Below are 62500 nucleotides of genomic sequence, written 5' to 3'. Positions count from 1 at the left end.
TATGTATGTATGTGGACGCATGTAATCAGGCAAGACCAAAAAGGGGCATTATGTCCTTTTGAGGAATTTTTGGCGGAAATATCACGCAAGGACTCTCAAAAATATGGCTCAGGCTCCCAGGATTGTACATTAGCCACTTGCTATATTAATTAGACCTTCAAAAACTATTTGAAGCCGTTTTCTTTCACATAGGCAAAAAAACAGCCGAACTCCGTTTTGCGGCCCAGAACCAAGAAAAAAATACGAACGAACCGCGCCAGTTAAACCAGAAAGAAAAATCCAGAATCCTCGTGTCCAGGGGAAGGGACGTTGAAGGTTCGAACTGATCGGAGAAAAAAAGGCTGCGATTGATGCCGTGCGTTGAGTTCATTGTCAGCACACTGACTCCGCGTCTCTTGTAGATACGCGTCGTTGAGGTAATTGACGTTTTCAAATTTTTATTTATGAGCAGCCACTTCCAGATGATATGAACTTTTCATAACGACAGTTTTTTTGTAACCATTAAAACTCATTTGATCTCAAAAAAAACCGAACAAGCTGGAATTTAGACGAAGGGAACTGATGCAAACATTGCCAGAAACACAAACAGCAATTATCCACGACCACCCACGACTCACTTTTAAACACCTACCGAAAAGGAACAGTTTTGAGCATAAATTCAATATGGTTGTAATGAACATGTATCCGTGAGAACCAACAAATATGACTATCGAAACCTGAACTTATGACAACATAAGAGTTAAAAGAAATGCTTTTCATTCAAGCTAAACCTTAATTGCCGGCCTTGGAACAGCTGCAACGGCACTTTTCAGGATAGGAATCTTCGACCATCAATCGTCTGTTTTCCGGCCTTTGACGACAGGATAATGTCAGGGGGACGGTATTCATTATATGGGGAAAACATTATAAATTGAAAAAATAACAATAAAGGGAAATAGCAATAAAATAAAAGCTATCCGATGAAGAAACTATAAGAGAATCTTTGCTGAGATCATTGTTTACATTTTTTCCTCATGGGCATATATTCAAGAACCAGCTCCGAACAAATGGAGACTCTAAACTAAAAGAACATGTCACTCTTGGTAGTCAGTGTAAATATTGGTGTGACATATTGCATATTTCAGAGAAATTTGCATTCATAATACTGAAATTCATAAAGAATATATTGCTTGGTAGCAAGAGTTGCTATTAATACTACATTCTATACATATTTCCGTACTTACAACGTTCGTTTATCAATACACTGTTAAACCTGAAACGGATACGCACAAATTTCTAAGAAAATGCTAATATTGCTAAGCTTTTTCGATTTATGAAGATCATCTATCTTTCAGAAACAAGTTTTGTCCTTTACTCTAATGTATGCTAATGTGTGCCAATGAGGCGAAATATTTAAACAGAGAGCCGCTAAACCAAAGTGGTCATCGTACTAGAGGATATAAGGTGACATAATGTATGAGGTTGTTTATCAGTGCACGGCGATATATACAATCTCTTTTTTGTCCAACAGAATAGAGGATACGGTTGGTGATGCACCTCAAGTATCTTTTACATGTTGATAAGAACCAGTTGTTGATCTGACTTTTCAGATTTCTGAAAACTCATGTTAACGTTTCGTACGAAGGATTCAGTCTAATAAAACACTTTAGTTTTTATGCGAATATGAATGATAGTTCTTTTATGAAAGCAATAAATATGCCACGCAAGAAATGAACTTAATTCTACTTTACCTCTAATTACCTGTGTAGGACGGTACATCCCTTCGTTATTACATGATTGTCTCCAGCCGAGGCTAATTAGGCTGTACTATACATGGGTGCAGAAGATGGCATGCACATACAGGATGTTAATGTTTATTTCGCTCAAGGTTCGCTGTGCTCGGGTACCTTGATGAACCCGCGATACCCCCATGGCCACCTCACAGAGTCTCGAGTCTTAAGGCTGATTGTCTACTGACCGAATCTGCATCGTTTTGCTAACGCATATTCAAACTTTGATTTGAACCGGCTGATTCCAGATAGATATTACCTATTCATTACTCACCAAAAAGCTAAGGAAGCTGATAATTAAACGAAGATCCAAAAGTAGACAATTTTAGCACAAATTGCGACAAAAAGAAACAGCAATTATCCAAAACTTACCTTTCGGTGACAAATGAAATCATACGGTTGTGATCAACATGTACCAGTTACAACCCATAAACATGACCAATCAGACCAGATCTTGCTAAATTAAGATAAGGCATTAAATTCAGGCCAAATCTAAATGCCAGCCTTGAAACAGCTGCAACGGAAGTTTTAAGGAAATTTCGACCATTGATGAGCTGTTTTATTCTTTGACGACAGGATAATATCAGCGTGTATTCATTATACGAGGAAAATGTGATAATATGAAAAAATAGTAATAACGGGAAATAACAATGGACTAAAAACTATACAATGAAAAAACTATAACAGAATCTTTGCTGACCTCATTGTTTACATTTTCAGGCTAATAAGCCGAAACATGTAAACACAGATCCGCCATATCAGAGTGGTTATCGTACTAGGGGATATCACGTGACATAAAATAAGAGCCGGGTTGTTTTATCAGTGCATGGCGATAAAATATTTTTTCTTTACAAACAGAACAGAGGGTACGGTTGTTGGTGCACCTCAAGTTTCTTTTACATGCTAGTAAGAATCTGTTGCTGATCTGAGTTTTCAGATCACTGAAAACTGATATTAACGTTTCATAAGAGTGATTCAGTGTAATTGAAGTCCTTAGTTTTTATGTCAAAGTGGATGAAAGCAATAAATATACTGCGCAAGAAATATACTGGATTCAACTTTACCGCTAAATTGCACTAATTATCCTGCAAGTAATGGACAAGTGTCTTACGCAGAAAGTTGAATCTACTCAAGCAACCGTCATTACTGGTTCACATCATTCAAAACAGCCCTTTGCTCATTTTTTTTTCCGAGTTAGATTTAGGAAGCGCTTTTCTCCGCCTGATAGCCGAACAAGAATCACCACTGCTCATTATCTTTCGCTCAGGTAAGCTATTTAAGCTAAGAAAGCTGAAAAAGTCGACGAAGAACACAAGCTGTGAAAGTTGGGTTTGAATTCGTTGGTGGTAGTAGACTAAGGCCTGGTTACACACGAGCTAATTTTCCTCACTCTCACTTCTCACCGAGAATGAGACAGGTATTCTTTATTCTCTTGTGTAGTTCAAAATTTGGTTTGCTCTTTAACAAGAAAGACAGTCACGGTTTTGTGGTGTGATCCATTCTTTTCCACAAATCGAAGAGCCTTGCCTCTCAAATCGTTTCAGTAAAAGTTACTTAATGGTAGCACAGCAACTTTACACATGTTTTGAACGTACAATTCTCTTGGCACTGACGATTGGTTTAAATTTTCCGGTACAATTTTTTTGTGTTTTTGTAAAATGCAGTAATACGGTTGTTGAATAGCCCGCGGAGCTGGCAAAATTTTGGCCGATTCTATATGTTTTCGAAAATCCGTTTTCGTTTTTGTCGCCTCGGAGTCGCTTGTAATGTCTCTTTTGGTGCCATAAAAAGTCGAGTTTCTGGCAAGTCTAGGCGAAGCTAGGCTAGTTGTCGCGGCTTCGCAGCAAAAAAAAAAAATGTACAAACGCACCAGACAATACCGCCAGCTACAAAGGATATAAATGTAATTGAATAGTCGACTTAATCATCCAAAGTCTTCTCGTTCATGCTATATCCTTAGTTCAGTTCTCTAGCAACAAAAGCATCAATTACAAGACCAGAAATTGAAATATGAAGCATTGTTTGGTTTTTCCCATAAAAGAAATATAAATACTGAATTTAAGATACATTTCTCGTTGCAGAGGGAAGTATTTTTACAGAATCATTTCCAGCACTGACGGGTCGGGTTTGTTATTGCCTGGTAAGGTATGTAGCGAAAAACTCTTGTTGTGAATTCTTTCAGCCAAAAAATTTATTTACTGGGCATGACATAGAAACAAAAGGTTACTTATCATCATCATCATCATCATCATCATCATCATCATCATCATCATCATCATCATCCTCATCATCATCATCATCATCATCATCATCATCATCATCATCATCATCACTGATCTTTCTTTTTATTTAAACACGGAATCCCTTTCATAAAACTGCTCTTCCAGGCAGCCAAGATACAATAAGTCATACAAAATAGGAGTGCTAAGTTTTAAGTATATATAAATAAATTACAAATATAATACAATATGGAAAACATATAATAAAAAAACATACAACAGGAGATAATTGGTACTATAATGTATAAATAGGAGACTAAGGTCTTAAATATATACGAATAAATTACAAATGTAATAAAAATGATTTTAAGCATGTCTGACCTTTGACCTTAATGGAAGCTGTTCTTCCCAGCTTCAGTACATGGTCTTGGTACAAATAAAAATGTATGTGGAGTTTCTTAAGTTGTAAGAAAACAAAGAGTTTGTGCATGTAAAAATTTGAGTTAAATAACTGGGCATAGTTCCATTAATCAGTTTATACACTATTGTAGCTAATTGCCTTATCCTTCGTGTCTCAAGATTATCCCATCCAAGTTCATCCAGTATCTCAACCGACCGTCTATCATAATTTGACAAGGTTAATACTCTGACCCTGTTTTGAAGGGCCTGGAGTCGGTCACACATCGCCCTCCCACAGCTCCCCCATACTGTACTACAATAATCGAACTATGGCACTACGAGAGAGATGTACATTGTAATTAATGTTTCACGAGGTATGAGATGTTTAACACGTCTCAGAGCTCCAATTCCTCCAGAAACTTTCTTAGCAATTTTATATGTGTGGCTCCAAGATAAAACCGTGTTTTCAGTGGTTTTAAAGGATTTATTCAACTAATTTGATCTCACACTTAGTCACAGTTTCTCAACTCACACGCGTTCTAAAAAGTAACAATTTGACCCTACTGATTTATACAGTGCAAAGCGTCCTGGATCACGAAGCGATTTCCGTTATCTATGAAAAGGCTACTAATGATTGGTTCGTTCGAATCACACTACAAACGATCTTATTTCACGATAACAACAATTACTCAAATGCTAAAAAGATAATCCTATCTCCCACAATTCACAATTAACTTCAATTTCCAACATATGGTACTTCGCCAATCACCGGCTTTTTGATGTCATGGAAAAAGAAGATGACTATATTGAAATCCCTATGATAATTGAAAATGTTGGACTAACTAAATAATTGTTCCATTTAGTATAATTTTTTTTATTTTGTAAACTAGTGGAAAATACTTTAAATCTGTTACTACGTAAAGTTTTTGCATGATGTCCTTATTTGTAAGTTCTCGTTAGTGCTCCTGTATTTGTCTTGTCCCGCCTCGATTAGTTTTGTAACTATTTGCGGGACAAACCATTCATTCTGTTGTTTTTGTTGTTGTTGATGTTGTCGACGTTAATAGTTGATCTATTTCGACACCTTAATATTACTTACTTTTATACTTTTAACTTTAATATGAGTTATCTCTTAGGTAACAGATCTAGACGAACAAAGAAACGATTCATCCTGAGACAATCCATTCGCTTTCTCTTTTCAGAGAGATGGTTAATGCTTCTAGTCAGCAAAACGGAACACAAAATGAAACAAGTTCCTTGTGGCTCTCTTCATCTGGGTGTATTGCCTGGCTTACAGTATCCATGGCCGAGTCTGTTGCTATAGTAATAGTTAATCTCCTTACAGTTTTCGTTTTTATAAAAAACCGCAGTCTTCGTAAGCGAAGCATGTACTTAGTGATCAACCTGGCAGTTGCAGATATGTTTGTTGGAGGATGTACAGAAATCACACGATTTGTGTGGTTAGGAGGATCATGCTCCTTCTGGCATAACCGAGGATTACCTTTTTTCGTTGACGCTTACATGGCACACTTGTTTCTTGCAGCTTCTCTGACAAACCTCGCTGCGATCTCGTTAGAACGAGCGCACGCGACGTTTCGTCCTTTCAGACATCGTATTATTAAAAAGTGGGTGTTTGGATTTATTATAACAATAATTTGGGTTACATCTGGGCTGGTGCCAATTGCTCTTTATTTAGATGACAACTTGGGGAGCTACTACTATAAATGGAATTCATTTAATGGTTTTTGTTTAGTTATTGTTTGTGTTTCTTATGTGTCCATTGTTGTAAAAATTTCTTGTGGAGCTCATCCTCAGCACCATGGTGTAACCAGCCGAGACAGAAAACTGACTAAAACATTGTTTATTGTGACTTTGGTATCTTTGCTGATGTGGCTTCCAGTTACGATAACTTTGCCACTGTTCGCCACTGTTCGCTTTCGTCCTTTGTGGATGATTGACCTTGTTCGCGCTTTCAACGTTTTGTTTTTTGCAAACTCCCTCGTCAATCCTATTTTATTCGCGATCAGAATACCAGACTTTAAAAGAGCTCTCGGTTTACTCTTTCGACGTCAGCAAAGACGAGTTGAGATTGTTCCCCTCGGTCTCTTGTAATGATAATAAGGGAATTTGTTGCCATATAATTTTGTGATATCGGCTACAGCAACAACGTACAGCTATTTGTTTGTACCAAAAACAAAGAAAGAAATTACAATTAATTAATTTTGATTTGAACAAGAAAGTTGGTAGCAGCGGCAGCTGGAATAATTATGACGAGATAATTTAATGGGAGGCCCTTAAAGGTTTACATTTTGTTTGTTTGGTCAGGTAAAAATAAAAATAATAAAGAAATAAATAATTAAAAGAGAAAGTGCGTCAAGTACATGAATGTGTATATGAATGCAAAGTAATAAATTATACCTAAAGGCTAATGATATCTGCTTTAATTTTTTTGTTTTAACGCAGTGATTACAAAGAGATTTAATTGAGTCGTCAATTGCATTCCATATTTTAGGACCTAGGAATCTAATATTCTATTTAAAATAGTTGTTGCGAGCTTTGGGGACAAAAATCATTGCATTGAGTAGCAAAACGTGTACTGTAGCTCTACTGTTAGGAGTTGGGAGGAAATAAGTTAAAACATTGGTAAACTGATACACGGAGTACTCCATATCGAATGTGATTATGTCTGACAATTTAGTAAGTTTAAATGAGCGAAGACTGCAACAGAATAAGCATTAAATTTGGAAAAAAATGTTGTCAGGCATATAGCTTTCTTTTGCAACACATATAATGGTTTCCTACCAGGAGTCTAACCTAAGACCTTCCGATTACTAGTTCGGATGCTCTAAGCCCATTAAACCAGGTTCATGGGACAAACATCCTGCATACTCCTACCCAGCCCTCCCCCTACTAGGCTCTACAGACACATGGTCTCTTACCCAGCCCCCTACTAATCTTTAGGGACCAATGGTCTCTTATCAAGTCCCTCTGCTTGTCTGTACAGACCCGTGGTCTCCTACCAGGCCCTCCCCCTACTGGTCTCTACAGACACATGATCTCTTACCCAGCCCCCCTTCCCCCCACTTGTCTTTAGAGGCCCATGATCTCTTCCCTAACCACCCCCCTCCCACTGCAAAAAGTAGGTCCCAAACATTTAAAGTAGTTTTTACCAGTTCCCTAAAGAGTGTAACTATGGCCTTCGTGTGTTTTTAGATCGCATGTAATCGAGACCATAAAAGAGCATTATGTCCATTTTTTACATTTTTGGCGGAAATAAAGGACTCCCAATAATATGGCTCAGGCTCGCAGGCTTGCACATTAAGCCACCCGCTATATTAAAGAGACTTCAAAAACTATTTGAAGCCGTTTTGAGTAAGTCATTAGTTCAAAATGGCGAAATGCCGTTTTAGGGCCCAGAACCAGGAAAAAAAACAAAAAACAAAACAAAACAAAAAAAAAACACGCACGAACGGCGCCGGCTAAACCAGAAAAAAAAAACCCCACTCCTCGTGTACTGCAGGACATTTAAACAACAAATAAAATTTAACATTTTTGAGATGAATTCAATATGGTTGAGATAAAAATGTATCCGGTAGAACCCACAAAGATGACTATCAAAGCCTTAACTTCTGACAACATGAGAGTTTAAAGAAATGCTTTTAACTCAAGCTAAACCTTAATTGCCGACCTTGGAACAGCTACAACGGAAGCTTTATAGAAAACTTCGTCCATGGATCGTCTGTTTTTCTTTGAAGACAGGATAATATCAGCGGGTATTCATTATAAATTATGGGGAAAACATGATAATATGAAAAAATAACAATAAAGGGGAATAGCAATAAAATAAAAGCTATCCGATTAAGAAACTGTAAGAGAGATCTTTGCTGACTCATAGTTTACATTTTGCCTCATTGGCATATATTAAACAACCAGCTCCGAACAAATGGACACTCTAAACTAAATAACATGTCACTCTTGATATTCAGTGGAAATATTGTTGTGACATGTTGAATATTTTGAGAGAAATTTACTTATTCATAAAGAATAAATTGCTTGGTAGCAAGAGTTGCTATACTACATTCTATGCATATTTTCGTACTTACAACGTTCGTTTATTAATACACTGTTTAACCCACAACGCAAAAATTACCTAGAAAATGCTAATATTGCCAAGCTTTTTCAATTTATGAGATCATTTATCTTTCAGTAACAAGTTTTGTTCTTTACGCTAATGTATGCTAATGTATGCTAATAAGGCGAAATATTTAAACAGAGAGCCGCCATACCAGCGTGGTTATCGCAAGAGAGGATATCACGTCAGATAAAGTATGATGTTGTTTTATCAGTGCATGGCGATGCAATGTATTTTTTGTCCAATAGAATAGAGGATACGGTTGGTGATGCACCTCAAGAAACTTTTACATGTTAGTAAGAACCTGTTCTTGATCTGACTTTTCAGATTTCTGAAAACTCATGATAACGTTTCATACGAGGGCTTCAGTCTAATTAAAGACTTAGTTTTTATGTCAAACTATGAAAGCAATAAAGACAATAAATATACCACGCAAGAAATAAACTTAATTCTACTTTACCGCAAAATTGTACAAATTATCGTGCAAGGTGTAATGCCACTCGGAATAATATTGAACCTGTGTAGGACGGTACATCCCTTGGTTATTACATGTCTCCAGCCGAGGCTAATTAGGCTGTACTGTATCAGAGTGCAGAAGATGGCGTGTAGATATAGGGCCTTAATATTTGTTTCGTTCAAGGTACGCTGTGCTCGGGTACCTTGATGTAACAGCGATTCTCCTATGGCCACCTCACAGAGTCTCGAGTCTTAAGGCTGATTGTCTACTAACCGATTCTGCGGCGTTTTTCTAACACAATCAGTATTTCAAATTTTGAATTGAACAGTTGGTTCCAGATAGATATCAACTATTCCAAGCGGGAGTTTTATCATTTTAATCACCAAAAAGCTAAGGAAGCTGATATTTAAACGAAGATCCAAAAATGGAAACTTTTAGCACAAATTGCCGCAAAAAAGAAACAGCAATTATCCAAAACTTACCTTTCAATAACAAATGAAAGAAATAATTTTTGAGATAAATCATACGGTTGTGATCGACATGTACCAGTTGGACCATTTATTACCCACAAACATGACCAATGAGACCTGGTCTTGCTAAATTAAGAAAAGGCATTCAATTTAGGCCAAATCTAAATGCCAGTCCTGGAACAGCTGCAACGGAAGTTTTAAGGAAGTTTCGACCATCGATGGCCTTTGTCTTCAGTTTTTTTCAGGCTGGATAATATCCGCGCGTATTCATTATATGAGGAAACTCTGATAATATGAAAAAATAATAATATCGACAAATAACATCGAAATAAAAACTATACAATGAAGAAACTATAAGAGAATCTTTGCCGACGTCATTGTTTACATTTTCAGGCTAATGAGCCTCCGCTAGAGGGGTTATCGTACAAGAGGATATCACGTGACATAAGGTATGAGGTTGTTTTTATCAGTGCATGGTGATATAACGTCTTTTTTGTCAAACTGTATATAGAGGACACGGTTATTGATGCACCTCAAGTATCTTTAACGTGTTAGTAAGAATCTGATGTTGATCTGAGTTTTCAGATCACTGTAACCTGATATTAACGTTTCGTAAGAGTGACTCAGTGTAATTAAACACCTTAGTTTTTATGTCAATGTGGATGACAGTATTTTTATGAAAGCAAGACCGTAGGTTGCATTTAGCGTGTACACGCGAGGAAAAAACATGTTCTAATTGGGTGCAAACATGACTGTTTTGGCGCCAAACATTCGACGTTTGGAGTAGACGGCTGTTGTCGACTTAATTTGTTTTCGCTTAACATATGTTCTTTGTAAGAATTCTTAGGTGTTAAGAATACTTTCTGGAGGCAAAAGTGCTGTTTCTGTGCGAGAAATATGCCTGCAAGTTAAGAAAAATGAAATAAGCTTATGAGTGAAACGTGCTGATGTGGCGCGACAGTTTGCTTAACGGCTGTCAAACTTCAAATGTTTGGCGGCAAAACACGTCATGTCTGGCACCCTATTAGAATTTTTATTTGTCTTGTGTCCACGTTTAGATGCAACCGACGGTAAATATACCGCCCAAGAAATGAACTTAATTCTACTATAAAGCTAAATTGATCAAATTATCGTGCAAGCTATTGACAACTTGCTTATGCAGAAAGTTTAAAAATCTACTCAGGCAACTGTTATTACTGCATGTGGGTAACATCATTCAACTGAGCACGTATCCTTCTCAATTGCCCTTTACTCAGCTTTTTTCCGAGTTACATTTTGGAAGGGCTTGTTCTTCGCCGGATAGCCGAACAAGAATAACTACTGCTCAGCATCTTTCACTCAGGTAAGACATTTAAGCCAAGGAAATCGAATTTTTTATGAAGTTACGAGCTGCGAGCGAAAGGTGCCGTTTGAATTCAGTTGCAGTAGTAGATTAAGAGCTAGTTACACACGATCTAAATTTGCACGCAAGTTAGAATGCGACAGCCGCTTTTATTCTCTTTTGTAGTTCAAAATTTGGTTGCTCTATAACAGGCAAAACAGTTGTGATTTTGTAGTTTGACCCGGTCTTTTCCACCAAACGAAGATCCTATAAATTTCGAGTCTTTGGGCGTATGACAAAGTGTTTAAGCGAAGGTCTTAGTTGTTTTAGTTTGTCCCGGCCTTTTCTACAAAACGAAGGTCCTATTAATTTGGTATCTTTCTGCGCATGACAAAGTGTTTTAGCAAAGGTCTTCGTTGTTTTAGTTTGACACGGCCTTTTCTACAAAACGAAGACCCTGTAAATTGTGTATCTTTAGGCGTATGACAAAGTGATTTAGCGAAGGTCTTCGTCGTTTTAGTTTGACCCGGTCTTTTCTACAAAACGAAGACCCTATTAATTTCGTATCTTTCAGCGTATGACAAAGTGTTTAAGCGAAGGATTTTGTCCGAAGCTAGATTATTTCCAAAATCTGTTTTCGTTTTTGTCGCCTCACGACTCCGTTGCTCGTAATGCTCTCTTTCGGTGCAATAAGAAGTCGACTTCTACTAAGTCTAAGCGAAGGCTAATTGTCGCGGCTTACGCCGCTCGAGGCGGCTTCGTAGCAAAAAAAAATTATACAAGTGCGCGCAGACAATACTGCCAGCTCCAAATGATAAATGTTATTGACTGGTCGACTTTATCATCCAACCTATTTCCTTTCATGCTTTGTCCTTAGTAGATATGAAAACAATCAGTTTTCTAAAAACAACAAAACAACTACAACAAAAAAACAATTACAAGACCAGAAATCGAAGTATGTAGCTTTTCTAGTTTTTCCACATAAAAGATGTATAAATATCGAATTTTTTTTTTCAGAGGGATGGATAATGCTTCTAGTCAACAAAACGGAACACAAAATGAAACAAGTTCCCTGTGGATCTCTTCATCTGAGTGCATTGCCTGGCTCACAGTATTCATGGCCGAGTCTGTTGCTATAGTAACACTTAATATCCTCACAACTATTGTTTTTATAAAAAACCGCAGTCTTCGTAAGCGCAGCATGTACCTGGTGATCAACCTGGCAGTTGCAGATATGCTTGTTGGAGGATGTTCAGAAATCGCAGATTCTGTGTGGTTAGGACGATCATGCTCCTTCTGGGATACCCAAAGACTTCCTCCTCTCGTTTCCGTTTACATAGAGTTCTTGTTTCTTGCAGCTTCTCTGACAAACCTCGCTGCGATCTCGTTAGAAAGAATGCACGCGACATTTCGTCCTTTTAGACATCGTATTATTAAAAAGCGGGTGTTTGGATTTATTATTACAATAATTTGGGTTACAACTGGAGTGTTAATTATTGCTACTTATTATTTAGTTTCCAACCAAGCTATTCATTTCTATATAGCTGCTTCATTTGTGGGTTTTTGTATATTTATTATTTGTGTTTCTTACTTGTCTATTGTTCTGAAGTTTTCTTGTGGAGCTCATCCTCAGCACCATGGTGCAGCCAGCAGAGAGGAAAAACTAACCAAAACATTGTTCATTGTGACTGTGGTATCTTTACTGCTGTGGCTCCCAATTACGATATATTTTCTACTGGCGATTTATTCTTTTGTTCCCTGGTGGGTACATGTTCGTCTATTTTATGCTTTCAACGTTTTGTGTTTTGCAAACTCCCTTGTCAATCCTATTTTATATGCAATCAAAATGCCAGACTTTAAAAGAGCTCTCGTTTCACTTTTTCGACGTCAGCAAAGACAAGGTGGCGACATTCCCCTTGGTGCCTTATGATTATCAAGGGTATTTGTTGCACATAATTTTTGTTATTTGGCAACTCGCTTGAAGTTGATTTAAAATATAATGAAAAAGAGAGCACTAGAAAAAAAAAATTGCAAAGTGAACTAAAAAAAAAAACAAAAAACAAAAAACAAAACAGGTCTAGATCTGCTGCGTTTGGCAGTGTGGTTCGTCATTTTTAAAAGTTACATTAGTATTGAAAGTGCTCCATACTGAATGAGATCTTGACAAATAAAACTTTTAATTTCCCGGTTTCAGTGGTGGCGTTGTCTAAAAGTAGATGGAGAAGATTAATGATCGTTCGATGTTACAATTTAGTTTCATTTTTGCAGAGATGAATGCTATTTTTTTTTGTTATTTTTTGTGAAGTCTTTGAAAACCTACCTTCTGTTGTTCCGGGGCCTTCTGATTGGTCCCTGTCTACCTCTGGACTGTTGTGTTTCAGGCTAGAGCAAATTACTAAGCGTTTAGTTGAACAACAATCAATTTAACACTGATCTAAGATCATTTTGCTTTAGCTGAACTTGAGAATGATGTTATATAGACGCCGAAACTTTGCTTGCTCATTTTGTCTCAATTGGTTGTTTACATTGTGAATGGTATTTAAATATTTTCGCTGATTCGAGCTGTAAGGCATAAAATTTCAATACACATTGAATGATCATAATAATCGTAATCTGATTTCTAGTTGATAGGACAGTAAGTCTCAATACAGCTATTTGATGGCATTATCTGTACTTTGTATATATATGGTAATTAATACTGGTGTACTTTTTTATATTCGATGCGTAATCAATGCCATTATTTGCATATTTGGTAGATTTATAGTCGTTAGTTTAGATTGAACTTAAATTGCGATACGTATTTGATCAGTTATGATCGATGTATCTTTGATTCATGTCTATTTAAGAAAGGCTAGTCTATGTACAAAGGAGCTTCAAGAAATAAAATTTAAACTTATTTCTGTCTAGCCTTATGTTGGTACAATTCCACACAGCTCTATCTCAACTTTTGGCAAAGCTTCACTGTTTCACCCAGCGATGTTTGCAAATTAAGCTTGACCTGGCTAATACCGCATTTTCTCTGAGTTCAGCTACAACAATCAGTGTCATCATTTTGTACATAAACCTGACATAAACATTAAAGTCTAAGAAATTGAGAATAAAAGATGGGCGTTTCTCACGTAGGAAGGTCGAGTCAAAGCTAGAAGAGAGGAGACCATTATACTCGGAGTGTATATCCTGGATACCAGAGGTTTTTTCTCGCGCGCGGCGAGAACACTTTTTCGGCTGAAGGCTGAACCACAAAGACTTGACCTAAACCGGAAACCACGCATGAAAAGTGTCTGGCACCTAGGGTACGGAGCGTACAGCTTTTATACTAAGCCTTTTAGGTGTTTTTACAGATCGGTCTATTTTAAAGGCCGATGTTTACGATTAAGCGCATGCGGCTCAAAAATAAATTGTGCGGGTCGACACTAAATTCGACGTGAGTTTGTGGTGAAATAATCTGTTAAAATCGTGCCCGAATTTTGATCATCCGCTCTTTGTTCTCCACTTTTTGTAATGTAGTGTTTCCTCTTGTAAATATAAGTTTGTTTTTTGTAATGTTGAAAGTATTTTTGCCTCCGAAATCGACATTTTAGTCGATGGCGGGTCAAAGGAATCGTCGTGGCCGACGACCGGCGACTGGACGTTCTGCGGACTCCGGGAAGCACAAAAGTAAAAGCGGACAGTGGAGTGGATGTAGAAGTCCTGTGTGGTTAACAAACAAACAAAATATTTCCGGCAAACTACAAAATCTATTCATTTATCTATAAAATTATGGTTTTTGCGAATGGCAAACACAGGTCTTGATCTGCCACCACAGCTACGTTTTCAAATACATTGATTCCAGCATTTCGGAAGGACGCTCAGTGTTGTTGTTACTAAACGGTTGCATCGCTTCTTGAAGCTTGCGGTTTTCTCGTTCTTCGCCTTCTCGCTGGTCTAGTAAAATCAGGCTATCGAACAAACACACTATAGTTAGTTTATCACTGAATGCTGATGAAATGCTGGTCCTAAGTACGTACGTTTGAGAGAGCGTCTCGGCTTTTCGAACCGCGCGTAATCAAAAAGATCCATGCCGCGAGATATACCGTAATACATTGTAGTTAAATAAAACCGAATGCGTTCGCATAAGTTCTGGTATTTCTTGGATGTCGTGAGACATTTGCAGGAAGCGTTGCAAAAATCCCCATGTGTTTTACATGGGCACCTTTTTGTTTCTTTCTGAAACGTGACTGAAACATTGGCAGGTCAATTTTATTTTACGCCAGCAAGTTATAAGACTTGCCTGCTGTATCCGGCCAGCCGGTATTTTGTAGTCGCTTCTAATTGGTCCAAAAACAATAAGCTTGACAGCGCCTACGTCATCGCTCACACATGCGCCGAACCGGGAAATTCTCCCTTTAAGCTACGTATGGGAATACTATCACCCGCGAGAATTGAAATTCGGATTCACATGAGAATTATGCAAAGGTTAAGACTGGTTAGAAGGCTCCTATGGGAGACTAGATTTGTGGAAACTTCAACGTAAAAATAAATAGGGCGGTGAAACGTCCAAGAAACACATTCATTTACTTTGAATCTAAAATTTACAAACCTAATATCCCTGGCCGACAAGTTGTTGCTGCCCCACCGAGCTCATTTCTGGTGATATACTTAGAAGAGTGTGTCTGGCCATTAATAACTGATTATATCAATGGTGTGTTTAAGGCCTAGGGCAAACGTCGAATCTAAGTCACGTCGAATTTATTAAAAATAACTTCGACAGAGAGTCGACTTAATTCCAACGTGGTAGCAAACGTCGAACCTGCGTCGATACTAATTTACAAGTTGCACTTCATTAAAACACAGGAATAAGCACGTGCCCCCGTGCTATTCACTCAATGCGCGGCTACAGCTGCGGCTAGTTACTGCAAGGACTTGCTAGCGAAATGCCGAAATACAGTGCCCGTCGGGCCTTTCTTTGGCAATTAATTGCGAAAAAGAGAAAGAGAAGACTCGCATTATATTCAGCTCTGAGAACAGTGTATCAGAGACGACAGCTTTTGCTCCAAGTGGCATGCTTGATCTTGCTTTTGTTAGCGAACAACAATGGAGCAGCGGTCTTGAGTCGGTGTTGCCACCGTTTCCAATGCAATGTTGGTTGGTTTAGCAACGTATGGTCTACTTACAGCGAGAAACAGTTTAAAGAGAATTTCAGGATATCTAGATCTACATTTATGTTTCTACTGGGTCGCATTCGTAACGCAATTGAAAAAGACACCATTACTGAAGAGCCTATCTCCCCGGAAACCCTATTAGTAATTTGTTTGTATCGACTTGCAAGAGGCGACTACTATTTTACCATAGCAGAGATGGCAGGAATCGCAGAGCGGACAGTCGGATAGATTGTCAATGAGGTGACAAAGGCAATCGTGGAGTGTTTACGGGAAGATACCGTCAAAAGACACATGCCGAAATCAGAAGAAGAATTCAGAAGCAAAATCCTAGATATGGAGGAGGCGTGGCAATTCCCTTGCTGTTGGTCAGCAGTCGATGGGTGTCATATACCAATTAAGTGCCCCCTGGTGGACTGGAGTCATGTAAAGAATACTATAACTTTCAAAATTTCTTTTCCGTGGTGTTAATGAGTGTGGTTAATTCCAAGTATAGATTTGTTTGGGTAGCTGCGGTTATCCCGGCAATTCGCATGACTCAATCATTTTTCAGTCCACTGATCTATGGAATCAAATCAAGAACCAGGAATATCTCCCCAAAATTGGCAAGGATGTGGATGGGCTTCTTGTACCTCCCTTGATAATTGGCGATGCAGCATTTCCTTTGCAACCGTGGTTGATGAAGCCATGCACGAACGCTAACCCTACACCACAACAAAGATATTACAACTACCGGTTGCGCCTAGCCAGAATGGTGACGGAGGGTGCTTTTGGTCAACTTAAGGGAAGGTGGCGGGTAATTTGCTTAGGAGATGTGAGTGCAGCCAGGAGAATACGAAGACGGCAGCCCTTGCTTGTGTTGTTTCACATAATGTGTGCCTTGAAAAAGGGGATACGATGATGAGGAAAATGGATTTTGCAATCGACCCCAAAACCGGAAATAGGCGTGACAGAGCTACGATAAGAGAACTTCTTCAAATGAGAACTTGTGACAAGATTCCCGATAAGGATACCAGGGCCCGCCTCATAAGAGAGGTTCTTATTGAGAAACTCTGGTTAGAAAAACAAGGCGGTGGTGTCTTCTGAATTGTTGACTTCAGCTGGCAAAAGCAAACACCGAACGTAATCATTTGAATCACCACATGTAAATCAGAACATGTTTATTTCTTATTTTCTTGGAATAAAAAGAAATGAATTATCGCGTAATTGTATATATAGTTAATCTTGGTATTGAAACTACTGTGAATGCCCATGTTTCTCTGTAACAGTGCGCGGCTACTGTTCAGTTGTAGGCGAGAAAATCATGTTTTCACAAACTGTAACGTTATTATAAATTATAGGGCGAGTAAAAGGGCGTTCTCAGAAGTATTATTTACGACTACTCTGACTATCTCCTTCTACTGATCGATTTATTATTGTATTAATAATAAAAATAGATAATTATCAAAATGATAGTTCTTGGGCTGTGTATTGTCTCAACGTCAGTTGATAGTTAACTGATATGTACTGAATTGAGTACCAACAGTTTAAAGATCACGATAAACGGGACGCTCATCCGAACTGCTGGCATTTTCAGGCATGATGTTACGCAATATGTCACTTGTAATTAGTAGTGATAATATGAGCGTTCTGGCTCAGGGACACAGGGACACAGTGCTAACACAATAGCCAGGGGATTAACGTCATCAAAATGTTCTGTGGAAGGGACACAGGGACACACTGTCATCACAATAGCCCTAGGATTAACGTTATTAAAAACTGATGACATCATCTAAAAATAGAGTTAGAGTTCTGAGGAGGGGGCACAGGGACACAGTGACATGACAATAGCTCGGGGGATTAACCTCACGATAGCATCATTGTTTAAAATAGATTAAAATGACGTCATAGACTTATTTTTAACCACAGCGGTCTGCAGATTTTTTATGATAAAAGAGAACATTTTAAGGAATATTATAGAGAGAAAGAAAAAATACGATAATAAAAAAACCTATAAATTAAAACAATTCTTAAAAGTCTTTTTAAAAACGCTAAGTTTTCCCGTGTCTCTGATATGCTTCGATAAATTATTGTAGATTTTTGCTCCACGGAAGGCGAAATCCCTTTGGCCAGTCGCAAGCTCCAGGATCTGCAATTTCGTAGCTAAAGAATCTGCATTCGGGAGTCTTCTGGGAACTTAATTTTCCGGAGATTAATACAAAACACTGTTCATGTCAGGTGTATTGATTTGTTTTGGATAACGGCACTTGTCATTGTTCTATTCGATGTTTTCTATATTTTCCCGAAAACTCAGAAATAATGAAAAAACATTTATCGTGAGTGTTTCTCGCCTCAATTTACTAAGCACCTTTCCCGCCTAATGACTAAAAAGTTTCGTTTCAGGTTGAGCTTTGTTGGGAATTAAAGAATTAAAACAGTCTTTAGTTGTCTTCGTTTATTACAGTGCGCTGTCAACAGTAATGACTATCATCATTATCTAAAAATAGAATAATTGCATCATCGGGATGGAAGGGCTTCATATGATTTTGTGAAAACAGATAGAATGTTTCTCAGTTCGCTCTCTTTTTCACATCCGCTCGGGTGGGATCTAAAAGTAATTAGAATTATGGAAAGAAATACTTATTTTTCGTAAGATTATGTGGTTTTGCTGGTTATAAAAAGATGAGATTTTTTGAAAGGTACATACTATTTTGAAGGAGAAATGTGACTGTGACGCGTGTTCCCTTTCACGCACCGTTACACAGCCTGATTATGTTAACTCAGTCGAGGTTTCTTGTCTTTGTTTATTACAGTTCATTGATTCCTTGGTGCTAAATTGTGCGTGTGAAAACACACACAATCTCTAAAACAGGGAACGGGGAATGGAGGAATGGGGAATGGGGAACGGGCAACGGGGAATCTCTAAAATAGGGAATCTCTAAAAGGGGGAATCTCTAAAATAGGGAATCTCTAAAAGGAGGAATCTCTAAAATAGGGAATCTCTAAAAGGGGGAATCTCTAAAATAGGGAATCTCTAAAAGGGAGAATCTCTAAAAGAGGGAATCTCTAAAATAAGGAATCTCTAAAAGGGGGAATCTCTAAAATAGGGAATCTCTAAAAGGAGGAATCTCTTAATAGGGAATCTCTAAAAGGGGGAATCTCTAAAAAAGGGAATCTCTAAAAGGGGGAATCTCTAAAACAGGGAATTTCTAAAATAGGGAATCTCTAAAAGGGGGAATTTCAAAAAAGGGGAATCTCTAAACGGGGGAATCTATCAACAAACTGGATAAATCTATGAACGTTTTAGAAGTAGAGTTTTTCCTAAGAGACATTTACAGCATTTGCCAATAACCAATAATATTATTGACAGTTGTTGGCATAATTACTAGACATATAAGATAAAAATAAATTGTTGTGGTCGCTTGCCGCAATATCTTTGGTAGGGGTGATCTAAAAAATTTATGCCAATCGATACCAAAGGGTCACATACAGCAAGAGAAATCGAATTTTCTACAGCATCTTACTGCAAAACGGTAAAGATGAAAGCGCAATTGAATCTCTGAATAAGCCGTAGACTCAAAATGACTGGAACTGGAACCGGGCCTGGCATCTGTAACACGGGTCGACCATCATTAACTGGACTAGACAGACCTTATCTAGTGATCAGTTCAAAAATGCCAATTGTGAAATTCGCGGTGTTTGTGTTGCGATTGATCCATCAGCCCTAATGGCCTTACAACGATGTCTAATAAAAAAGCCGCCCCTTTCTTATGCCTAAAACTAACCAATTTCCTTTTATGCCTTTCGAAAGTTGCAACAAACGCCCTCAATGTTTTTCAAGAAAAAAACAGGTTTCACTGGTCAAGGAAAAAATTCACCTTCTCTATGATGTTATCACTCATGTACCAGACATGCTTATCTCCCTGGGATAAAGACATGTCTGACGTAGGTCGGAAGCCACCCAAATTGCAAATGCTAAATATGTTTTCATTGTGTCTGGCTATTTACGTTTCATGGCGTAATTAACACGACTAGTAATGAGAATATCAGGTTTAATAGCGTCTGCTTTTTTATACCAAAAAGACAAATTCTCTTAAAGTAGTACCAAATGGCGGGAATGGCTGCAAGAACGTGTTAAGATAAGACATGTCATCCCGACCTTCGGTCGACCTTTTTTCAAGTCGGTGGCTTCAGGTCAACATGGATAACAATTTCAAGTTTCCATTGGCGTTTTCCAGCAAAAGAAAAAAGCTTGAGGCGTTTGATGGGCTCCCAAAATTTAGCTGGGACGAGATTACGAGCCAGGAAGTAATTGGTCAAGGCTCATTTGGCGCGGTGTTTATTACCCAGTATCAGACAACAAAAAAGCCTGCCGAAACAGTGGTTGTAAAAAAGCTTTAGAGATTTAAGAGATTCCCCCTTTTTGAGATTCCCTTTTTTAGAGATTCCCCCTTTTAGAGATTCCCTATTTTAGAGATTCACTATTTTAGAGATTCCCCCTTTTAGAGATTCCCTATTTTAGAGATTCCCCCTTTTAGAGATTCCCCCTTTTAGAGATTCCCTATTTTAGAGATTCCCTATTTTAGAGATTCCCTATTTTAGAGATTCCCCTTTTTAGAGATTCCCTATTTTAGAGATTCCCCCTTTTAGAGATTCCCTATTTTAGAGATTCCCCCTTTTAGAGATTCCCTATTTTAGAGATTCCCCCTTTTAGAGATTCCCTATTTTAGAGATTCCCCCTTTTAGAGATTCCCTATTTAAGAGATTCCCCCGTTTAGACATTCCCCCTTTTAGAGATTCCCTATTTTAGAGATTCCCCGTTCCCCGTTCCCCGTTCCCCATTCCCCATTCCTCCATTCCCCGTTCCCTATTTTATAGATAGCCCACACACACACAGATTTCACAATGTGTATATCTTAATAGAGTCCATTATGTTTGATGTTAATGACTGTCCACCTTTACTTACGTCAACTTTGGTTTTAGTTCAAAAAGGCGAAATGCCGTTTTGGGGCCCAGAACCAGGAAAAAAAAAACAAAAAACAAAACGAAACAAAAAAAAACACGCACGAACGGCGCCGGCTAAACCAGAAAGTAAATCCCCACTCCTCGTGTACTGCAGGACATTTAAACAACAAATAAAATTTGACATTTTTGAGATGAATTCAATATGGTTGAGATAAAAATGTATCCGGTAGAAACCACAAAGATGACTATCAAAGCCTTAACTTCTGACAACATGAGAGTTAAAAGAAATGCTTTTAACTCAAGCTAAACCTTAATTGCCGACCTTGGAACAGCTACAACGGAAGCTTTATAGAAAACTTCGTCCATGGATCGTCTGTTTTTCTTTGAAGACAGAATAATATCAGCGGGTATTCATTATAAATTATGGGGAAAACATGATCATATGAAAAAAATAACAATAAAGGGGAATAGCAATAAAATAAAAGCTATCCGATTAAGAAACTGTAAGAGAGATCTTTGCTGACTCATAGTTTACATTTTGCCACATTGGCATATATTAAACAACCAGCTCCGAACAAATGGACACTCTAAACTAAATAACATGTCACTCTTGATATTCAGTGGAAATATTAGTGTGACATGTTGAATATTTTGAGAGAAATTTACTTATTCATAAAGAATATATTGCTTGGTAGCAAGAGTTGCTATACTACATTCTATGCGTATTTTCGTACTTACAACGTTAGTTTATTAATACACTGTTTAACCTACAACGCAAAAATTACCTAGAAAATGCTAATATTGCCAAGCTTTTTCAATTTATGAGATCATTTATCTTTCAGTAACAAGTTTTGTTCTTTACGCTAATGTATGCTAATGTATGCTAATAAGGCGAAATATTTAAACAGACAGCCGCTATACCAGCGTGGTTATCACAAGAGAGGATATCACGTGAGATAGAGTATGATGTTGTTTTATCAGTGCATGGCGAAACAATGTATTTTTTGTCCAACAGAATAGAGGATATGGTTGGTGATGCACCTCAAGAATCTTTTACATGTTAGTAAGAACCTGTTGTTGATCTGACTTTTCAGATTTCTGAAAACTCATTATAACGTTTCATACGAGGGCTTCAGTCTAATTAAAGACTTTAGTTTTTATGTCAAACTATGAAAGCAATAAAGACAATAAATATACCACGCAAGAAATAAACTTAATTCTACTTTACCGCAAAATTGTACAAATTATCGTGCAAGGTGTAATGCCACTCGGAATAATATTGAACCTGTGCAGGACGGTACATCTCTTGGTTATTACATGTCTCCAGCCGAGGCTAATTAGGCTGTTCTGTATCAGAGTGCAGAAGATGGCGTGTAGATACAGGGCCGTAATATTTGTTTCGCTCAAGGTACGCTGTGCTCGGGTACCTTGATGTAACAGCGATTCTCCTATGGCCACCTCACAGAGTCTTGAGTCTTAAGGCTGATTGTCTACTAACAAGATCTGCGTCGTTTTGCTAAAGCATATTTCAAATTTTGATTTGAACAGCAGGTTGCCGATAGATATCAACTATTCCAAGCAGCTGTTTTATCATTTTAATCACCAAAAAGCTAAGAAAGCTGATATTTAAACGAAGATCCCAAAGTGGAAACTTTCAGCACAAATTGCTGCAAAAAGGAAACAGCAATTATCCAAAACTCACCCAACGATGTTTGCAAATTAAGCTTGACCTCTCCCATAATTTGGCATAAATTTTTACTAATTAACGCATTTTCTCTGAGTTCAGCTAGAACAATCAGAGTCATCATTTTGTACATAAACCTGACATAAACATTAAAGTCTGAGAAATTGAGAATAAAAGATGGGAGTTTTTTCTCGTGGGAGGGTCGAGAGGAAGCTAGAAGACAGGAGATCATCATACTTGGGGAGTGTATATCCTGGATACCGGAGGTTTTTTCTCGCGCGCGGCGAGAACACTTTTTCGGCCGAAGGCTGAACCACCAAGACTTGACCTAAACCGGAAACCATGCCACGCATAAAAAAGTGTCTGGCACCTAGGGTACGGAGCGTAAAGCTCCTATACTAAGCCTTTTAGGTGTTTTTACAGATCGGTCTATTTTAAAGGCCGATATTCACGGTTAAGCGCATGCGCGAGCAGATCGGCTCAAAAATAAATTGTGCGGGTCGACACTAAATTCGACGTGAGTTTGTGGTAAAATAATCTGTTAAAATCGTGCTCAAATTTTGATCATCCGCTCTTTGTTCTCCACTTTTTGTAATCTGGTGTTTCCTCTTGTAAATATAAGTTCGTTTTTTGTAATGTTGAAAGTATTTTTGCCGACGAAATCGACATTTTAGTCGATGGCGGGTCAAAGGAATCGTCGTGGCCGGCGACCGGCGCACTGGACGTTCTGCGGACTCCGGGAAGCACAGAAGTAAAAGCGGACACTGGAGTGGATGTAGAAGTCCTGTGTGGTTAACAAACAAACAAAAGATTTGCGGCAAACTACAAAATCTATTCATTTATCTATAAAATTATGGTTATTGCAAATGAGAAAAAATTGAGAATAAAAGATGGGAGCTTTTCACGTAGGAGGGTCGAGACAAAGCAAGAAGACAGGAGACCATTATACTCGGAGCGTATATCCAGGATACAAGAGGTTTTTTTCGCACACGGCGAGAACACTTTTTCAGCCGAAAGGCTGAACCACAAAGACTTGACCTAAATCGGAAACCGTGCATGAAAAGTGTCTGGCACGTAAGGTAAGGAGCGTACAGCGCCTATACTAAGCCTCTTAAGCGTTTTTACTGATCGGTCTATTTTGAGCTACGCATGGGAATACCGCTACCCTTGAAAATTGAAATTCGGATTCACATGAGAAGTATGCAAAGCTTAAGACTGGTTAGAAAGGCTCCTATGGGAGACTAGATTTGTGGAAACTTCAACCTAAAAATAAATAGGGTGGCGAAACGTCCAAGAACCGCATTCATTTACTTTAAATCTTAAATTTACAAACCTAATAACCCTGGCCGACAAGTTGTTTCTGCTACCAGCTGCCCCACCGAGCTCATTTCTGGTGAGAAATTCTGGCCATTAATAACTGATCATATCAAGGTTGCGTTCGATTCACCGTATTACGTAATAAGAATAAGCTGAAAACGTGCTGGATTTCTCTTTTTTAGTAAATTTGAGGAGACATTTCTGCAAAGTTTCGCTGACACATGAAAGTTTAAGAGGGATTTTGTACTCCAGTAACTCCAATAAACTCTCTAGGGGTACTCAGCAGTGATAATTTTCCCGCAGGAATATCCGTTCGGAAGATCTTATTTACTTATGTAGTATGTATGTATGTGGACGCTTGTAATCAGGCAAGACCATAAACGGGCATTATCTCCTTTTGTGGAATTTATTGGCGGAAATATCACGCAGGGACTCTCAAAAACATGGCTCAGGCTCCCAGGATCGTACATTAGCCACTCACTATATTAATAAGACCTTCAAAAACTATTTGAAGCCGTTTTGAGTAAGTCATTCTTTCACAAAGGCGAAACACTGCCGAATTCGGTTTTTTGGCCCAAAACTAGGGGGAAAAAAATACGCAAGAAAGGCGCCGGTTAAACCAGAAAGAAAAATCCCCACTCTTCGTGTCCGGCAGGACATTTAAACAACACATAAAAGGAACAATTTTGGCCCCGGATAAATTCAATATGGTTGTGATAAACATGTATCCGTTTGAACATACAAACATGACTATCGATGCCTAAACTTATGACAACATGAGAGTTAAAAGAAATGCTTTTAACTTAAGCTAAACCTTAATTGCCGACCTTGGAACAGCTGCAATGGAAGCTTTATAGGAAACTTCGACCATGGATCGTTTGTTTTCCTTTAACGACAGGATAATATCAGAGGATAATCGTTATAAATTATGGGGAAAACATAGTAATATGAAAAATAACAATAAAGGGAAATAGTAACAAAATAAAAGCTATCCGATGAAGAAACTCTAAGAGAGATCTTTGCTGACGTAATTGTTTACATTTTGCCTTATTAGCAAATATCAAACAACCAGCTCCGAATAAATGAACACTCTAAACTAAAAGAACATGTCACTCTTGATAGTCAGTGTAAATATTGGTGTGACATGTTGAATATTTTTAGAGAAATTTTCTTTTATAATACTGAAATTCATAAAGAATATAATATATTGCTATGCATATATTCCTATGCACATTTTCGTACTGATAACGTCCGTTTATCAATACACTGTTTAGCCTACAACGGATACGCACAAATCAATAAGAAAATGCTAATATTGCCAAGCTTTTTCAATTTATGAAGATCATCATTTATCTTTCAGTAGCAAGTTTTGTCCTTTACACTAATTTATTCTAATGTATGCTAATGAGGCGAAATATTTAAACAGAGAGCCGCTATATATACCAGAGTGGTTATCGTACAAGAGGATATCAGGTGACATAAGGTATGAGGTTGTTTATCAATGCATGGCGATACAATCTCTTTTTTGTCCAACAGAATAGAGGATACGGTTGGTGATGCACCTCAAGTATCTTTTCATGTTAGAAAGAACCTGTTGTTGACCTGAGTTTTCAGATGTCTGAAAACTGATATTAAAGTTTCGTACGTCTAATTAATATATGAATATGAATGATAGTTCTTTTAGTAAAGCATTAAACATATATACCACGCAAGAAATGAACTTAATTCTACTTTACCGCTAATTACCAGTGTAAGAAGGTACACCCCTTGGCTATTACCTGTCCCCAGCCGAGGTTAATTAGGCTTTACTATATTAGCAGAGTTCAGAAGATGGCGGGTAGATAGAGGATGTTAATGTTTATTTTGCTCAAGGCTCGCTGTGTTCGGGTACCTTGATGTACCCGCGATTACCCCATGGCAACCTCACAGAGTCTTGAGTCTTAAGGCTGATTGTCTACTAACAAGATCTGCGTCGTTTTGCTAAAGCATATTTCAAATTTTGATTTGAACAGCAGGTTGCCGATAGATATCAACTATTCCAAGCAGCTGTTTTATCATTTTAATCACCAAAAAGCTAAGAAAGCTGATATTTAAACGAAGATCCCGAAGTGGAAACTTGCAGCACAAATTGCTGCAAAAAGGAAACAGCAATTATCCAAAACTTACCTTTCAATAACAAATGAAAGGAATAATTTTTGAGATATATCAAAATGGTTGTGATGAATTGGACCATTTATTACCCACAAACTTGACCAATGAGACCTGGGCTTGCTATATTAAGAAAAGGCATTCAATTCAGGCCAAATCTAAATGCCAGTCTTGGAACAGCTGCAACGGAAGTTTTAAGGAAGTTTCGACCATCGATGGACTGTGTCTTCAGCTTTTTTCAGGCAGGATAATATCAGCGCGTATTCATTATATGAGGAAAATATGATAATATGAAAAAAAAAATAATAATAATAACGGCAAATAACAACGAAATAAAAACTATACAACGAAGAAACCATTAAATAAGAGAATCTTTGCCGACGTCATTGTTTACATTTTCAGGCTAATAAGCCGAAACATGTAAACAAAAATCCGCTAGAGGGGTTATCGTACTAGAGGATATCACGTGACATAAGGTATGAGGTTGTTTTATCAGTGCATGGTGATATAACGTCTTTTTTGTCAAACTGCATATAGAGGACACGGTTATTGATGCACCTCAAGTATCTTTACGTGTTAGTAAGAATCTGTTGTTGATCTGAGTTTTCCGATCACTGAAAACTGATATTAACGTTTGGTAAGAATGATTCAGTGTAATTGAAGACCTTAGTTTTTATGTCAATGTAGTTGACAGTATTTTTATGAACGCAATTCCGTCGGTTGCATCTAAGCGTGTACATGGGAGGAAAAAACGTGTTCTAACATGACAGTTTTGACGCCAAACATTCGAAGTTTGGAGTAGTTAATTCTACTTTACCGCTAAATTGAACAGTTAAATTATCGTGCAAGTTATTGACAACTTGCTTATGCAGAAAGTTTAAAAATCTACTCAGGCAACTGTTATTACTGCAGGTGGATAACATCATTCAACTGAGCACGTATTCTTCTCAATTGCCCTTTACTCAGTTTGTTTTCCGAGTTACATTTTGAAAGCGCTTGTCCTCCGCCTGGTAGCCGAACAAGAATAACTACTGCTGAGCATCTTTCACTCAGGTAAGACATTTAAGCCAAGGCAACCGAAGTTTTTATGAAGTTACGAGCTGCGAGCGAAAGGTGCCGTTTGAATTCGGTGGTGGTAGTAGATTAAGAGTTGGTTACACACGAGCTAGTTTTGCACACAAGTTAGAATGCGACAGCTGCTTTTATTCTCTTTTGTAGTTCAAAATTTGGTTGCTCTATAACAGGCAAAACAGTTGTGATTTTGTAGTTTGACCCGGTCTCTTCCACCAAACGAAGATCCTATAAATTTCGTGTCTTTCGGCGTATGACAAAGTGTTTTAGCGAAGGTCTTCGTTTCTGTAGTTTAACCAGGCCTTTTCTACAAAACGAATTGAAGACCCTGATAATTTCGTATCTTTCGGCGTATGACAAAGTGTTTTAGCGAAGATCTTCGTTGTTGTAGTTTAACCAGGCCTTTTCTACAAAACGAATTGAAGACCCTGATAATTTCGTATCTTTCGTCGCATGACAAAGTGTTTTAGCGAAGGTCTTCGTTGTTTTAGTTTGACCCAGTCTTCTCTACAAAACGAAGACCCTATAAAGTTCGTATCTTTCGACGTATAACAGTGTTTTAGCGAAGGTCTTCGTTGTTTTAGTTTGAGCTGGTCTTTTCTACAAAACGAAGACCCTATAAATTTCGTATCTTTCGACGTATAACAAAGTGTTTTAGCGAAGGTCTTCGTTGTTTTAATTTGACCCGGTCTTTTCCACAAAACGAAGACCCTATAAATTTCGTATCTTTCGACGTATGACGAAGTATTTTAGCGAAGGTCTTTTTGTTTAGTTTTTCCCGGCCTTTTCTACAAAACGAAGACCCTATTTATTTCGTATCTTTCGGCGTATGACAAAGTGTTTTAGCGAAGCACTTCGTTGTTTTAGTTTGACCCGGTTTTTTCTAAAAAAAGAATTGAAGACCCTATTAATCTCGTATCTTCAGTTCGGCGAAGTGTTTTAGCGAAGGTCTTCCTTGTTTTAGTTTGATCCGGCCTTTTTCTACATAATGCATCCCCTATGTTTTGCTTATCGTTCGGCGTATCACAAAGAGTTGTTTTACTGAAGGTCGTCGTTTTGTAGTTTGACCTGGCCCTTTCCGCAAAACAAAGACCCTGTTGTTCGTGCCTCTAATATCATTTATATAAAAGCTGTTAATCGTAGTCCGTGGACGTTACACATGTTTTTAACGTACTCTTTTCTTAGCACTGACAATTGGTTTAAATTTTACGGCATAATTATAGCAGCCAAAGCGAATAATGTTTTGTGTTTTAATGTTAAGTTCCGCGACGCCTTCAAATGCAATAATTTGATTGTTAAATAATCCGTCAGGTGGAGCTGGCAGGATTTTGGCCGAAGCTAGATTTTTTCCAAAATCTGTTTTCATTTTTTTTCCGTTGCTCGTAATGCTCTCTTTCGCTGCAATAAGAAGTCGACTTCTACCAAGTCTAAGCGAAGGCTAGTTGTCGTGGATTACGCCGCTCGAGGCTGCTTCGCAGCCGAAAAAAAAAAATATATATACAAGCGCGCGCAGACAATACCGCCAGCTCCAAATGATAAATGTTATTGACTGGTCGACTTTATCATCCAACCTATTTTCGTTCATGCTATGTCCTTAGAAGATATGAAAACAATCACTTTTCTAACAACAACAAAACAACAATAACAACAACAACAACAACAACAACAACAACAAAAGCAATTACAAGACAAGAAATCGAAGCATGAAGCTTTTTTAGTTTTTCCACATAAAAGATATATAAATATCGAATTAATTTTTTTTTTCAGAGGGATGGATAATGCTTCTAGTCAACAAAAGGGAACACAAAATAAAACAAGTTTCCTGGAGATCTCTTCATATGAGTGCATTGCCTGGGTTACAGTATCTATGATCGAGTCTTTTGCTATAGTAACACTTAATATCCTTACAATTATTGTTTTTATAAAAAACCGCAGTCTTCGTAAGCGTAGCATGTACCTGGTGATCAACCTGGCAGTTGCAGATATGTTTGTTGGAGGATGTTCAGAAATCGCACGATTTGTGGAATTAGGACGATCATGCTCCGTCTGGAATACCCAAAGACTACCTTCTGTTGTTAGCTATTACACAATGCACTTCTTTCCTACAGTTTCTCTGACAAACCTCGCTGCGATCTCGTTAGAAAGAACGCACGCGACGTTTCGTCCTTTCAGACATCGTATTATTAAAAAGTGGGTGTTTAGATTTATTATTACAATCATTTGGGTTACAACTGGACTGTTAACGATTGCTCTTTATTATTTATATTCCTACCGAGCTATTTATTACTATATAATTGGTTCATTGATGGGTTTTGGTATATTTATTATTTGTGTTTCTTACGCGTCTATTGTTGTAAAGTTTTCTTGTGGAGCTCATCCTCAGCACCATGGTTCAGCCAGCAGAGAGGAAAAACTAACCAAAACATTGTTCATCGTGACTGTGGTATCTTTGCTGATGTGGCTTCCAATTACGATATATTGTCTAGTGCCGGTTTATTCTTTTCTTCCTTGGTGGGTATATGTTCGTCTCTTTCATGCTTTCAACGTTTTTTTTTTTTGCAAACTCCCTTGTCAATCCTATTTTATATGCAATCAAAATGCCAGACTTTAAAAGAGCTCTCGTTTCACTTTTTCGACGTCAGCAAAGACAAGTTGAAGTTATTCCCCTTGGTCCCTTGTGATTATCAAGGGTATTTGTTGCACATAATTTTTGTTATTTGGTAACTCGCTTAAAGTAGATTTAAAATATAATGAAAAAGAGGGCACTTGAAAAAGAACTTGCAAAGTGAACTAAAAAAAAAGAAAAGAAAAAAAAGCAGTTCTAGATCTGTTGCGTTTGGCAGTGTGGTTCGTCATTTTCAAAAGTTACTTTCGTATTAAAAATGCTCCATATTGAATGAGATCTTGACAAATATAAATTTTTTAATTTCCTGGTTTCAGTGGTGAAGTTGTCTAAACGTAGATGGAGAAGTTTAATGGTCCTTCGATGATACAATTTAGTTACATTTTTGCAGAGTTGAATGCTATTTCATTTTGTTATTTTTTGTGAAGTCTTTGAAAACCTACCATCTGTTGTTCCGGGGCCTTCTGATTGGTCCCTGTCTACGTCTGGACAGTTGTGTTTCAGGCTAGAGCAAATTACTAAGCGTTTTGTTGAACAACAATTAATTGAACACTGATCTAAGATCATTTTGCTTTAGCTGAACTTGACACTGATGTTATGGAGACACCGAAACGTTGCTTGCTCATTTTGTCTCAATTGGTTGTTTACATTGTGAATGGTATTTAAATATTTTCGCTGATTCGAGCTGTAAGGCATAAAATTTCAATACACATTGAATGATCATAATAATCGTAATCTGATTTCTAGTTGATAGGACAGTAAGTCTCAATACAGCTATTTGATGGCATTATCTGTACTTTGTATATATATGGTAATTAATACTGGTGTACTTTTTTATATTCGATACATAATCAATGCCATTATTTGCATATTTGGTAGATTTATAGTCGTTAGTTTAGATTGAACTTAAATTGCGATACGTATTTGATCAGTTATGATCGATGTATCTTTGATTCAAGTTTATTTAAAAAAGGCTAGACTATGTACAAAGGAGCTTCAAGAAATAAAATTAAAACTTATTTCTGGCTAGCCTTATGTTGTTACAATTCCACGCAGCTCTATCTCAACTTTTGGCAAAGCTTCACTGTTTCACCCAACGATGTTTGCAAATTAAGCTTGACCTGGCTAATACCGCATTTTCTCCGAGTTCAGCTACAACAATCAGAGTCATCATTTTGTACATAAACCTGACATAAACGTTAAAGTCTGAGAAATTGAGAATAAAAGATGAGAGTTCTTCACGTGAGGGGGTCGAGACAAAGCTAGAAGACAGGAGACCATTATACTCGGAGTGTATATCCTAGATACCAGAGGTTTTTTCTCGCGCGCGGCGAGAACACTTTTTCGGCCGAAGGCTGAACCACAAAGACTTGACCTAAACCGGAAACCACGCATAAAAAAGTGTCTGGCACCTAGGGTACGGAGCATACAGCTCCTATACTAAGCCTTTTAGGTGTTTTTACAGATCAGTCTATTTTAAAAGGCCGATGTTCACGGTTAAGCGCATGCGCGAGCAGACCGGCTCAAAAATAAATTGTACGGGTCGACACTAAACTCGACGTGAGCTTGTGGTGAAATAATCTGTTAAAATCGTGCCTGAATTTTGATCATCCGCTCTTTGTTCTCCACTTTTTGTAATGTAGTGTTTCCTCTTGTAAATATAAGTTCATTTTTTGTAAGGTTGAAAGTATTTTAGCCGCCGAAATCGACATTTTAGTCGATGGCGGGTCAAAGGAAACGTCGTGGCCGGCGACCGGCGACCGGCAACCGGCGACGGGACGTTCTGCGAATGCCAAACGCAGTCTTGAACTGCTACCACAGTTAGGTTTTTTTCAAATGCATTGATTCCAGCATCTCGGAAGGACGCTAAGTGTTGTTGTTGTTAAACGGTTGCATTTCTTCTTGAAGCTTGCTTATTTCTCGTTCTTCGCCTTCATGCTGGTCTAGTAAAATCAGGCTATCGAACAAACACACTATAGTTAGCTTATCACTGAATGCTGATGAAATGCTGGTCCTAAGTACGTAAGTTTGAGGGAGCGTCTCGGCTTTTCGAAGCGCGCGTAATCAAAGAGAGCCACGCCGCGAGATATACTGTAACACATTGTACTTAAGAGGGAATGTCTACTAAGACCGAGCGAAATCATAAAAAAGTGGCACATGATGGAAAAATCAAAACTCTGCATATTCCGTCCAGAGATACTCCATACTAGTTTAAAAAACGTGGTGGGATTTTTTTCCTGAAATATATTTTTTAAACCGGAAAAAATAGAAAAAACAGTGACGGCCCCTCGTGGTGTGAAAAACACCCGAAATAAACATGGTTCGCACCTTCTCGTAAACTTCGTTCTGTTCAATTCGCATCAAAGAAAACCCAGTTTTCTTCTTGAAAATTTGCTTTTGAAATGTTTATTAAGTATCTGAGTCCAAAAATACTCCAGTGGATGAATATTCCTGGTCATGAGGAGCCACAAAAAGTCTCAAAAATTCGCTTCCTCCAAATTCTGAATTTGGCGCACTTTTTTAATAGAAAATTTCGCGATCCGGTAAAACACTAAAACCCTTCAAATTTACAATTATAGATTGAGGAAGTATCGCTCTAAAGCCAGGTTTAAAAAATAGCTTCGGGCTTTTTACCAGCGCCGAGCATTAGAGGTCTCAAAATCACGAAAATCGCAATATCAACGTGTAAACAAACTGCACACGACTGCAACCAAATTAAGAGAAACTATTGAAATTTCATGTAGTTTACCTCGGCATTCGGCTTTAAACCACCAGTGAAAGGTCATGTTTCGCTAACTGCAATAAAGCATTGTCTAAATAAGATATTTGGTTGTGTTTGTATCCTTTCATTATTGTATAGCCATCTTGCTGTGTGAAGTCAACAAGATAAATTATCATCACTTATTGCGATGGAGCGACAATAAACTCAAATGACTTACCATCGGACCACTTCTTTTCGACTTGAAGATCGTTTAAAATGGAGATGAGTTTGATTTTCTTTGAATTTCGAAACGATTTTTTTGTTTCGAGCTGTCGTTTCGAGATCCGTTCGCAGGATTTACTTGAAGCGAAAGCGCTCGTGGATTACTGTTCGACTCTGTTTATGGCATAAGTCACGCAATAAAATGTCACGCTTTTTTAATTCACGTGACGTTAGGTTTGACTATGTTGGGTGAAAAACACACGGGAAACGTGTGTCCTGACATGCTGAAAACAAAAAACAAATTAAAAACAATGAAATCTTTACCAAAGTGTGGACAGGACCGATGATTTATAGCCGAATGTTTTTAACATCTATACACACCAAAAGGACTGAGCAACAAAGCAAGCCTTGCTAAAGTATGTTACTCTGCATTTTAATGAGGTGAAACCTTGGGGAACACTTTTCTTGTTAGAACCACTAAGTATTAACGCCTTGGTTTCCGCCTTCGTGCAAAAGTCACTACGGTCTCATCCCTGACTGTTCTCTTGGGGATGGGACAAAACAATGTTATCAGCCAGAAAAAATCACTCCTCACTGCTGTCTTGCGCATCCTTGACAAAGAGAATGCAGTTTGTCGATGTATGGCTTTTTCCATTGAATTGTTACAGCTGAGAGGTCAATGCCAAAGGAAATACAAATTTCCTAATGGTAAATGAAAAATAGGGGTTGGGCGGGGATGGGGTGAGCGCGTGCTCATTTTCCCGAACAGCGGCGCGTTATCGTCTTTTGATTCATCATTTACCAGTGCTTTCTTCGAGGCAACGTGCAAGAAGAAACCTGCTGTTAAGGTTGCTAGCTACTTCAGCACACATCAATCATTGATCTTGAACTGGATCATTTGTCACAGCAATACATTGTAATAAATTAAATAATGGTTTGTTTCACGATGTAGTTACTCAAGTTGTAGATCGCGACGTTTCGACTGCTTCTGCTAGTCTTCATCAGGCAATGAGGTCGACCGGATCACACTTCAGTATTTATGTCACCAAGGTCTGATCCTGCAAGTGTCGCATACAGGGTCTGCTTTACTTCCGGTTTGCTGTCAAATAGGACTTCTGAACTAGAACCGAGTCCTTCGTAACGCACTTGACTTGAGTATCCATACCATGTCTAGTCTGTTGCTCTCGTACTGACTATGCTGACCACCGGTAACAGCGTGGTTTGTCCCGCAAGCTTCTCCGCATAGTCGACTGAAGCTCTGTCAAAGGACTTCTCGTCTCGCGCTCTAGGGAGAGCTGGTGTCGGCCATATGACAACCGCTTCCATCACGTCTAGCTGTCATATGACGTCATCATACCCCGTTGCGGACCCCAGAGGAGACATGCTTGAACGTACGATCTCTCCTCGGAGTCTCATAGCCGACATTGCCATGCTTTTTGTACTTGTGAAGTTATGGAAGGGGATTCTCTGCCCCTCTCCGTCTCCAGAAGACAAAAAAGAAAAAAAAAGGAGTTCTAGATAGGATTTGAGCTATGTTGACATGCGAAGGAGTATACCATGTTTACTGAATCGCACACTTTGGTTTTCGGACAACCAAAACTGATAACTCTTCAGGTCGCTCTAGGACGTCGACCCTTGCAGCATCTTGGTTGATAGAGCGCCGGCTTGGGGCCTTCCATGACGATGTAAAGATGTTTGCCTTTGCTTGCTTCACAGTCAATGCAAACTCCTCTTTAAGTCCGTTTAGCACATCAACAGTGTGCTGCGACATCAGAATGTTTATCACTAGAGAGCTCGCGACGCAGCGTGTCTGGTGAACGTATTGCACGAGACAGGGCGCCTGTCTCATGTGGTGTCATTTCTTGGCATGTACCTGACAGGAGCCACCCCTTGTCCACCATCAAAGTTCGTCCGCTCGCATTTTCCGATGAGCGTTTTAGCTGAGACCTAATAGGGCTGACGTCTGTAGGTGCCAAGTGCGAATTTAGTGCGTCTATAGGCCTAAATGTAGCTCCTGATGTGATATAATAAAGTTACTTTATGTTCCAAATCTGAACTGTGCAAAAGGACAAGCCAAAGGGGCTCCTATATGTTTTTGCGGCCGAGCCTTTCACACCTAAATTTTAACTCTTACTATCGTTTCACACATACTGTGTACTATGAGTAGAACCCCCCCCCCCCCCATCCCCCCAATCCCCTCGGGCTCGATCCAATGCTTGCAGTTTCTGGTACTGTTTTTGGTGTCGCCTCGGTAGCTTTCGCAATAGGCCCGCGGTCACGGCATATACCTATGCAAAAGATTGCTAAGCTCACTTATTGATTTATGTAGTGATTAGTTTAAAGTTCAAAACACCAGCGACGAAAAAGACAAATGCTAGTCACGTTTGGGTTATACTCCCAAGCAGCCGCTTTTAGGGGAGCAGGTAATACGATGTCCCCTAAAATGACGACTGCGTGGGTCCAGGCTACGTTTGGATTGCACTGTTTCCAAACTAAATTGGCCCATTGTTCGTAAATCAGTTACAGAGGAGGCCAGCGTTTATGACAAAATTAAGGTGTACTTACCAATGCCCAATGGAATCAGTACACCGGTTTGTCGCAATAAAGCTATGGACTCTGACTTGCCTATTCCACGGTCTGCTATTCTCACCTTGTCAGTATTGCAGTATGTTAAGAGAGCCCATGCGGATCTCGTCATCGGTTAGCACCTCTGCACCGGCCAATTTCGCACTGAGATGGGACAGGTTAGACTTTTTCAAAGTCCGTTTTCGTGGGAGTCCAGTCAGGTGCTCGGCTCACGACTCCGTCGCCTTGTTGGTCACTCTTTCGGTGCATAAGAAGTCGACTTGTGGCAAGTCTATAATGGTTTACACAGAAATGTAGCGGAAGAAAGAATCACGCGCGCGCTAAGATAAGCTCAACATCACTTATTCGAATACTGCTAGTGTTGTCCCGAAACGTGTTTGTTTTGTGAAATTTCACGAGGTATGCATTAAAGGGCCCTAGCCAGCCACGCCTTTGTTTTTGTTTATATGCGAGAGTTTGGCTATTATATTTGACTCGGAGCATGTCGAAATGAACGAAATCACTGTGAAACTACTAAAGATAATGAAACATACTTTCAGGAACACAAAGCAATAAGATTTAGCTTTACCATGCAATATCAATAATTTTGATGGCATCGAAAATGGCGGAGGCTGACTAGGGTCCTTTAAGTTTGTTGTTGTCTTAACGGTTTTGCACTAGAGTTGCACCAAAGAAAGATTTGAACGGTTTACTAAAACACTTTTTTTCTGTTTAACCACCTTGTCAGATAATTGAAGCATCCGCAAATCCCACAAGCTAATTTCACCCGGTCACAACCGAAATGGCCGTTAGGATGATTGAAATTATCAGAAAATTCTTTAAACGCAGCGTAAATACAAAAATCTACAAGTGTTTTATAACATAGAAATTTTGTATATTTGGTAATTGTTCCAGCATCATCATTGTGTGTCCATCGGGTGCGTGACGATATTTCAATCAGAACAACGGCGGTCTTTATAAGAACACAACAGATCATTGTAACTAAAATAAACACATTAAAAAAAAAGTGCTACAGATCAGAGAAAATTAACGATTAAACAGAAAACTGAACTTTTTTAAAGATCTTGTTAACGAAGAATTGATGCACCCAACCATTTTTCAGGTACTGTTATCATCAGTGATCACGGAACTCTTTATCTGTCTGTATATCTTTATCTTGTTTATAGCTGTTATTTATGTTGGCAAACCGACACATGCGAAAAGAACGAACGTCATTCTGGTTGAGAAACTAAAAAAGTTCTCGTTAAGTCACAATTTTCTTATATCCCCTTATACCGGTATCTGTTCAATTTCCTCTCGTTAAAACATCATTCAAGCAATTATCCTTGCTCAATAAACCATTCACGCACACGCCATGACCGTCGTGAAATAAACAACCTGAATCGAACATCACTGTTCACGGAGAAATTCAAAAGCCGCGTTAATGCGTGAACAGTCACGTTTGGATGTTCAAATAACTTTAAAGGAACTAGTTTCAGACGCCCTGATGTTTGAATTTTTTTTTTTTTCGATTTTGGCCATATGTAAGAAAAACCAACACTCCGAAGGAAGCCGTTGCGTGACCGAAACAAGTACAGTCAAAAACAATCGAAGACGGAAGATTATAAAGTCCGGCGGTTTCTGAGATGACTGTGGAGAACTTTAAAATTAGATATTTCTGTTAATATTTTCTTTGAGCCGACAAGGTTTTGTTACCGTCAAAGGATTTTTGCCCCTTCAATTGGCATTTGCCAAGTGACGTGAATGCGATAGCAGAAGTCATTAGTCACTGAAGGAGATCAATTATCAACCCTTCGAGCTATGATGGCTTTGTATGGTGCATTAAGCCAAGAAACTGATACTTAGATGACATCTTATTCAAGGTGAGCTAAATATGAGCTTTCTGTTGATTGGTCCATCGTACTATTGAGGGAAACAAGGAAAAAAATTACAAAAGTCTTCAGTGATTTTGACAAACATGTTTATCGCTTACAGTTGTTGACAGATAATGTTGCAATTATCGGGATTTTGAGAGCGTCAGTTCTCAGCGCTGATAGAAAGCCCGAAACTGATTTTTAAACCTGCTTTTAGAACGGCATTTCGTCAATCAAGAATTCTAAATTTCAAGTGATTCGGTGTTTTACCGGGTAGGGAAACTCTCTCCTGAAAAAGTGCGCCAAATTGAGAATTTCGACTGAGCCAATTTTAGTAACTTTCGGTACCTTCCCCATGACCTTCAAAACTAAAGCAGAGATCTATTATTGGCCTCAAACGATTCGTAAACACTTCAACTGCACATTTCCAAGCTTAAAATGAGGTTTTTTATCTATGCGAATTAAACAGAGCGAAGTTGAGAGAAGGTATGGGACACGTCTATTTTGGGTGCTTTTATAGACACTTGGGCCCGAACACATTTTATTCAATTTTTCTGGGTTTAAAAAAGAATTCCGAGAAATCAAAACCACCACGTTACTAGAACTACCATAGGGTATCCTTAGTCAATTTGTGAACGACTTTCATTTTTTATCATGTGCCACCCCTCGCTCGGTGTTAGTAGACATTCCCTCTTAAATAAAACAGAATGCGTTCGCATAAGTTCTGGCATTTCTTGGATGTCGTGAGACATTTGCACGAAGTGTTGCAAAAATCCCCACGTGTTTTACTAGTGCACCTTTTTGTTTCTTTCTGAAACGTGACTGAAACATTGGCCGGTTAATTTTGTCTTACGCCAGCAAGTTATAAGATTTGCCCGCCGTATCCGGCCCGCCAGTATTTTGTATTTGCTTTTAATTGGTCGAAAAACAATAAGCTTGACAGCGCCTACGTCATCGCTCACACATGCGCCGAACCGTGAAACTCTCCCCTTAAAGGGAGAGTTTCACGGTTCGGCGCATGTGCGAGCGATAACGTAAGCGCTGTCCGGCCAAATGTTTTTGGACCAATTAGAAGCGAGTACATAACACCGGCGGGATATGGCGGGCAAGTCTTTTAACTTGCTGGCATAAAAATAAAACTGACCGGCCAGTGTTTCGGTCACGTTTCAGAAAGAAACGAAAACGCTGTCCATGTAAAGCACATGGGGATTTTTGCAGCGCCGCTTCGTGAATGTCCCATGACATTCAAGAAATGCCAGAACTTATGCGAACGTATACGGTTTTATTTTAGTACAATGTCGATATCTCGCGGCATCGACCTTTTTTTATTACGTGCAGTTCGAAAAGCCGAGAAGCTCCCTCAAACTTACGTACTTACATCCCGTATTTTATCAGCATTTAGTGATAAACTTACTATAGTGTGTACGCTCGATAGCCTGATTTTATTAGACCAGCGAGAAGGCGAAGAACGAGAAATCCGCAAACTTCAAGAAGCGATTCGACCGTTTAGCAACAACAACACTGAGCGTCCTACCGAGATGCTGGAATGCATTTGAGAAAACTCTGCCATGGTGGCAAATCAAAACTGCGTTTGCCATTCGCAATGACCATAATTTTATAGATAAATGAATACCTTACAATATATTTTGTGGTTTGCCGCAAATCTTTTGGATTTTTTTCTACTGCCCGCTATTCGAGCCCGCTAATAGACGACTACAACTAACTTGCACATTTGATCTCATATTTATTCGCTTCGCGTCTCAGTGTTGTACAATTTTTTCCATCCAAAGCAAAACACTGATGTTTGATGCTGTTTGTCCGTCGAATTCTCCGTTTTTAACAGTTGATTTCCATATGAACAAACAGTACGATTGAAATCTAGAAAATCCTCGCGAGTTCATCCAAAGCCAGTTGGTGACCTTTGCCATTTCCAGCGAAAGCAGATGTGCCGCGAAATCGTTGTCTATTTTAAACAGACTTATCTCTTTACCAATTTTTCACGTTTGGTGGACGTATCTTATTAACCACACAGGATTCCTACATCAACTCCACTCTGTCCGCTTTAACTTCTTTGCTTCCAGAGAGTCCACAGAACGTCCCGTCGCCGGTCGGCCGCGACGTCTCCTTGCCGATCCATCGACAAAAATGTCGTTTTCGGATGCTAAAACACTTTTAACCTTACAAAAATCGAACTTATATTTACAACAGGAAACAAAGATTATAAAAAGTGAAGAACGAAGAGTGGATGATCCAATTTCGGGCGCAAATTCAACAGATTGTTCCACCACAATTTCGCATCGAATTTAGTGTCGACCCGTACAATTTATTTTTGAGCCGGTCTGTTCGTGCATGCGCTTGACCGTAAAACTCGGCCTTTAAGCTACATATGGGAATACTATTACCCGCGAAAATTGAAATTCGGATTTACGTGAGAATTATGCAAAGCTTAAGACTGGTTAGAAAGGCTCCTATGGGAGACTAGATTTGTGGAAACTTCAACCTAAAAATAAATAGGGCGGTGAAACGTCCAAGGACCGCATTCATTTACTTTGAATCTAAAATTTACAAAACTAATATCCCTGGCCGACAAGTTGTTTCTGCTACCAGCTGCCCCACCGAGCTCATTTCTGGTGAGATACCTAGAAGAGTGTGTTTAGCCATTAATAACTGATCATATCAATGGTGCGTTTAATTCACCGTATTACGTAATAAGAATAAGCGGAAAACGTGCCGGATTTCTCTTTTTTAGTAAATTTGAGGAGATATTTCTGCAAAGTTTCGCTGACACATGATAGTGTAAGAGTGATTCTGTACCCCAGTAACTCCAAAAACTCTCCAGGGGTACTCAGCAGTGATACTGTTCCGCAGGAATATCTGTTCGGAAGTTCTTAGCGGAGCTGTCGCGCGCGCCGCAGGCGCGCGCAGCGGAGCCCCATAGCTAAGAGAATTTGGTAACCCGTGAACGTGAGAAATTTTGGTTTGGTTATGACGTCACTGTCCGTCCGGCGCACGTCCGTCCGTACGTCCTTCCGCCCCTCTATGTAAGCCATTGTGAAATGCCACAGTCAACCTGTGTGGCAATCCTCGTTTTTCTTGTTTTCCGGCGAGAAGTTGCAACGCCAACTGCGTTTTAGAAAAAGAAAAGCAAAACATAGTTTTAAAGACGACAAAATACAAAGTCAATTTATGTGACCGACAGCGGGAGAAACAGCAAGACGTCTAGCGGTGGAGGAAACAAATTGACTAGCACGTCATCAGAATCTTGAATTGAAACCATTTTACTCCGATCCGGCGCTACGAAACGTTGGACTTTTCCTCTAGCAGTGAAACGTTTCGTTCATATAACGTAAAACAAACGGCAAAAATCAACAATAAAGGAAGATGAATAAAGGGATTAGTCAGCTACAGTTGGATGGTAAGGCTGTTGAAAATGCTACAGAAATTGCGGAACAGTTTAATTCATATTTTTCCTCAATCGCGGCTAATCTGAGATCCAGACTCGGTAATACACCATCAGACTTGTTCAAGTTGGTAAACTTTGTTGAGTCTCGCAAAGATCCGGATGTGGTTTTCTCTGTTCCAGACATAACCGATGCTCAGGTGCTTCAGATTATAAAGGGAATTAGTCCTCATAAGGCTGCAGGTAACGACAAAATGAGCGCCAGGTTTTTGCGTATTGCCGCTCCCATTTTAGCTCCAAGCAACATGTCGTTTTCCACAGGAAAGTTTCCTACTCGTTGGAAAACCGCTAATGTGACACCACTGTTCAAACAAGGTGCAGCCAGTGATCCTTCTAATTATCGCCCAATTTCTGTGCTACCGGTAGTGTCAAAAGTAATCGAACGTCTCATGCACAACTCTCTATATGCTTTCCTTATGGATAATAACTTGTTATATTCCAGACATTCTGGGTTTCGTAGGATGCACAGTACCGAGACTGCCCTAATCAAGTTAATTGACGAGCTTTTGTTCAGCCTAGATAATAATCAGGTTTGCAGCATGGTCCTGGTCGATTATCGTAAGGCTTTCGACATGGTGGACCATAAGCTGTTGTTGCGCAAGTTGGAACTGTACGGCATAGTAAACCGGGAGCTTGCCTGGTGTCACTCTTATTTGTCGGAAAGGAAGCAAGTGGTCCGTGTAAATGGGAGTGAGTCAAGCGAAGCTTTGATGTTGCATGGAGTCCCCCAGGGCAGTATTTTGGGTCCTTTATCCTTCATTTTGTTTATCAACGATCTGCCCTTGTATACAAGTGCTCAGTTGGACCTCTACGCAGACGATACGACTGTCACCGCTTCTGGGGATGTGAAGGACTTAGCCACCTTAAATTCATCACTAAACAAGTCTGTCTCTGAAATTCAATTATGGGCTTCAGCGAATAAGCTCCCATTAAATGAAGACAAGACTAAAGTACTTACGATCACTGGCAAAAGACGCGTGGCCAACATAAATAGAAGTGACATAGATGTAATCGTAAATGGAAAACAGCTCAGTAATGTGGATTGTGCTACCTTATTAGTCGTAGAAATTGACAGCAAATTGTCATTTAATGAACATGTTGAGAAAGTATGTAAAAAGTTGGCCTCTAGAATCGCAATATTGCGTAAGATCCGAGCGTGTCTACCTCTTAAACAGCGACTTCAGTTTTATAATAGCATTATTCGCCCTGTTATGTGTTACGCTAACGTTGCTTGGGCAGATTGCGATAAAGAGTCGGTTCATAGGGTCTTAAGATTGCAAAAACGTGCGGCACGCGTTATTTGTTATGCCGATCGCATGACACCATCAGTTGCTTTGTTTAACAAGCTAGGTTGGATCCCGTTTTATGAGCAACATAAGATTGATAAATGCACAATAATGTATAAGCGAATTAATGGGACTTTGCCTAATTATCTATATGAACACTTAATTTTAAATAATAAGCGGCACGCCCGCAACCCTAGATATTCAAGCACTAATGCTGTTTGTCCTAAATATAAAAGAGAAACAGAAGGAGGACGCTCTTTCGCTGTTTCGGCAACAAGACTGTGGAACAGTACACCAATTGAAATTAGGAAACTGAATTCTGTAGCATGTTTTGAAAAGAACATGTTTGCCAAGATTTTTAAGGAACAACAATTTTTGCATCATTTCATAATTTAATAATTTATTTTTATCTTATAATCGAATCCTGTCATATTTTATATTTTAACTGTATATGTATATATTTTAGCTTACAGTATTTTAGATTGTAAACAGTTGTGAGGGCCACAAGTTTATTAGCCTTTGGCTATTAAGTGCTACCCTCTTTAAATAAAGGCTTTACTAACAATGGAATAAAAAGACTGATTATTCTCAGAAGAGGCGAGTACATATGATTTTGTTGACAAAACTTTGCTGGATTGCTATGGTGCAAGATCTTGTTTTCTTGCAGTGTTGACACGCCGTGTAATTTAAACTTGAGCTTAATATTGTTAACTTCAGAGCAGTCTTTTGAGCTCATTTTTTTTTTTCGGTCCATGTTCAAAATTTCCCTTGGAGTTTTATTTTTTAATCTCCTCAGATCTCCTCCAAATTTTACCTTTCAACAGCGGGAGAAAGAGTAAGACTACGCGCGGCGGGAATTTACATGAAGGGGGCATTGATCATACACAGCAGGCGCCGTGAGTCTTGAAGGGGCAACCCTAAAAACCTGAACGGTGCAAAAGGCAGAAAATCACCCCAAATCCAAGAACACAGAACTGGTAAGGGTTAGGTTTAAGGTTACAGCTTATTTGGGGTGATTTCTGCCGTTCCATGCTTTAGGATTTGTAGTGATTTTCCACCATTCCGCCGTTCCACCGTTCCTGCTTTTAACGTCGCCGATCGTGAAGTGAATCATTTTACTCTGATCCGGCGCGACGAGAAGTTGGATTTTTCCTCTTCATTCTTGAAGTGAAAAGTTTCGCTCACTTAACGCTGTAAAACGAACGAAAAAATCAACAATGGAATAAAAGGACTGGCTATTCTCAGAAGAGGAAAGTACATGTATATTCTTGTGATTTTGTAGACAAAACTTTGCTCATTTGCGGCTGTTTTGCAATAAATTGATTTCTTGCTTTGTTGATACGCAGTTAATACTGTTAACTTCAGAGTTGCCCTTTTAGCTCATTTTTTTTCGGTTCATGTTTATTATTTCGATCCCTTGGCGTTTTTTTTTTTTCTAATCTGGTCCAATTTTGCTTTCCAACAGCGGAAAAAAGAGCAAGGCGAATAGCGGCGAGAAAGGACTGTTCTAGAGGCGGCACATTTTAAACAGCGGATCTTATCCTCGAAGAAACGTTGGATTTTTCCTCTTGAAGTGAAACTTTTTGCTCATTTAACGTTGTAAAACGAACGAAAAAATCAGCAATGGAATAAAAGGACTGGTTATTTCCAAAGAGGCGAGTATATCAAGCTTAAGTCTTATATGTGATTTTGTTGACAAAACTTTGCTGTCGACTTTTGCAAGTTATTTTTTTGCAGTGTTCACACTGCAACATGTTTAACTTAAGCTACTGCTAACTTCAGAAAAGTCTCTTGAGCTCATTTTTCGGTCCATGTTCGTTATTTCCCCTGGAGTTTTATTTTCTAATCTCATTCCTTTTTGCTTCATGTAAGGAAATTTGATTCTCAGGTAAAATAGTAAGTGAAACAAACGTCTCATAACACTTTTTTTATCGTTAGCTAAGATAAGCTACTGACAAGATTTTCTCACATATATTTCTAATTTTTGCATTTATTTCTGACAATCTTCACAGAGAACAAACACAAATACTTTAAAGGATAGGATATGTCTTTTCAAAGGACGTTAAAAGCGAATGTAAAATTAGTCATTTAAGTGTGAGCTCATTTTCATCATAACATCAAAAGTACGCAAAATTTGTCCGCTTGTTTGTGCAAATTTTTGAAGGTCGTCGTTTAGTTTATCTCTGTTCTGATTGTTATGAATTATCACACTTTGTTTTTTTTTTGCATTTATTACTCCAGGATACATGTATATTTGAAGTCTGTTTCATGGTTAGTGTAGCCTTGTTCTCTGAGGTTTATGGTTGATCAACAAAATTTGCCTAAGACGGTGGCAGTTCGCCTCAATCATCTTTAAAATAATAACAACAAAATAATACTTTGAGCGTGAAGAAAACTATCGAAACTCGATAAATAGCCAATCCCGTCCTGAATATTTTCCTGTTTAGTGTACATAATATTTTGATATTTTTTTGTACCCCCCACTCAAATCCATGAAGCTTTAAGAATGTCAGTTCTGCTGAAATGGGTTTGTGGGTTTCAAGAGGACACCTTACTTACTACACCTAATGTACCTTATTGTATAGCAGATAGTATTTTTATTTGCATGAGGCCGAGTAAAATTAAGGTTTAATTTTCAAGCGGCAGGGGTATTTTGCAGAACACTGAATGTTGAATCTATAGAAGTCCTTTATGCAATGGCTGCCATAACAACAAATTAAAGCTAACCGTCTGTATAATTAACAATTATTCCACGAGCGCACGTTAGATATGAGACGATAGATAGCCAACGAGGCGCGTAGCGCCGAGTTGGCTATAACCATCTCATATCCAACAAGCGCAAGTGGAATAACTGTTTTATTAAAAACGATCTAGAAATATTGCTAGATCTTACTGATTTCGCTGTGCAAGAACAACCAGAAGGCAATTAAATGGTCGCCATTTCTCGGCCATGGTATAATGGCTCATATACCATGGCCGCTAAGCCAATCAAATCCCTCGAATTGCATTATACAATGATTCACTTTTTAGTAATCAGTGTTATTAAAAACTGAATCATTGTATTATGCCATTTGAGCGATTTGATTGGCTTAGCGGCCATGGTATATGAGCCATTATACGATGCCCGAAAAATAGCGACCATTAAATTGCCTTCTAATTGTTCTTGCAAAGCGAAATCAGCAAAATATAGCAATATTTCTTGATTGTTTTTAATAAAACAATTATTCCACTCGTGTTTGTTGGATATGAGATGATTATAGCCAACTTGGGGCTATCTATCATCTCATATCCAACGCGCGCTCTTGGAATATCAATAATTGTTAATTAGCCCTAAACAGAAAAGAAATGTGCTTAGACCTTCATAACTTTGTCCGGTTTAAACTGTGGATACCTAACCCCCACATCAAATTAATCAAAGCTTATAGAGCCGGCTTATTAAACTATGCCACGAATTTTGAAATAAAATGAATTGTCGAATTTTTAGCGCTGTTTTCTTGAATCAATTTTTTCACTTAAAGGGGGCACTTGCTAAAACTCAAATGGAATTTGTTTGTTTACCTTCAATTTTGGACAGTAGCTAGTTTAACATATAAGGAACAAATACGTGTCGCAAATTCTTTCTTTTGAAATATTTTTTCTCCAAGTGATTTTTATACGATCACTTCACATTTCTTTAATCGTATTTCGTAAATGTTCTGTAACTTTTCACTGCAATTTAATATCACAGAACGCAGACATGTTTTTTCTTTTTTTGCACTCTGGGTGTACCGGAAACTGAGGAGCAGATTAAATTGGCGAAAAACAAAATTCATTTGACTTGTAGCCTTTAAAAGGTGATCCGGATGCTCACATTTAGTGGTGGTAAAAAATTCGACAACTCATTTAATTTCAAAATTCTTGATATAGTTTGATAGCCAGCTCTATAAGCTTTAATTTGATTGAGGGGTTTACATATCTACAGTTTAAACCAGACATATTGCTAGATCGCTTGGACGCGTAAGACCCCTAAAGGGATACGGTTACCTTACTGCTAAATGTTATGGGTGGCGAAAAAAATTATGCGACATTCGGCGTTCAGAATTCTGCAAAATACCCCTTCCAGTTAACAACTAACAATATTGTTAAGGTCTAAACACTTTTCTATACTATTTAGGGTTACGCGATTTACCAATAATTATTGACTGCAGTGTGTCCAATTCTAGTGCTGCACTTTTTATTTGCCGGCAATGGTATTTACACTCACTATCATCATTCTCACTCAGCATCCCCTCAGTTTCACTGCACCATGTTTCACCCACAACAACAGTGTCGTCTCCACCTTTTTTTATCATTATCATCAGATGTGGGTTTGTAAGCTCGTAAAAGACGCTGGCCTGGGACTTTCATTTTCGCTAATGTCTGTCCCCTTTGTTTCTTGTAGATGACTGGTTAATTAAGTAGCACAATCTTTTCATTTTTTCAATTTTTTTCTTGTATGAAAGGGGGTGTTTTTTCAAGAGTGTTAAGTTAAAAAAAAAAAAAAAAAAGAAATTTTAACCCTTCAGATAGTAGTAACTCTTCCCATCTTCCCAATTGCTATCCTCATTCTCTGTTTCATCGCTTCTCAATGGTTGCTTGACTTCGCAAATCTTTGGAAAAATGGAGATGTTTTGAATGGTCTAGGTATATTTTCACTAGCTCTTCAGAAACCACAAACTAAGGTAGAAGAAAAGACTGTAATTTCTGTCCCTGTGTTCCATTGAAGCATAAACTCATCAACAGTACTGGTCATGCTGTTCCATCTAAAGAAGTAGCCGGAGATTCAAAGACATTTTAATTTGTACTTTAACTTCTCTTTATCCAGGAAAGGGCATGGAATTCTGCCCATCATGGAGCCAGCCAACCATTTTCACATGAAGCACACTGCTGCTCTTTCTTAACCTCGCAGGTGTCTTTGACAAATTCCATGTATAACTCTAGCCAGAAATTTTTGCAAAATAATAATTATAGCCAGGTACATGTTTTTTTGAACTTTCAGATGCCTACAAGTAATCATGATTAGCTGGGTCCTGTTGAAAAAAAAAACCTGCCTCCTCCTCCCCCTCTGTTACAAATTCCCTTATGTAATCTGACAACAGGTGCATCATCATTGTGCAACGCTATGTCATGAGCAACCCTCCATGCATTTCTTTTTATTCTTTTTCTTCGTAATTTCATAGTGAGCTTAAGCCACAGTCTTCTTCTAAATTTCTTGGTCTGATTTGTCATGAAATCTTTGAAAATATTCCATTTTATAGAACTGCCATCGGTAATGGCATCTCAGCCACTTGCAGGATTAGTCCTTTCCAGCCAGCTTCCCCCCAGTCACTGCTTTCGTGTGCTCGATGAATCCTGATGCGGTAATCAGACTTGCAAATGGACAATTCGGCATCTCGTTAACCTGACCTCATCAAACAGTAGCATTATCCAAAACGTGAACTTAGGGAAAAATTTAAAAATCATCATAGGCCCCCATCTGCTTAAATTATGAACCCTCACTTAGGAGTGTTTTAAGATTTGCCACTGCCTGGGCACAAAAGCCATGCACAGAGGGTGTAACCTTTACTGGTAGGTTTAGATCTTGTGTTTTAGCTGAAGCAAAAAATAAATTGATGTAAGCTTTTTATTTACCATCACAGATCATGACAGATGTGATGAAAACACAGTTTGGCTCATGAATCACTTTGTTAATGGACGTTCTTGTTGAGGCAGTTCATAAACTTGTAAATCATCCATTCTTGTGTGAAAGTTTTTGTGCACTTTTCCCATCAAGGGATAGATCCAGTTGTGTATTAAATTGTTTACCTTTTAATAAATGTTGACGTGATGGCACGAACCAAATTAAATGGGCACTCGCTGAGCATATAAAATTTTTCTTCAGCAGTAAAGATTTTAATAGTTGGCCAGACAGGGCTATTGCTCTAGCATGTTGTGTACAACAGAGATTGGCCACTGGATGTCTGGGCCTACAATAGCTGCACGTTTATAAGCAACAGTCAGCACTGTCACTCAATCATTCTTATAACTATTCAATTGATGGAGGCTACAGAAATATGCTGAACAAGGGGCATTCCCTGTATACTTTACAGTGCAACGAACTCAACTGGGGCCACCCAACATTAATCAGCCAATCATAGGTCACCTTTACAACAAAGGACTCTGGCTTTGGTAGAAAAAAGTGTCGGTTTTATCGGTGGCCCCGGTTGAGTTTGTTGCACTGTCTGTAAGACAAAACCTCACCTTACCTTTAGTTAAATATATATATTTTTTACAAAGCCTGAATATCAGCTGTTTCCCATCTCTCACCAATCATCTAGAGAGGAGATGACTGATATTCAGGCCATGTTTAATGCAACCAGACCCTGGCTTCTTTTGAAGACTGTGATTTAACAGATACAAGGTCAAACTTCTTATCAGCCATCTCTTTTAATTGAAAGAAAAATTTAAAACTTGGTAGTGGGTAATGAATTATGAAATATGTACAGTTATTTATTTTTACAGTGCAATCTCAGTTATTTGAACTCTCAATGTTTTTCACCCCTTCCAATTCTTCAAGAACAAATAGTTGTTACGCTTGATCTGGCTCGAGAATCAATTTAAATAATGTTTACCTTCTCTTAGCGAGGTAAAATTCTTAGTTTCTTGCCGGGTTACCTTGCAATCTTGTCAGAATTCAAAATAATTTCAACGGCTTTTGTTTGATTGAGGTCCACCAAAACACAACTTTATCCGACTCTTTTAAATGCCGTAGGTCGCGTGTTATTGGTAACCGCTGTAAAATTCTTTTGGATTTGCCTCCAATTTTTTTGAACAAAATTCATTTTCACTAGGAAGTTATAAAAAAATTGGTACACAGTACTTCCACCGAAGTGATTGTCACATAACAATATTATAAAAATGTTAATATACCAAGTAAATTGTTTTCTTTTACTTACTTTTGATTATCCAATAATAACTGTTAATTTTCATGGGTTTTGTGTCATGCAGTAACCAGTGCTACAGTTTTCTACAACTTATCACATAGTCTGGTATAACTTTTTCAGTAACATAAGGAAAAACACTAAATAATATTACTTTCCCTTTCCATTCTATCCAGGGTTTATGTAAAATCTTTATTTATATGAAAATAGTTTAATCCACTGATTGTTTTGGAGAATAAAGTAATACAATGCTTTTAATTTGCAAATTATATTTCAAGCAAAGTATATGTTGTTTTGATCATTTTGTGAATTCAGAAGAGTACTATTGCTGTACATACACTCAACTCTCTTTAGGCACTCTTGTTCCTTCTGTTTTTTTCTTTCGGAAAAACAGGACGATGAAAATTAAAGTAAGGAATATTTTTGAGAGAATGCTTATTAAAATTAATGTTATGATACATTGTCGGTATTTTGCTGTGTAAAAATGAATGGGACTTCTCAGATGAGGTGCTATCCATAAACTGGAGTGATGAGGCTGCAGTAGTGTAGTGTTTAGCAGTCTAATGACTTCTTAAATTGAGATTTTGCTTGTAAGGACAAAAGGTTAATGGGTTGGAGCAAGGCCTGTTCCTTATTGAGAAACCAGAGAATAAAATCTGCAGTGTAAATTTTTGTGGCGGAACGAAACCGCTTAATGTTCTTTTCAGTATTACCTCAGTAAGAAAAGGTGGTCCATGAAAGGTAAAGAAAAACTCTTTGACAGATAAAAACCTATGACCCCAGGATTTTTTGATCACTGATGGACCAAAATTAATCTCCTCACTAGGGTAATGCAAAATTTAAGTGGTTTCCTTCCCACACAGAAATTTACAGTCCAGGGATAATTCTCTGATTTCTCAGTTGTATAGTCAGTACTACACAACACAAAATTTCATTATCCCTTAATTGTTGTGTTATTTCCAACTTTACTCCAAGTTAACTCTCGTGTAGCAAAGTGTAGAAAAACTGCTGGGGATAACCGGCTCCCATAACTGCCGATGGATTTTTTTTGGTAACGATTTTGACAGCGACAGTTGAGGATTTTTACACAATTGTTATTTGATTCTAAGTCAAACAATTTACTAACTTAATTTAAAATCAGGTACAAATGACTAGGGACTGAAAAAAATTTTTTTCTGTTGAATAATTAGACTTACGACATTTATTGCATTCAACATAGAAAGAACGCACTCCTTACACAGATTGAAGTTGAGATTGTGTGGGAGAACTAAAGTTGATTGCCATGAATGAAAGGATATTAGGACATACATGTGTATATCTGGCAACCCCTGTAGATTTTGCAGGGGCAGATGACATCATCACCAAATTGGCAAAGGAGAGAACCTACGCTAGGATCAAGGTTATCAAACGCACTCTCTGATCCAGTTTTGATTATAACTACTGTAGTTTCCATACATACAAAGTAGCAAAAGGCATTCACAAGTGATTGTTGTTTTGACTTTACAATATCAAGAATAAGAGGCAGCCAATTACTGCTGTGGTTTCTCTGAACAAAACAGTATCACTTTGCACACTCAAAACAATGGAACTAATGTGATTGACAGGAAGTTATGAAAGGTTCAAGTTTTCCTATCCCACCGAAACAAATGGGAAAAATTATACTGCATAATTTCTTAGATTAAGTTAAGAGCAAGAAAGACATCTTAACTCTCTTGTAAATCAATATCAGTTGCATGGAACTGACCATTTAGTTTGAGTTTATACAAACACCAAAATAAGCACACAAGAATAGCTATCAACCTGGGAATAACAGAAATTTTTAAAAATGAGCTTTTCAATCTAATTTATTGAATTAATGAGCTACAAGTGCAGTAAGAAAATATAAAAAATTATGACACAAAGCTAATTTGACTTGAAATATTTCTCCTGTATTCAAACATCTCCAATGTGCATCTCCCTCAAACAGAACCTAAACATAAAAAATCACTCAATTTGACTAGAAAAAGATGAAATTTTAAATACTTTGTAAATCCCTATAACTTATAATGACTCGTTATTCAATTGTTCCACGGTGTACCAGTTTGGAACGATCTCCTAGTATTAGTAGACCAAATGAATTCATATAACAACACTGGCCTACTATTGTCCGTATTAGCTTGCAATTTTAATATTATCTTGATTAAAGATTTGTTTTAGAAAATTGCTCCCTTGTCAGAAAAAAAACAACACTACAAACAGTTTAAAGGTGTGCAAGCATACATAAAGATTTCAAGATATCTTACCTCCTTGATTGACGGAGCTGTCGGACCTTTTGCCTTCCACCGACACAGCAAAACCCCTTCTACTTTTGACATTTAAGCTTATGACACTAAAAGTTTTCTTCAAATCTGCTGTCAAAACGGAACATTTCCACACAGTCGTGCAGGAAAAGTAAGACGAGGCGTAGGAAAAATTTGATGCTTCCAAACCTGAAAAGTTATGCAGAAATTAAAAAGATCCTTTCTTTTTTATCCACCATCCTAATAAAGGAAGATGTCTGAACACTGCTATTTTTATCTTGTTTTATCCAAATCTCTAGAACGAAGCAAAGACTAGCAAAGACACCTAAATCGCCTCTTCGCTCGTACTCAGAGCCCGGGTAGCCTGCAATGCAGGCGTTTTTCATGGGCGAGCGCTGAATAATAAATTTAGTTCGCGTATTTGAAGGAGGCTGAGGAGGAGGGGGCAGGAAATGCGAGCGAAAGAAAACGCCTGCCCGCAAACACTGTGTAATCGCCAAACACCCCTATTTATACTTGCGCCTGATCAGTGCATTTCCGGCTTCATTCATCACAGCTTGTGCAGTCATGTCACATACTTTGCGTGATCTAAGTTTCTACTTTGAAATCAAGCACAATAAAGTGAAGGTTGTCTCTGTCTCAAAATAAAAAGAATCATGAAAGAATAAAGCTACTGTGTGACGGTCAAATTAATAAATTTAGTAAAGTTAATTTTCTGCGTTTGCTTTCAGAAGATTTAGTAAAGTTAATTTTCTGCGTTCGCTTTCAGAAGATTTACAAGTGTCACGCTGTGCGCCGCAAAGGTCAAATACAGAATATCAAGCACAGATCAGTTCAAAGTTTTATTCGGGGCTATGCGAATCATCGCGCAGAATGCCTATTGTTCTCGGGACATTTACTTCCAGTTCAACAAAGTTCGTAGGTCTGTCATATTACGCGCAATCATGAAGAGACTCTATGAAAGCGCTTCAGCCATTGGTTGCCAAGAATGCACGACGAAGCTCATTAATATGTTGTAGGTGGCAAACTGAACATTGAATGCAGCACGCTATTGTTTTCTCCTTTTAGCCCTTTTGTTTCGCAAAATCGCGGATATGCGCATATTTCACAGTGAACGTTCAAATGCAGAGAATATATACACTTTGCTTTATTTTGCGGGAATTTTGTTTAAACCTTTACCCGGTCCAACTGAACAGTATGCGAGTCGTCCCCAGTTATCACACAAAGCTGCTGGTCAACTGATGTATCAATCTTTTTCAACGATCGAAAAAACGGACAGTGCTCCTCCGCTGAAGCAATGATAAACGGTTTTTTGCATCCTCAATACGGTCGACTCCCGATAACTCGAACCCTCGCTAACTCGAACCTCCCGCTAACTCGAACCAATTTTTCTTTCCTTTTAGGTCATTTTCTATATAATTTTACCCTCGGTAACTCGAACTCCCGATAACTCGAACCTTTTTCAATTTCCCCTGAAGGTTCGAGTTATCGGGAGTTGACTGTATCTTTTTGATCGGTATCCGTATTTTGTTAGTCCCATTGAAGTTGCTTCTTCACAGCTCTTTTCAGCGGACAGACAAGGATCGCATCAGCACTTTTGCTCGATAAAATCAATTTAAATGCCCTTCAGTCGAACCAACAACGGAAAGGTAAGGCTTTTTCAAAAGGCGGTAGGAAAATCTGCCAATACATCTTGTCTCGACAACAGTGAAAAAATTATTTATTTTTGTTCGGAGCTCAATTCAAGTGATATTCCAATTTCTGAAAGACACGATTTCACTGAGCACAGTGCTAGTGGAGTTGGAATGAAATGACATGCGGACCGATCTGCCGTGGATTGTCAGGTATCAATCAATATGTGACCTACCGCACCAATCAGAGCCCCTGTCTATCCAGTGTACGGGTTCTGCAAACAAACAATGAGTGCGGGCAGGCGTATTTTTCCCTCCTCTCCCCCTCCCCCCTCCTTTATTTCTCAACCAGTCGTCCTCTCCCTTAGGGTCTTTTTTGACTCGCTCCAGCCGTCTCGCGCTTCCTCGCCCAAGATGACAGCTGACGAAGGATTCAGCGCTCCCGCTCCAAAAATACGCCTGCATTGCAGGCTAGAGCCCGCGTTACCCTTTATCCAGCACCCGTTCCGCTGGATAAGGGTAATGCGGGCTCTGCGAACGTGATAGCCGCCATTTTTTAAATGAAGAATCTGGGTACTAGGAGTCCAGAATCAGGAGTCGGAAGACCTTAGATAACAAAGTCTCCTTCGCAGCCATTATTAGTGTCTTCACGCTACGCTCCGTTGGGTTGAGCGTTGCGTGTCGACCCTTATAACGGCTGCGAAGAAGACTATAGATAACAAGGACTGCAAACCAGATTTCAGAGCCCAGCGCTTTTCGCGAAAACATGTGTTTGGTAGGGGTGCCAATTCTCGCGGGCCTACAAACCTGGTTCCAATCCTTGTTACGCGGGATGCCCTGAGGGGGCATACCGTGTCTAAAAACGGGTCGATTTCTTTTAACGCGGGATGCCCTGAGGGGGCATACCGTGTCTAAAAACGGGTCGATTTCTTTTTATTTTTTCTTCCTCGTAGCTACAAATCGGTACATTAATTTATTCATTAAACTCTCCCCTCTCCTACTCGGGATGTATTGTTCTGATTGTCTTCAACAAAAGCAGGCCAATCAAAATCCATTCTTGTCGCTCATATTGCGAGGGAGGAGACCCACTCACCCCTACCTGTGTGACGTCAAAGCATCACTTAATTAACACTGGATTAAACTTGTGTCGCCATATTGTTAACATGTTCTGGACTCAATTGTGCCGTTTTCAAACGGAAATTTCACCATTTTGAAGCGGTAAATCGAAAGAATAACTTCTAAGAAGCACTCGACATCTAGAATGGTGGAAATTGGAGAGTTCCTGTCGAAGGAATCGTGCTTTCTTTGACAGTATTAAACCACGATTGCAGACAGAAAAGAGGTCATTGAGAACCTTACGTTATCGCAATGGAATTCCCGCAATTTCCCTTGAAACCCTGAGTAGCGTAACGCAAGGGAAACAACGTAACGCGATCTTCGTGACTCAAACTATTCCATTAGCAAGGATTGTTTTATAAATCTGTGAAACATACAGTTGGAATAAATGAATCAGCCCCAGCATCACGCGTAATGCCAGTATAGCAGGCATCTTGTATTGTTTTCTTCCTCGTAGCTACAAATCGGTACATTAATTTATTCATTAAACTCTCCCCTCTCCTACTCGGGATGTATTGTTCTGATTGTCTTCAACAAAAGCAGGCCAATCAAAATCCATTCTTGTCGCTCATATTGCGAGGGAGGAGACCCACTCACCCCTACCTGTGTGACGTCAAAGCATCACTTAATTAACACTGGATTAAACATGTGTCGCCATATTGTTAACATGTTCTGGACTCAATTGTGCAATTTTCAAACGGAAATTTCACCATTTTGAAGCGGTAAATCGAAAGAATAACTTCTAAGAAGCACTCGACATCTAGAATGGTGGAAATTGGAGAGTTCCTGTCTAAGGAATCGTGCTTTCTTTAACAGTCTTAAACCACGATTGCAGACAGAAAAGAGGTCATTGAGAACCTTACGTTTATATCGCGATGGAATTCCCGCAATTTCCCTTGAAACCCTAAGTAGCGTAACACAAGGGAAACAACGTAACGCGATCTTCGTGACTCAAACTATTCCATTAGCAAGGATTGTTTTATAAATCTGTGAAACATACAGTTGGAATAAATGAATCAGCCCCAGCATCACGCGTAATGCCAGTATAGCAGGCATCTTGTTATTTAAGGATTATATATTTTCCTAGGAATTTCATTCCCATTCAAAAACGCGCGTGGGCTCTGGGGACGGGATTGGGGTACAAGCGCAAAGATCAACCAATCACCAACCCTTGCTCGGTAAAAGGAAAATAAAAAAAAAATGCCCTCTGTTACAAAAAAATCAGCCTTAAATAATTGTGCTCTCTGTGTTACCAGTACCCGATGATCATGGGCTCCTGGAATTACATTGTTGATGGGGAGTTTGCTGCATGTGCATTAAAAATATATATAACTTTAGAAAGGATGAGGAACTACGTCCATACGATAAGCAGATTTCTATAAATGCTATCAAAAAAATTGGAGCTCCGCTTTTAGGCTTGGCTAAATATATATATTATTTACCTATGTAGTATGTATGTCTGTGGACGCATGTAATCAGGCAAGACCATAAAGGGGCATTATGTCCTTTTGAGGAATTTTCGGCGGAAATATCATCTAGGTACTCTCAAAAATATGGCGCACGCTCCCAGGATTGTACATTAGCCACTCGCTATATTAATTAGACCTTCAAAAACTATTTGAAGCCGTTTTGAGTAAGTCATTCTTTCACAAAGGCAAAAAAACAGCCGAGCTCCGTTTTGCGGCCCAGAACCAGAAAAAAAACAAAAAACAAAAAAACAACGGCGCCAGTTAAACCAGAAAGAAAAATCCAGAATCCTTGTGTCCAGGGAAGAAATGTTAAAGGTTTGAACTGATCAGAGCAAAAAGGCTGCGATTGATGCAGTGCGATCAGTTCATTGTCTGCAAACTGACTCCGCGTCACTTGTAGATACGCGTCGTTGAGGTAATTGACGTTTTCCAATTTTTTTTTTTTAATGAGCAGCCACTTCCAGATGATATGAACTTTTCATAACGACAGTTTTTTTGTAACCATCAAAACTCATTTGATCTCAAATATACTGAACAAGCTGGAATTTAAACGGAGGGAACTGATGTACAAATTGCCAGAAACACAAACAGCAATTATCCACGACCACCTACTACTCACTTTAAACACCAACTGAAAAGGAAGAGTTTTGAGGATAAATTCAATATGGTTGTAATGAACAAGTATCCGTTAGAACCCACAAATATAACTATCGAAGCCCGAACTTATGACAACATAAGAGTTAAAAGAAATGCTTTTCATTCAAGCTAAACCTTAATTGCCGGCCTTGGAAAAGCTGCAACGGAACGTTTCAGGATAGGAAACTTCGACCATCAATCGTCTGTTTTCCTTTGACGACAGGAAAATGTCAGCGGGACGGTATTCATTATATGGGAAAACATTATAATATGAAAAAATAACAATAAAGGGAAATAGCAATAAAATAAAAGCTATCCGAAGAAGAAACTATAAGAGAATCTTTGCTGATATCATTGTTTACATTTTTCCTCATTGGCATATATTTAAGAACCAGCTCCGAACAAATGGACACTCTAAACTAAAAGAACATGTCATTCTTGGTAATCAGTGTAAATATTGGTGTGACATATTGCATATTTTCAGAGCAATTTGCATTCATAATACTGGAATTCATAAAGAACATATTGCTTGGTAGCAAGAGTTGCTATTAATACTACATTCTATACATATTTCCATACTTACAACGTTCGTTTATCAATACACTGTTAAACCTGAAACGGATACGCACAAACTTTTAAGAAAATGCTAATATTGCTAAGCTTTTTCGATTTATGAAGATCATCTATCTTTCAGTAACAAGTTTTGTCCTTTACTCTAATGTATGCTAATGTGTGCCAATGAGGCGAAATATTTAAACAGAGAGCCGCTAAACCAAAGTGGTTATCGTACTAGAGGATTATAAGGTGACATAAGGTATGAGGTTGTTTATCAGTTCACGGCGATACAATCTCTTATTTGTCCAACAGAATAGAGGATACGGTTGGTGATGCACCTCAAGTATCTTTTACATGTTGGTAAGAACCTGTTGTTGATCTGACTTTTCAGATTTCTCATAACTCATGTTAACGTTTCGTACGAAGGATTCAGTCTAATGAAAGACTTTAGTTTTTATGCGAATATGAATGATAGTTCTTTTATGAAAGCAATAAATATGCTACGCAAGAAATGAACTTAATTCTACTTTACCTCTAATTAGCTGTGTAGGACGGTACATCCCTTCGTTATTACATGTCTCCAGCCGAGGCTAATTAGGCTGTACTATATAAGAGTGCAGAAGATGGCGTGTACAGACAGGATGTTAATGTTTATTTCACTCAAGCTTCGCTGTGCTCGGGTACCCGCGATACCCCCATGGCCACCTCACAGAGTCTTGAGTCTTAAGGCGGATTGTCTACTAACCGAATCTGCGTCGTTTTGCTAACGCATATTAAAACAGATTTGAACAGCTGGTTCCAGATAGATATCAACTATTAATTACTCACCAAAAAGTTAAGGAAGCTGATATTTAAACGAAGATCCAGAAGTAGAAACTTTCAGCCCAAATTGCCGCAAAAAAGAAACAGCAATTATCCAAAACTTACCTTTCAGTAACAAATGAAAAGAATAATTTTTAAGATAAATCATACGGTTGTGATCGACATGTACCAGCTACAACCCATAAACATGACCAATGAGACCAGATCTTGTTAAATTAAGATAAGGCACTCAATTCAGGCCAAATCTAGATGCCAGCCTTGGAACAGCTGCAACGGAGGTTTTAAGGAAATTTCGACCATTGATGAGTAGTTTTATTCTTTGACGACAGGATAATATCAGCGGGTATTCATTATAGGAGGAAAATGTGATCATATGAAAAAAATTGGTAATAACGGGAAATAACACTGGGATAAAAACTATACAATGAAGAAACTATAACAGATCTTTGCTGACCTCATTGTTAACATTGTCAGGCTAATAAGCCGAAACATGTAAACAAAGATCCGCTATATCAGAGTGGTTATCGTACTAGGGGATATCACGTGACATAAACTAAGAGCCGGGTTGCTTTATCAGTGCATGGCGATAAAATATATATATTTTACAAACAGAAAAGAGGGTACGGTTATTGATGCACCTCAAGTTTCTTTTACATGTTAGTAAGAATCTGTTGTTGATCTGAGTTTTCGGATCACTGAAAACTGATATTAACGTTTCATAAGAGTGATTCAGTGAAATTGAATTCTGTCAAAGTGGATGAAAGTAATAAATATACCGCGCAAGAAATGTACTGGATTCAACTTTACCGCTAAATTGGACTAATTATCCTGCAAGTAATGGACAAGTGTCCTACGCAGAAAGTTAAATCTACTGAGGCAACTGGTATTACTCGCTCACATCATTCAAAACAGCCCTTTCCTCATTTTTTCTGAGTTAGATTTAGAAAGCGCTTTTCTCCGCCTGATAGCCGAACAAGAATCACCACTGCTCAGCATCTTTCACTCACGTAAGCTTATTTAAGCTAAGAGAACCGAAAAACTCGATGAAGAACACCAGCTGTGAAAGGTGCGATTTGAATTCGTTGGTGGCAGTAGACTAAGACCTAGTTACACATGAGTTAATTTTCCTCACTCACAAGTTAGAATGAGACCGGTATTTTTTATTCTCTTGTGTAGTTCAAAATTTGGTTTCCTCTATAACAAGAAAAAAAGTTGTGGTTTTGTAGTGTGACCCATTCTTTGCCACAAAACGAAGACCCTATTAATTCCGTGCCTCTAAAATCGTTTCAGTAAAAGTTGCTTAATGGTAGCCCAACAATTTTAAACATGTCTTGAACGTAAAATTCTCTTGGCACTGACAATCGGTTTAAATTTTCCGGTACAAGTTTTTTGTGTGTTTGTGAAATGCAGTAATTCGATTGTTGAATAGCCCCACGGAGCTGGCAAAATGTTGGCCGAGTCTAGATTTTTTCCAAAATCTCTTTTCGTTTTTGTCGCCTCGGAGTCGCTCGTAATGCTCTCTTTCGGTGTCATAAGAAGTCGACTTTCTAGCAAGTCTAAGCGAAGGCTAGTTGTCGCGGCTTACGCCGCTCAAGGCGGCTTCGCAGCAAGAAAATTGTACAAGCGCACCAGACAATACCGCCAGCTGCAAAGGATAAATGTAATTAAATAGTCGACTTTATAATCCACCGTATTTTCGTTCATGTCATATCCTTAGTAGATACGAAAACAATCAGTTCTCTAGCAACGATGTACCAATTACAAGACGAGAAATCGAGGCATGAAGCATTTTTTGGTTTGTTCCATAAAAGAAATATAAATACTGAATTTAAGATACATTTCTCGTTGCAGAGGGAAGTATTTTTATTGAATCATTTTTAGCACTGACGGGTCGGGTTTGTTATTGCCTGGTAAGGTATGTAGTGAAAAACTCTTGTTCTGAAACGTTTCAGCCCAAAAATTTAGTTACTGGGCATGACCATGAGACTATGAGGTAAGAGAGCGAATCCCTGTGCGACCCTGTGCCCCATGATTTATTATTTTCAATATTTTTTTAGTTCGCGCCATGCTATTTTGGGAAATTATAATCTGCCATTGAGTTTAAAATTAAACGACGTCACTCTAACTTTTCTTATTTAAACACGGAATCCCTTTCATAAAAATGCTCTTTCAGACAGCCAAGACACAATAAGTCATACAATATGGGAAATAGGAGTGTTAAGTCTTAAGAGCGACTTTCCACAAATATCGACCAAGTGGTGGCACAAGTCAAAAAAATCGATTTTGTTCATATTTTGCTCATAGGTAGTCCCTAGTGAGAAACAAACTGAGCTGTAGTTAGTTTTTCCAAATACCGCTTCCTTTCGCGTAATTATGCGAAAATCGATTTTGTCTCATTTGAGCTCAAAGTCCGCTTTCGGCGGGATGGAATTTTCCTTAACTTTCGACGGGTCGCGTATCAATCCACAGACTGTTACTAACCTGCAAATGGCATTTATTGCTCTATTAGGTCTTCTTCTTCTGTTTCACGGAAAAACATTTAAAACCTAAGTTACTTTTCCGTCCGAAATAGGTTTAGAAAAGCATGCTATAAATGCAAATTTTCAGCAACCACATTTTAGCACTAAAACATTGCCAATTTTACCCACGGGCGATAACTTAGATTTCCCTATAATGACTTTCTATGGCTTCACTGTATACCTATTGATCATAATATAAAAACAAAACTCTGGGTAAATGAAAATAAATGACCTGCTAGGCTTCAGATTTGTCAGCATTTTCTTGAGATTTGGCGATCGAAGCGTAAAAAAGATGGCGTGACACACTGTCACGGGTACAAATATTTTTTCCTTTTAGAAAAAAAAAATGAAGCGACATTTAAAAGGAAGCATTTTTCATTCGCATTCGAAAAATCTTTGGATCGAAAGTTCGGTAGCGTTACGGACAAATATATATTTCGGCTGCGTTTCATAACTGGAAATTTCAGAGTATCCGTTCGCTCTGATGCGGAGTCCAGTTCGTTATTGTGTAATATTATTATGTTGACACAAATAATTGGAAAATTTTTTTTCCTCTTTCTTTATCACTGCCATGAATAAATTAAACTAGAAATAGGTAAAACGCAGCAGATTTGAACGACATTAACCTGATTAAAAGTTTCGACTGTTATGTTAATTACTGCATCGTTTGCGTGAAATATACGTTCGAAGTAATGTTTGTTTCCCTCGTCCGTTGATCATGAGCGAGTTTTTTAGATCTCTGTAAATAAAGAAAGGGAAGAGAAATAGCATAAAGGGTCCATCTCCGTTTTTAAAAACATTGTCTATAGAGTTTTCCAATCATCATACATCTAAAAATGAGAGCTCGTGATTAGTGAATTATAGATGCAAAAACTGCGTGATTTAGTTTATTAATTAAATTTGCAAAAGAAAGCACACGCACACTCAACGACAATAACAACAACCAAAAAAAGGGGAAAAAGTAATAAAAAAAAGTAATAACAATAAAGGCCGTAACAAATTTAATGAAACCAAGATAGTGGTCAATACCCGTGTTATTAGTAATGTTATTTTGCTGCGCTTTTTGATCCTGAAATATTCTTTATGTGAAGATCAACGTAATTAACTAATTAGATTTTTGAACGTCCTCATTGCTTTTTTGGACGTATGAATAAATTGAATTATTATTACACCAGAGAAACAGTAAGGAACTGTAAACTAAACGGCGAGCATGGAAGTTTGGTGTTCGTTTACGTTGATAGTTGGTGGGCAATGTTCGTTTGATCGCAGACAGAACAAGGTCCAGAGAGATAGTACCCCTGCTGTCCTGTACAAAGAATATTGACCAGCACAAGTCATGTTATGGTTTTTAAAATGTGGAACGAGGTTCAGCTTATTCTTGCCCATTCGACCACGTTTTCAACGCCAGGAAACATCAAGACGATGACGATTTGGGCTTATCTGTTGAGAAACATTTATCACAAAAGACACTTATCGGCCCCGGTAAGTTACTGGGACTTTCGAGAAACGGGCCCCAGGGCTTATAAGAGGCAGTTCAAGGTATTCCTGGATAAATAGGAGAGAAGGTAGACACAGCGGGCGTTTTCCATTTACCAAAAGATTCCGGAAAATTCCGAGAATTTCGGTGGGAAATGTTTATCGGTGAAGAACGTGTTCCATTTAACACATCTTCCATCCATTTCCTTCTCCGTCCGATGTATTCCGCACAAAAAATACAAAATGGCGGCACAATTTTTGTGGTTAAACGAAATTGTAGAGTCGGTCTTTGGAAGAAGAGAGTCTCGTGAATTCAAAAAATTATGATGACATTGCTATCCTGGCGACGATTGCAACCTATATGAGACGCGATCTTCACCAAAATCAAGGTTTTTATGAAAATATTTTGCCGCGATATAGATAAGCTTATACGATTGATGAATTTAAAAGCCACTCCAGGATGATTTGAGGGACCATTGAAGCTCTGTGCAGAGAAGTACAAGCCACAGGAAGAGCTGCTCAACGACACGCACTTGAAACAGCTGCTGTGAACACAGGCTAACCAAGCGCACTATTAGTAATCACGGACGTGACTCTTGCTGATAAGCGGTGTTGTGTTACAAGTATTTCGAAATATTCGATCTATAAGGGTTTGTATGGGAACTCAACGGTTTTGCTTCGAAAATTCATAAAAGTGTATATTTTGCAAATAAAATCAACTTACCCTTTTCCCTTGTGTATTACTTGGCGTTTGCTGGCTCCTCAGGTCGATCTGGTGCGATTTCAGCGAGTTATCGTCATTTTAGTTTTCACTGCCGATACTGTCCACTATAAAAGAAGGGAAGGCTGGAGACCTCTGAGCGAACCCTCGCCACGCGAAAGCCAATAAATTCTAAACAATTCAGCTTCAGCTCCCAGAATTGCCACCAGTGAGGCCGCAGGTTAAAGGTCTACCCGTGAGATTCGTGCTAGCGTCCAAATTCCCTTTCACGGGCTCTAAAAGGGCTCCGTTTTGGAGCGATTCTGACTATCTTCGCTTCGCCATTATGCGCGCTCCCAACGGCTGTCCTACGAAATTCGAACACTCAAGCTTAGCAACCGCGTCACAGAGACAAAATGGCATTCACCCGAGGGGAGGGTCGTTACTTCTGCCCTCGTGCAAATTGACACCGTCGGGGAGCCGGTGCGTGTAATTCGAACGGAGACCACACGCGTGACCTGTCACTTGAAAGTTAACTTGAAACCGCAAAAGGTTTTAT

General features: G+C 38.6%; 1 protein-coding gene, 2 long non-coding RNA genes and 1 pseudogene across 3 annotated transcripts; all 4 read left to right on the top strand.

Annotated features, from left to right (window-relative positions):
• The first annotated feature begins 10634 nt into the window (after window positions 1-10634).
• Window positions 10635-13640, top strand: LOC146450820 (neuropeptide FF receptor 1-like). Its single transcript, XM_085099936.1, has 2 exons — window positions 10635-10788; window positions 11785-13640. Exon 2 carries the CDS (start codon window positions 11789-11791, stop codon window positions 12695-12697), a length of 909 nt encoding a protein of 302 aa, XP_084956062.1. The 5' UTR covers window positions 10635-10788; window positions 11785-11788; the 3' UTR covers window positions 12698-13640.
• A 2463-nt stretch (window positions 13641-16103) lies between these two features.
• On the top strand, window positions 16104-16991 carry LOC146450819 (uncharacterized; annotated as a pseudogene).
• A 9927-nt stretch (window positions 16992-26918) lies between these two features.
• On the top strand, window positions 26919-29475 carry LOC146450818 (uncharacterized). The gene is made up of 2 exons (XR_014860218.1): window positions 26919-27051; window positions 28837-29475. It is a non-coding gene; the product is annotated as an uncharacterized LOC146450818 (long non-coding RNA).
• A 13457-nt stretch (window positions 29476-42932) lies between these two features.
• Window positions 42933-47616, top strand: LOC146450817 (uncharacterized). Its single transcript, XR_014860217.1, has 3 exons — window positions 42933-43060; window positions 43276-43455; window positions 46644-47616. It is a non-coding gene; the product is annotated as an uncharacterized LOC146450817 (long non-coding RNA).
• Window positions 47617-62500: the final 14884 nt, after the last annotated feature.

This window comes from Pavona decussata, unplaced genomic scaffold, assembly GCF_977016875.1.
Source record: "Pavona decussata unplaced genomic scaffold, jaPavDecu1.1 SCAFFOLD_418, whole genome shotgun sequence".
In the NCBI taxonomy this organism is placed as follows: domain Eukaryota; kingdom Metazoa; phylum Cnidaria; class Anthozoa; order Scleractinia; family Agariciidae; genus Pavona; species Pavona decussata.
Note: the sequence above shows the minus strand (reverse complement) of the source record. Positions and strands in the feature narration are given on the sequence as shown.

Excerpts from the sequence above, each read along its gene's own strand:
- LOC146450820 (XM_085099936.1), top strand. The coding sequence starts at position 11,789 with ATGGATAATGCTTCTAGTCAACAAAACGGAACACAAAATGAAACAAGT.